The sequence below is a fragment of the Marmota flaviventris genome, chromosome 7, assembly GCF_047511675.1.
Source record: "Marmota flaviventris isolate mMarFla1 chromosome 7, mMarFla1.hap1, whole genome shotgun sequence".
Taxonomy (NCBI): Eukaryota; Metazoa; Chordata; class Mammalia; order Rodentia; family Sciuridae; genus Marmota; species Marmota flaviventris.
Genome location: NC_092504.1, coordinates 54,221,516 through 54,293,604, shown reverse-complemented (window position 1 = coordinate 54,293,604; position 72,089 = coordinate 54,221,516). Strand labels below are relative to the sequence as shown.

At 33.1% G+C, this 72,089-nt stretch overlaps 3 pseudogenes; all 3 read left to right on the top strand.

Annotated features, from left to right (window-relative positions):
• The window catches only part of LOC114083541 (UDP-glucuronosyltransferase 2B31-like), a 15,821-nt pseudogene extending 8,308 nt beyond the window's left edge, over positions 1 to 7,513 (top strand).
• A 15,781-nt stretch (positions 7,514 to 23,294) lies between these two features.
• On the top strand, positions 23,295 to 44,546 carry LOC114083540 (UDP-glucuronosyltransferase 2B17-like; annotated as a pseudogene).
• An 18,707-nt stretch (positions 44,547 to 63,253) lies between these two features.
• Positions 63,254 to 72,089, top strand: part of LOC114084174 (UDP-glucuronosyltransferase 2B17-like) — a 19,994-nt pseudogene continuing 11,158 nt past the window's right edge.

Here is a 72,089-nt window from a genome sequence, read left to right as displayed (position 1 = left end):
AAAATCCAGTAAAAAGGCAAAAACTTCCTTGTATATTAGGTATCTTGACTTCTCAAATTCAGAGAAACAGAAAGTAGAAGTATGGTAGTCAAGAAACAGAGCCAGGGGAAAACAGAATTGTGTCCAATTTATATACTTTCTTGGTTTTGCAAAGTAAAAGTACTCTGGTAATGATTGCCTTAGGATGTAAATATGTATAACACCACTGAACTATGAACCTTAGAAAAAGTTAAAATTGTGTATTTATGCTTAATTTTTAAAAGAGCCATTACTCTAGTATGTCCTGAAAATATTTTTCTCTTCTGATGTGTTTGAAACCATCATTAATGTTGTCTTTGCTTTGCTGTTGGATTTGTGATGGAACAGATTTTTTCTTTCACAGGAAATAGAAGATTTTGTCCAGAGCTCAGGAGAGAATGGTATTGTGGTGTTTTCTCTGGAGTCAATGATTGGTAACTTTACCGAAGAAAGAGCCAACCTGATTGCTTCAGCCCTTGCCCAGATTCAAGCAAAAAGTTAGATAAGGTGACCAAATGGTATAGGATTATGAAAAGAGTCTATTGAACTGTCTATAGTTTCTGATAACAGAAATTTCTTTGCTAAAGATAAACTCTTGTGATATCTTTAATTTGTCTCAACATTTAGTTTCACAATCAGTTAAACATGACGGCTGCTAAAATAATGAATATATTTGTGATTTTAAAAATTTGGCATTAATGCTGTGCTAAGGAAGAAATATATTTAACAGGTTCAGTGTGAAATTGATATTATATTGGTATGACATACACACAGAAATTACCAAATTCCTCCCTACCATGTCTTCTTATACCATGCAGGATGCCTGAGGACAGTATACATGAGTGAAGTTAAATTTTAATAAGCTCTAGAACAGTGTTGACAAGTAAGTATTAAACAGCCAATTCACATCACATATGATCATCTTTCTACTTATTCTTTGCCTCCATTCATTTCCTAAATGAAGAAAAAGAGCTACTCCTGGTATTGTCTATTTGCTATTCAAAGAAGGAAAGGCCAAGTAACTACCAAACCAACTAGATTTTGAGAAAAAGAAGAATCAATCTGCCCTGGTGACTGGCCCTGCTAGTTTCTGAAGACTGAAGATGACTGAGTTAGGTCGGAGAAAGCAGCCCTTACCATAGACTCTCTGGCTTAGAAAAATGTGATCTAACAAGGGAAAAACAATACAATAATTTATTTTAAGAAAGGATGTCTGAGTAAACTTTCTCAAATATTACTCAAAAATAAAAATGTGAAATATTCAATTAAAAATTTTACAACTGTAAAACAAAGATTCATAAAGAATAATAAATATGGGCAGTCATTAGAAATGTTTTTGTAGCTTATTATCCTAATTTATAATACTATCAATATATATATATATATATATATATATATATATATATATATATATATATATTTCACATTTCTAAAACAATTAAACATAGCAACTATTTATGGACTATGTAGATTGCATACCAAACATTGCTAAATATGAATATTATTACCTGAAAACACTCTCCTCTATTTAATTACTATTTCAGTTGTTGACATTATGGTTTCTTATTTTCTTATCTCATTTCATTATCTGTCATATGAGAAGCATTCAGCTGTAGAATTTCTTAATCTCTTCCCAACATTATTATTCTATATTTAAAATTGTCTCCAGGAATGAGAGGGCTGCTTTTCCCTAAAAGGTTTTATAGAGATTTGATGGCAAGAAACCAGATACCTTAGGACCCAACACTCAACTGTATAAGTGGATCCTCAAGGTGACCTTCTTGGTAAGAGCTGGAGACTGAATTATGAAAATATGAAGAAAAGTCAATCTGAAACATAATAGTTGAGTGTATTTATATGTACTGGAAATATTAATGAAAAATTTATTAATTACCTAAGTCTTATGTATTCACTATCTTGTCAGGAAAAATGGATACTGAACAACTGTTTGCATTTTATTATATGTGGCATAATAAATCATCTCTATTTCAGTTGTAATTACCTCTCATAGAGAGTTTTTTAGTAAAGTCCTGCTTTGTCTCTGTCTCCAATTTCTCCAATTTTAGACCTATCCTTTGACCTACCACAGGAATATTTGAGATGACATAAAAATAAGATCCTGTTACTTTACTAAAATGTCCTCTGCATTTTCCATAACATAAAAGACAACTCATTCTTAATCATGAACTGTACTTCATTTCATGATGAAGTGTAGTCAGTCCTACCTCTGATTTCAGCACCACAACTACCCTGCTCCTGCTGCCTTGGACAATGCATAGCAGACTCAAAGTTGTCACTATTCCCTTAATAGCACACATTCACATACCTCAGTGCCAATGACTACATTTAGTCATTACTATCAGAATGAACTCTTTCTTTTTCTCCACATGGCAGCCTTTCTTCATCTTTCAAGTCTCAAGTCACACACTTCCATGTAGACTTCACTTATCTCATCAATGGACTTAGGTGCTTTTTGCTCTGAGATTGAAAAGCAATTTTAGTGCAGTTTTCATGGTTATAATACTCTGATATCTAAAAAGTAATTCATTTCCCATGGTTTATATCTCATCTTATTTCTGACTTACAATTGATACTTTGCCTTAACATATTCTAATCCTAGGTCATCCAAAAACCAAAGCTTTTATAACTCTTGGTGGAACTAATGGCATCTATGAGGCCATCTATCATGGGATCCCTATGGTTGGTATTCCATTGTTTGGGGATCAAACTGATAATATTTCTCATATGAAGATCAAAGGAGCAGCTGTTAGATTGTATTTTCACACAATGACAAGTACTGATTTGGTTGAAGCATTGAATACAGTCATCAAAGACCCTTTGTGAGTATAGCAATTTTTTTCATTTAGGTGTTTGTATAGATAGACTCTCTCAAAAGTGAAAAAAAAAAATTTCTCATTTTTAGTCTAATTTTCAAAAATCCAAATAATTTAGACAATATGATATGTGCTTTTATTAAATCAGTTCTTTTAAAACTGAAAATTAAACTGATAGCATTGACTGTATATCTAATTATAAAATCCATGTGATGCTTAAAAAATATTTCCAGTGTAGCTAAATGTAAATAAGTTTTTAATAATAAAACAAATACATGAGAAAAGCTAAATGAATTTAAAGGAATTTTAGATAATATTTCAAAACCTCAATTTTTGAAATTAGTAATCTTTTTATATATTGTACATGTTATTATGCAAAGTTGAATAATCTGATACATAGATAATATATGCAATAGCCAATCCAGTTAATTTTTATTTCTATCCTTTAAATACTCATAATTTCTATTTCAATGAAACTTTAAACTTCTTTTTTCTACTTCTTTGTAACATATACATGAAGAGTTGTAACCTATAGTCATTTAACTGAGCACTTCTAGAACATTTGTACTTATTCCTTTTATCTAACTGCAGTTTGGTACCTGTTGATCAACATCTCAGTTCCCTCACCCTCCTACCCTGCCTAGCTTCTGGTTAGCACAACTATGAACTTACTTTCATGAAATCAACTTTTGTAGATTCTATATGTGAAGGAGAATGTGCAATACTTTTCTATTGGGGCTTATATGTATTATTTAATGTAATGTTCACCAATTCCATCCTCATTCCTGAAAAGACAGGATTTTATTCTGTTTTTATGGCTGTATAATAGTTCACTGGATAATTATTTCACTTTTGTTACCTGTTATTAAAAAAAAGAATATGACACCTGTCTTCATATCTTGGCTAATGTTGAGGGTACTGCACTACACATGAGGGTGCAGGCATCATTTTGATATACTGATACTTTTTTCTTTCAATTTATGCCCCTTATTGGGAAAGTTGAGACCCTGGAGAGTTGTATTTTTAGATTTTCAAGGAACCTTCATGATTTTTTCCACAATGGTTGTGCAACTTTTCATCTGGCTGTGGTCTGTCAGAGTGTCTCTTACTCTACACACTCACCATTTGTCATTTATTTCCTTTTGACTACAGCCCTTCTTATGTGGGTTACATTATCTCTTTTGGTTGCTTTCATTTTCATTTCCTTCAATATTTTTGATGGGAAGGATCTTTTCTCACATTTTTGCCCATTTCTGTATCTTGAAAAATGGATATTAAATTATTTATTTTTAAGTAATGATTATCATCCTATAGAGATTATAGAATTACTCATATGTTCTGGGTATTAATATATTGTAGATGAAAATCTTACAAGTATTTTCTTTAAATTCTCAAAATTTTATCTTTACCCTGTTCATTTTAAAATTCTGTGCAAAATCTTCTTAATTTGATATAATCATTTGTCTATTTTTGCTTTTCTTAATTGTCCTGTTCAACACTTACCCAGGAAAACCATTGTCTATGTTGATTTCTTCAACTCTTTTAACTGTGCTGAATATAAAATTTTTTTAAAAATGTGTTTTTATCATATCATTATGACTACAATAAATGATATGATGAACTATTACAATATGTGATTACCAATGTAATAATAAAATGATAAATAATATCTATAACAGATTGAGACATAACTTCCATATCATAAATTTTGTGTGTTTAAATTGTCAAATTCAAGTCACTTCAGTAGTTTTACATAATGTAAATGTCTCATCAAAAGATAATTCAAGGGCTGGGTTGTGGCTCAATGGTAGAGCACCTGCCTAGCATGCATGAGGCACTGGTTTCAATCTCCAGCACCACATAAAAATAAACAAATAAAACGAATGATAAAAAAAATTTAAGAAAAATTTTCACTAAATCAAAAAATTATACTTAGGAGATTAAATAAATGTTTCTAAACCTTACCTCTCCACAGGCATTAATCTAGTTCCAGTCTCTATAGTTAAATCTTTTATGTACAATTATTGAAAATAATGTCATACAATGTTTAGTAGACTGCTATTGGGTTATTTTACTTAGCACAATATTTTTTGTCCCCATAATCAAATATAGATACTTTATTCTGTTCATTGCTGAATAATATTCTTTGTGTGTATATACTACAATTTATTTATCCATTCATTGCATCACAGACATTAGATTTTTTTCAATTTTAACTATTATATATATGATTATATATTCAAGATATTCTTACATATTCTATTTGTATATTTTATAATATATAATGTGAACATACATTTTCATTTCTTCTCTAATATGCTTAGAAGTGTAATTACTGCCTTAGAAGTGTAAGTACATGTGAACTTCATGTCAAGATGTTAATTCCAATCAGCATCTCAAGCTAATAGCTGCATTTTACATTCTCAATGCATTATACAGGAGTTCCCATTTCTCTAATTATTCTTCAAGCTTCTTATCATCTGTCTCTGTGATTATAGTCATCCTAATGGTTATGAAATGGTATTCCTTGTGATCTTAATTTTCATTTATATAAGGTTAAAATGATGAGCATATTTTCTTGTTTTATGTGGTATGAGTATTTATTCTTTGAAGAAATGTCTACTTTAACACTTAACCTCATTTTTAAATGGTTTATCTGTTTTCTAATATTTACATTTCAAGGATTCTCTATGTATTATGGAGATAATCCAGTATGAGATCTTTGATAAGCAAATGTTTTCTTCCATTCCAGAATGGAACATCCATCTGATACAGATGAATCTATCAATTTCATCATAGTGCACTTTGAAGCATAAAAGTGTCGAATTTTGATGGTTAAATAATTCTTTAATTATCTCAATTTCCCCAAATCTAATGGAAGTGTTAATATAAAGTGCATAATTTCTAATATATATATATATATATATATATATATATATATATATATATATATATATATATTTATATAATCAATTCAACATTTATCACAACTATTGGCAATATTACTGTATAAGGAAGTGATGACCTAAAGTAACACTTAACAATGCACACACACACAAAAAAAAAAAAAAAAAATAGTAATAAAATTCAGTGTGGAAATATACTTTTAAACTATTAGGAATAAAATTCAGGTCAGAAAAACAGAAGAGGAATCTAAAATTAAATAGTGGATTCAACTGTGAAGGTATTAAAACTTACATTAATTATAAAAACCAGAATTATTTTTAAAGACTGTCAGACCATATTTTTAAAACCATCTACCTTACTTATAAGACATATTGAAGTTAAGTATGCAACAAAGCTAAAAGTGAAATTATAAGAAAAGTTCTAGTGAAGCCATAATCAATATAAGCCATTTTACCTCTACAAATATTAACATAATATTAGAAATAGCTACTAAAAATAAATGCTAGTATTTTCCTAATATTGTTAGATGAGTCATTCTAAATAATACTATTCTCAGTTTCATGAATCTACTAAATAATCTTCAAAGTAAAAAGTTTAAATTAACAAAAGAAAGTATACATAAAATCTACTGTCATAATAAAAAGATTTTGAACACTTTTGTAATACCTCAGGAAATATATATATGATTTGTAGAACCTAATAAATGTAACCGAAATGATGAATGGATATTATGCCACAAATCCTATTTAGTGAATTTGAAAAGGTTGAAAACATAAAGAATATATTGTGCAGACATGCAGTAATTAAGTGAGGAAATAAATGTAAAAATATTTAAATAAATAACCACATCTGGATATTAATCTAAATACATGAGAAGCCATATGGAAATTTTGATACACTAGTATCAGAAGATGACATGTGTTTAATCAAAGAAAATCTTTCTGACTACTGTTTGGAAATACACAGCAAAAGGTAGAACAGAAGAGCAGAAATAGAATTATTCATTTTACCCATCATGACACAAAGCCTCATCAAAAACATCAAGATCATTTCTAATTAGCATTTAACTTTATCACTTATCACACTGAGAATCTTACTACCACTTGGTCTACTAGAAAAGATTAACTTTCCCACTTGACCTTCTGTTTTCACTTTGGGAAATATTTATTTATTCACCAGAAATCTCCAATTTAAGGAGCTTGAATTACTCTAAAACCATTCTTTCCAAGCACCATTTTTCTTTTCATTACATTTTAACTGGGAAATGGAAGTAAATAAATAAATAACTCTCCAACCTGGAAGCCAAAATTTCCAAGACAACAGAATTAAGAACAAAACAAAACAAAACAAATGGATAGTTCTATGGCACTTATTTGACCTAATTGTAGTTAAACTTTCAAGGAACCTTCAAAGACTTGGAAAGATAGACCAATTAATGGGCTTTAAATTTAGATGTCTTATGATTGTCCTTTAGATATAAAGAGAATGCTATGAGGCTATCAAAAATTCACCATGATCAGCCAGTGAAGCCTCTGAATCATGCTGTCTTCTGGATTGAGTTTGTCATGCTCCACAAAGGAGCTAAACACTTCCGGGTTGCTGCCCATGACCTCTATTGGTTCCAGTACAATTCTTTGGATTTTGTTTGGTTCCTGCTGACCTGTGTGGCAACTGTGATATTCATCATCACTAAATGCTGTCTGTTTTGTTGCCAGGTGATTGCTAAAACAGGAAAGAAGAAAAAAGGGGAGTAGTTTATGAGGTCTGAACCTGGGAGTCTTGACATATGGGCTTCTTCCAGTTTTCTCTGGCATTCATACAATACTAGATACAATACTAGATTTCCTATTGTCTGTGAGAAAGGAAATTTTCAAAACCTAATTGAATATTAAAGTTTGTTTTCCACAGGTTTAATTCTAGAAAAGGGATTATAAACATTTAGTTTAAAGAAAAATCAAACATTGTTGAAGATTAAATTATATGAACCTATTTAGAATTTTAATATATTGATTTGTTAATAATACAAAAAATCTTGTTTAGCTTAATTATGATTATGCATTGAGACAAAAACAGTAAGGGATTACTCACAGTATCAATATGGTTTCTCAAATTCTCAACCTGCTTAAGCTTAATTTTGGTGCAGAATTTTATACATTTAACTTTCTTGAAGAAAGCACTCAATAATTATAACTGTATAAAAAGTCTACTCTTCCCTTTGGGCTTGCGAGATCAGTATTGCTGGTGTCTTTTATTATAATTCAGTCTCACCATCAATTCTTTCTGAAACATGCATAAAATCATTCCTCTTCTTCCACTTAAATTACTTCCCCCAAATTAAAAACATAATGATTCCTATCTGTTTTCTGCAGTACAATTGAGCTATTGAAAAAAATATTCAGTTTCATGAGCTCATTATTATTTAATCTTAATCCTTCAAATAAAATATCCTGGTTGCCCACTCTCATAATCATACTTTGGAAATAGATACTAGTTTTCAATTTTAGGTTTGGTAATGTGGAACAGAAACAGGAAAGAGACTTGCTGAATTTGGCTCTCTCCTCAAATAGGACACAATGTTACTTATATTTGTTTCAGTTATGTAGTGAATTGGAATGAATTTTTGTACACAGTTTGCAATTGTGTTTACTGTTCTATAATTTGTAATTATGAAGAGCTTCTATAATTTTTCTTTTTCCTCAGTAGCTTATTGTCTCATACCATCCATACACTAGTAAGAGATCTAAATCTTTTGGAATAACTGAAAGTAAAATCATCATTTTTTGTTTTCTTCAAAACTCAGCATGTTGGGGCTGGGGATGTGGATCAAGTGGTAACGTGCTCGCTTGGCATGCACTAGGTTCGATCCTCAGCACGACATAAAAATAAAATAAAGATGTTGTGTCCACCGAAAAACTAAAAAATAAATATTTAAAAATTCTCTCTCTCTCTCTCTCTCTCTCTCTCTCTCTCTCTCTCTCTCTCTCTTTCTCTCTCTCTCTCTCTCTCTCTCTTTCTCTCTCTCTCTCTCTCTCTCTCTCTCAATCTGCAATCACAAAGCAAATTTTAACAAAATACTGAGGAAACTTTACAGAAATATTTTATAAAATATAAACATAATAAAACCTACCAAGAGCCATGAAAGTCACAAGGATACACTAGTTCTGAACAAAAACAACACAGTGAAAGATATTATAATACTTTGTCTCTAAGTATATTACAAAGTTATAAAACTGAAACAGCAAAGGATTAGCATAAAATCTGATACATGGACCAATATAACAAAATACAGAACCCCAAAATCAATCCACCAATTTAAACTCAACTGACTTTCAATTAGGGACTGTAGGGGTTCTGTGTTTGGGATTGGGGTCTTGATAGCTTTATGACTATGGCATTCTTGGTGACTATGAAGTTTCTGTGCGAAGACCCAGAATTCCTGGCTGCTGGGAAAATTTTTATCAGCCTTGACCTTGATCTCAGGCACACAGCTCCTGGGAATAAAGGAACTCTCTTGTTAGAAAACCACAATGTTTCACTGAGACTGACCCTGTCCACATAACAGTAAGTATACAATGAACTTTCTTGAGAGCGATACAAAGCTCCTAACACTGAACATTGCAACTAAGCATGGAACTGAGGAATAAACTGTATTAAGTTGCTAAGTGTGTAACCTGCCTAGTAACAGAATGAACAATATGTACTTATGATGCCTATGATCTAAAGTAACCTATTGATATAAATAAAGCTAGAAGCTCAGGTGAGCAGCTTTTGCTTATGCCTCTGCACTTTGTTTCTGTCCCCCTTTATTTTATATTTTTTACAGGGGACCAAGAAGATATGTTAAAGAATGAATAGTTTCTTCCATAAAGAGTGATAGGAAGTTTGAATTTCCCTATGATGAAGAGTAAAACTCTACCTCTTCCCTTTACCAAATAGTTAATCAATTAAAAAATAGAATAAAAATATAAATGAAAGCACCCCAAGAATAAAACTACTGGAAGTAAAGTTTCAAAACTTTGGTTTGGGCAAATGGTTATTGACTCTAACCCAAAACTAAAAGAGAAAGTTGAAAATTGGATCAGAAAGGAAAGAATCCAGAGAGTTAAGAGAAAACATATGGAATTAGAGAAAATATTTGCAACCATTTATCCAAAATATATACATATATGTGTGTACATATATGTGTGTGTATAAATATATATATGTATATATTTATACATTATATATAAATATGCATATTATATATTATATTATTTAGTATATGATATATTATTATATACATATTATATATATATATATATATATATATATATATATATATATATATATATTCAAACTTAGTTATTCATATGTGAATGGGAATTTATGCTGATTCCATAGCTTCACTATTGTGCACAGTACTATAATAACAACAGTCATTCGGGAATCTCTTTTGTATAATGACTTCAAATCTTTTGGACGCATGCCTAGAAGTAGAATACCTGGAGAATATGACAGTTCTAGTTTTAGTTTTTGAATGAAACTCCATCCAGTTTTCCATAGAGGCTATTGAACATTTCATTCCACCAACAGCACATGAGGGATTTTTCTTCTTCACACTCTTTTTGGCTCTTTTGTTATTTTGTTGTTCTTGTTATCTTGATAGCTGCCATTCTGACAGGGTGATATAGAATCTCAATGTACTATTGATTTGCATGTCCTTATGGCAAAATATGTTCGGGCCATTTGTTGGTGATTTGAATTTCTTTTTAGAAGTATCTGTTCAGATCTTTTGCACATTTGTTGTTTCTATGACCTGTTCTTTTGTTGAACATTTTTTGACTTGTTTATATATTCTGTATATGAATTCTTCATTAGATGAAAGCTAAAAAAGATTTTGTACTATTTACAGGTTGCTCTATTGCTCTCAATTGCTTCAGTTGTTGTGCAGAAGCTTTCAGATTTGATGTAATCCAATTTGCCATTTCTTACATATACTTGACAAGCTTCGTAGTTCTATTCAGAAAATTGTTGCCTATATTCCTATATTATGAAATGTTTCCACAATGTTTTCCTCTAAGCTCCAAATTTTCATGTCAAACATTAAATTGCTTGATCAACTTTTTGATAATTTTCTACAGAGTGGGAGAATGAAATCTACAATTAATTGCCTATGAGTAGATATTCAGTTTTACCAGTTTCCCAAATTTTGAATCTGTCTTTGCTCCAATGTATATTTTTTGGAACCTTGGCCAGGAATCTGTTGATTTTAGATGTGCAAGTTTATTTCTGCATTTTCAATTATATTCCATTGACTACAGTCTGTTTTATACCAATATTATGCTATTTTTTTAATATGGCTCTCTAGTACATTTTTGATAAATTCAGCCTTGGCTCTTTGTCTCAGGATTTCTTTGGCCATACAGTCTTTCTTATGCCTTATCTACTTCTGTGAAGAATATCATTGGCATGTTGATGGAGATTTCATTGAATCTTTGGGTGTCTTTTGGTTATATGGCCATTTTACCAATATTGGTTCTCCCAGTTAAGGAACATGGGCAGTCTTTTCAATCTCTGCTAACTTCTTCAATTTCTCTGTTTTACAACTTTTATTTCAGAGGCCTTTCACAGATTTTGTTAGGTTAATTCCCAGATTCATTTTATTTTGAATTTCTTGTGAATGTGACCCCTCTGATTTCTTTCTCAATGAGTTCAACACAGGTGTATTTAAAAAGTTACTAGTTTTGTATGTTCATTTTATATCCACATACACTTCTAAGTTTATTATTTCTAAGAGTCTCATTGAAATGAGAACTGTCTTCTAAGTATAGAATAAAATAATGTTAAGGAGAAATAATTGCTCTTGTACCTTTCCTATTTGTATACCCTCTCCTATTCCCAATAGCCTGAGTGACATGCCTCAATATTAAAGTACTATTCTAAATAAGAATGGTGACAGTGGACAGCCATGGTGTGTTCCTAATTTATAGAAAATACTTTCAGTTTTTCCTGATTCAGTATCTTGCTGGCTGTGGATTTAACACACCTTGCTTGTATTATGTTGAGATATAAGCATTCTATACCAACTTCCTACATGATTGTTTTAGGAAGAGATATCAAACTATGAAGTTGTTTTTTTTTTTTTTTTTTTTTGTATTAAGATGATCATTTGATTTTTGTCCTTGGTTGTACTCATGTGCTCTGTTACTTTTTTTGACTTGCATTTGTTGAAGCATTCTCTCATTCCTTGATATGAAATGAAGCCAACTTGATCATGATACATGATATTTTACTATGTTATTAGAGAATTGGATTGGTGAGCAGTTTATTGAGGATCTTACATCTATATACAGGGAAAATATTGGTTTATAATTTTCTCTGTATCATTATCAATTTTGATAGCAGCAAAATACAGAACTTGCAGAATGAGTTTGGAAGGATTCCTTCCCTATTTATTATGTGGAATGACCTTTTCAAATCTGGAAAAAATAGTAACAAATCGGTTTATTTTTAGGGTTTACTTTGTTGACAACCATGGTGGCTACTTTAGTCTCACTGCTCACTGTTGACTGCACAGGATTTGTAAGGCTTTGTCTCAAGAATGCTAGGTCATATGTGTTTCAATATGTCCATTTATTTTACAATTTATAATTGATTGGGATATAGTTTTTCAAATTATTCCCTGATTTCCAGTGGTTTGGAGTACAATATCTACCCTTTAGCATTTGATTTTATTCATGTGGCTCTTTCTCTTTCTTTGATCTCTTTATCAAATAATTCAGCTCTCATTTTTTTATTCATTTTTCCACTTATACAAGTGTTGGGCTTGTTTTCATATTTCTAAGATCTTAAAATACATCTAATTAGTTTTTTTTCAGAATTATTTTTTTAAACTAGGCTTTCATATCTTGATTAGAATAGCTTTTTCTCTTTTTTTATATTTTCTGTTACATTGTGTTTCTCTTTCCATTTAAATTGATAATTTTTAAAATATCCCCTTGATTTCTTAATGATCCACAGTTATACAATACTGTGTTGTGCAATATCCATGTATTTTCTCTTTTTTTTTTTTTTTTCATTTTTTCTTGCTCTTGATTTTTACTTTGATTCCAGTAAGGTCTGATAAATCAGAAAAAAGTTTCAAATTATTGAACAATTCATTGGATAATTTGCATTCTTTTTTTTCAGACCACAGACCAGGTATAATTAGTAGAGAACAACAACAACAAAAAATTTAGCATTGAAATGACTGCTTGGACCCGTGTTAGGCTGTGTCACTAGTTAAACCATTCTTACAACATTTGTATCTCACATTTTGTACCTCAGCAAAAAGATAATTTTCTGTATGTCATTGACCTTTGGGTCTGCTAAAATGTCATTGAAACTGCAAATGTTAAGCTCATAACTGCCACAGGTACACAACAAAGAGTTGCAAGCATTGTGGTAGAAGAATTTGCATTCTTTATGACCTTAATTCAAACAGTTTAGGGAAGCCTTCATAATATGTAACAAAGAATGTTTATTCTATAGCTAGTGGATAGAAAACTCTATAGCTGTATATGAAGTTTAATTGATCAGTAATGTGAATTAATTCTGAAGATTGTTATTTGCTTTTTTGTGGGGGTTATTGATCTATAGAAGAAAGTGAGGCTATGAAGGCACCCACTACCCTTGTATTGAAGCCTATTTCTTCTTTAATTTCCTTCTGAGTTGCTTTAGTGGCAATGTCCGAGGTGCAATGTTGAGCCCTCCTTAATCTCAGGTACTTGGGGCTGGGTCATGAACAAGAGGCTTTTTATGTCCCCTGTTCCATAAGTGAAATTACCTGTCAGTGTTACAGCAGGACTAGGATATTCCAGCAGAACTGGAATAAAGTAACTTTTTCTTGATATGGCTGTGTGCAATTTCACAGTAAGGTCTAAATCCAATGCCCTCACTTTGCTGGGAATGAGACCAAGCTCCAGCCAGAAAGAAGAAAACAAACCAGAGTAAAAATCACAAAACAAAACAAACAAACAAACAAAAAACAGATTTATAAATACATTAATAATGCAGTGAGAATGAAAACATGACACAATGTAAATAAGGGAAGGAGCACAAATATTGTAGAAAAAGCTAAATTTTAAAAATTAAAAACTTTTGTTAATTTTACACATGAAGGAGACACACAGTATTCTCTCTTTTGGTCTAGTTTATATTATTTATATTATGATGTTCACCAGTTTATATTATGATGTTCACCAGTTCCTTTCTCACTCCTGCAAACATAGGATTTCATTCAATTTTTATGGCTGAATAGTAATTCATTGCATATATATTTCACTTTTGTTATCTATAAAAGAATATGTTACTTGATTTCATATCCTGGCTAATGTTGGGAGAGCTGCAATAACATGGGGGTACAGGAATCATTTTGATATACTGCTGATGTCTTTTTCTTTAATTCTTTTTATTCCTTAGTGGAAAAGTTGAGCTCCAGGTGAGATGTATTTTTAGTTTCTATAGAAACTTCTTTTCTAGGGTATTTGTTCTAATTTACATTCTGGTAGTGGTCTGTAAGAGTGCCTCTTACTCTGCATCCTTGACAACATTTTTCATTTTTTGTGTGTTTTTGACTACAGCCCTTGTATGTATATTTGATTATTTCTTGTGGTTGTTTTCATTTGCATTTTCTTCAGGATTAGTGATGAGCAGGATCTTTGCATATATGTGTTGCCCATTTCTCTTTCATGAAAAATGGAAATTCAGATTATTTATCCATTTTTAAGCATTTTTTCCTCTTGAGATTATAGAATTCCTCATAATATCAATATGATTTCTCAAATTCTCAGCCTGCTTTAACTTGATTTTGGAGAATTGTGTACATTTAATTTTCTTGGAGAAAGCACACAATAATTACAATCCTGTAAAAAGTCTAACAGTTCCCTTTGGATCTGAGAGGCCATGTTGCTGCTGTCTTTTAGTATAAACCCAGCCTCAGCATCATTTCTCTCCTGAGCATCTGGAAAGATGTTTGCCTTCTTCCAGCTAAGTCACTTCACAGTAGAATGCCTCTGGCATTATAAACATAATGATTCCTATCTGCTTTCTACAGTTAAGCTATGGAAGAAAATATGTGGTGTCATTAGCTCATTATTATTTCCTCTTAATCCTTCAAATTAATTCACCTGGTTGCCCACTCTCATAATCATAATTTAGAAGTAGATACTAGGTCTCAATTTTATGTTATGGTAATATAGAAGAGGAACAGGAAAAATGCTGAATTTTGCTCACTCCTCAAACAGAAAACAATGTTACCTATATTTGTTACAGTTATGTTGTGAAATGTAATGAGTTTTTGTAGACAGTTTGCAATTATGTTACTGTTCTATAACCTGTACTTAGGAAGAGTTTGTCTAATTTTTCTCTTTCTTTAGCAGCTGATTCTCTCCTCATACCCATAACACTAGTATGGGATCTAAATCATTTGGAATGACTGAAAAAAAAAAAATCATCACACTTTTCCTTCAGAACTCAGCATGTTGTCTATTATAATAATCTTTAACACTGAAAGCATTATAAAAATTACATAAATTGTTGTAAAATGGGTGAATTAACCCTCAAGTAGTCCAACATCACAGAAAATTTTCATGATTGAAATGGTTCAAATTGAGGAATAGTTAGTATTTAGTAAGCATTTTCAACAAGAAGATTGTAGAAGAGGAAAATTTTATTTGAGGGCCCACAGTTTCAGCGGTTTTAGTTGATAGAAGTTTAACTCCATTCCTTGAAGCTGGAGGTAAGGCAGAACATCATCTCAGGAGAGTGTGGTAGAGAGAAGCGGCTCATATGATTATCAGAAAACAAAATATATACACCAAAGCCATGTCCCCAATAACCTGCATCCTACAGCCACATCCACCTTTTTCTACTTACCACTCAATTAATCCCATTAGGTCATTAATTTACTGATTGGCTTAAGGCATTCACAGCCTAATCATTTCGCCTCTGAACCATCACACATTTTCTCACACATGAGCCTTTGCAGGACACATCTAAAGTACAACAGTTAATTATGTTTTTTGGAAAGAAGACCACAATGCAAGCCTGACAAGAAACATTCTCTGATTTAAGTTATTAACTCAATTTAAATATAAAAACATTTTTTATATATTTCCTACTTCTTTATTGGTGGATTATAATTGTACAAATGATAGGAATTAAAGTGACATATTTGTACATGTGCACAAATACACAGTATGACAGTATAATTTTCTCCAATAACACTCCCCAGCACTTTTCTCTCCCTCCCCATATCCCACACTTTGGTCCCTTTCATCACTTGATCATGCAGTGATTTTCATGAAATTTGCCTTCATCTTTCCTTTTCCCCTCTATCTGGAAATCCTTGATCTTGTGATTTTGACCTATTGTGTTCAGCATAATGGCCTAAGTTCCACTCATTCTTGTGCAAATGACATAATTTAATTTTTCTTTGTGTCTGAATAAAACTCATATAAATATATACATCACATTTTCTTTATGCATTCATCCCTTGACAGACACCTTAGTTTGGCTATTGTGAACTATGCTGCTATAAACATGGATATTCAATTTCACTGTAATAAGATGACTTTAACTTAATACTGGAAAGTGTTAAGTTATACCTGGGTCATATGATGGTTGTGTACCTAGCCTTTTGAAGAACCGCCATATTGGATATCCATATTGGTAGTACTAGTTTACAATACCAAAAAGAGTGTAAAATTGTTCTCTTTAGCATTTATTATTCTTATTCTTGGCAACTACTATTCTGACAATTATGAGATGAAATCTCAGTTTTCTTTTGATTTAAATTTCCATGAAGTTTAAAGATGTGGAATATATATATATATATATATATATATATATATATATATATATATATCATATTTTTGTTGGCCATTTGTATTTCTTCTTTTTGGAATTATCTGTTCAATTTATTTCCCAATTTAATAATTTGGTTGTTTGTTTGGCATATTTTTTTTTAACTATTCTAGAAATCGATCTTCTGTCAGAATATAGCTAGCAAAGATTTTCACCAATTCTGTAGGTTCCTGCTTCACAATTCTTATGGTTTTTGTGTGTGCATGTGTGTGCAGAATGTAGTTAATATGGTGCGTTCCCATTTATTAACTCTTGGCATTATTTCCTGACATTTAGAGGCTCTATTAAGAAAGTTGTTGCTTTTGCCTACTTGCTAGAGTGTCGACCCTTCATTTTCTTAAAGGACTTGTATAGTTTCTGGTCTAATTCCTAGGTATTTGATCCATTTTGGGTTGATTTTTATATAGGGTGAGAGATAGGGGACTGCTTTCATTCTTCTACACATGGATAACCAGTCCCTCATCATCATTTGTGAAAAAAAAGGAAATCAATCATTTCTGCAATGTATGTATTTGACACCTTTGGAAAGGATCAGACAAATGTATATATGTGGGGTTTTCTGTGTTTTCTATTTTTTATCAATAATATATGTGTCTGTTCTATGCTGATAACTATGCAATTGATATTGCTATACCTCTGTAGTATAATTTGAAGTCATACATTGTGATGATGCCGCTAACATTGCTTTCTGGGTTTAAGTTGCTTTGTCTATTCTGAGTCTTTTATTCTTCCAAATAAATTTTAGGTTTTTTTTGTTTGTTTGTTTCTAGTTCTGTGAAAAATGTGATGATTATTTTCATGGTGACTGCATTGAATTTGTATATTGCTTTTGGTTATATGGCCATTGTAAAAATATTAATACTGCCTATCCATGAAAAGGGGAACTTTTCCATTGTTTGAGGTCAATTTCTTTCTTCAATGTTTTCTAGTATTCATTGTAGAGGTATTTTACCTTCTTGGAAAACTTATGTTTAAAAAAAGAATTATAAAAAGAATTTTGAAAGAATTCTTCAAACATCTCATCTAATTTTTTCATATTAAATACAAATACAGCTAATACAGTCAGTTGTTAAGAATATTATAAAATCATGATCTGAATTAGATTTCATGCAGCTAGCATGCAACATATGTATGAACAAAAGATTAGTCTTCATCCAATAGTGAGAAATATTAGAGTCATCAAACAAAAATATAAACAACCATGTATACAAATGCACAAAACATTGGATAGGCAGTTCACACAAGTGAAAATGGCTAATAACATGTAAAATATGGCAACAGTCCCAAATGTAAGTTGAAGGTATTCAATAAAATTCAATATTTTTTTTAAAAACCTGTCAGCAAGTTACAAGTAGAAGAAATACACCACAACACAATTAAAGCCACATATGCAGACACACAGATAGCATGACATTGAATAAAGTTAAATTTTCTCCTTTAAATTTGGGAGCCAGAGAAGCATGTTCACTTTCACTATGCTTACTTAATATAATATTAGAAGTCCAACACAAAACAGTTAACCACAGAAAGTAATAAAGTTTATCCAAATTGGAAACTAAAAATCAAACTACCAGTGTTTTGAATCCATATGATCTTATATAGAGAAAGCCTTACTCATTCCACTAGAATCCTTTTGGATGAAATAGATCAGATGAAGTATTCTTGATAATTTTTCTGTATATAAGATCAATATACGAAATTGAATAGTATTACTAAACACCAATAAAAAACAACCTGAAAAATCAAGAGTCAATCAAATTTACCATAGTTACGAAAAAAATAACTAGCTAGGAATATATTTAACAAGAAAGGTAATAGATTCTAAGCTATAAACTCAGAAACAATGATAAAAGAAATTGAACAAGACAGACACAAAAAGGGAAAGATAGCCCATCGTCATCAGAAGAATTCATTTTGGTAGGTGGATCCAAGATGGTGGACCAGAGGAGGAAATATTTTGTGTTGCTCTGTGACCTGGGACTCACGTAGGGAGAATATTGCTTCTCTGAGAGCAATATTCCTGCTCCTGTGCAGGAAATCATGGCCACCATGCCCCTGCAGGACTCCAGGCCTCAGTGTCAGTGTAGGTCTCCCAACTACTAGCCCACTCATCACTACCAGGTGCCCAAGAGGAATCACTGGCATCAGCACCCACAGAAACTTGCCACTCAGCAGAGCAGAAATCCCAGATGACATTCTCACACAGAATAAAGAGAAATACCTAAGATACTTTGAGAATAGGGTCAGTTAAATTAAGTTCTTCCTTATTCAACACATAAGTATTAATCATTCAATCAAAGAATATTTATAAAGCGAAGAGTATGCACCACAGGTCAGTTCTGGATATGCAGAGGAACAAAGCAGACATTTTCTGTCTCCATATATCTTACATAATACTTGGAAAGATAGCATGTAAATAAGTAATAAAAAGAGTGTCAAAATGGGTATAATAAAGGAGGAACACAATGCTGATATAATATGTCTGGTACTTAGCAGTCCAGAAGTAACACTAAGCATTGTCATTATTGCTACTTTTGTTATTATTAATACACTAACTGCCTAATTTACAATAGCCACATTAGATATAACTCCTCACTTAATAGGAAATTGTTTTCCAATAGATAAACCCTGTATTCTCTAACACAGTGCTAGAGAACAGATACTTTATAAATTGGTTTACAAAAGAGAGAAATGTGTTCACAGTCAAATGTACAAATAGAAATGTTAAAATACTATAATAAGTATTAAGGTTTTTTACATATCTTTCCAAGTATTATGTAAGATATATGGGGACGGAAAATGTCTGTTTTCCTAGCTTATATAGAAGATGTTTTTCAGTTATTTAACTAAATATCTGTTCCCCCACAATATTGCCAAACTCAACATTCATTTTTTTCATTCATGAATTTTACCTATTTTTCACTTCAAATTCCAGGCTTTTATGTCTCTGAGCATAAAAATATTATTTATCTTATCAAAATGAATTTCTTTAGTGCCTTCCACCAAGTATCTAGCCCATCGCTCTAAAGCTTCCTTGAGGAACATGAATCTCAAAAACAAAATGGATTCTCAGAAAATGTACATTGCATATATAATAAATATCTAATGATTCCTACCACCAGTACCTAAAAAAATTCCTCTTAGTTTATAATTATGAAGTAATTCTGTCAATATAAAGCAGAATATTCCTTATGAATGAACACAGATCCTAATGTATTTTAATTCAATATCACACTTTAAGACATATGTAGAAAACAAGTGTTCTATGTGTATTATTATTTAATCTTCAAAAGATTATCTTTGTCTCCATTCTTAATAAAAGCAACATAAATAATGAGATATTGTTTAGAATAAACCCAATATTATCTGTAATGGAACTAATTTAAACTATTGTCACCTTTTACTAGATACAAGACCTGAACTAAGACTTGTGTAAATTCTGTATAATCTAATTCTATTCTTTTTTGGGGGGTACCAGGGATTGAAATTAGGAGCACCAAACCACTGAGACACATCCCCAGGCCTACTTTTTTTGTATTTTACTTAGAGACAAATTCTCACTAAGTTGCTTAGGCTTACCAGTACCAAGGCTGGCTTTGAACTTGAGACCTTCCAGGCATGGGCCAATGAGACCCGCTTCTAGTTCTATTGTTGAAGGATTTTGTTGTTCACTTAAAGAGAAAGTGGCAGTGGCAGTTTGTGTGTGTGTGTGTGGAGGGATGTGGGTAGAGAGTAGGAAGAAAATGAAGATAAGGAATAAGATCAAGAATAATGCAATATCAATAATAAGTATTACCAGCTATTGTTATTAATTCATAGAAACATTTGAATTGGCATCAACAGTTGTGAGCTTTTCTTCTAAATTGTATAAAAAGAAATTATTCCCCCAAATATCTTGTTTTTCTGTTAGATTCTTAGATAACTTCTGAATACATTAAAGAAGAGACATTTGTCAAAATTCATCAATAATCTTCAAAATAAATATAGTCATTGGTTTAATGAGATATTCATAATAATATAGTAAAAAATGATCAAGGTGTACAGAATACTATCTTTGGCAGTTATGTATAAAATGAACACTGGATATAATGTGATTATCTTATATTGCTGAATTACTTAAAACGTTCATCTGCATAAAGCTTCATTACAAAAGATTTTATTCAAGAAGGTATAGTTTGCCTAAGTCAGCCTCACTATGAGTTTAGCTAGAAACTGAGGAAAAAGAAGAAATATGGTAGATTAGATGAAAGAGTAGAAAGTCAATCTTATTTCATTTTTTATACTTTTCCACAACTTTCTGAATTTTCTCAAATTGAGCTTGTACTATTTTCATAAGGATATAACAAAATGAGGACAATACATGTTTGTAATTAGTTCACCAACTGAGGTTGTATTACTCTATCTTTTTTGTATAATATCATCTATTGCATGGATAGCTTTGGACCACAAACCTGTGAGACAAAGATTGAACATAAATTAATGCTGCTATATTTTACTGGAATCACACAGAATACCTTGATGCCCCATGAGAGTCACAGAAATAACACAATGGTCTCCCTACAGAAAATAATTATACTTTTAAAGAATGCTCTGGGCAATGTACAGTCTACATGGTCAATATTTAGAAATTTTTTAGCTTGTTTATCTCTTCTCTAAAAATTGTTTTAAATATAAGCTCTCTATATTAGAAAATCTACATTTTATGTTCAAAAGTTGCTCATTATTATACAGTGAGAAAAGAACAGTTCATGCATATAAAATGCAATGAAGAAAAGAAAAGCAAATATATGGTTTTAAAAACACAAGTAGTGAAACTTTGTCTCCTCCACATCTTCTTCCTTTTGTGGGGAGAAGAGTTTATAGTTTGAATATTGAATGTGCCCCAAAGGATTGGTCCCTGGTTCAAGCACCACTGGGAGGTGACAGAATTTTTAGATTGTCAGGCCCAGTTGAAGAAAGTTAGTTCATTTGGCATATGCCCTTGAAAAGAATATTGGGATATAAGCCCCTTCTCTTCCTCTATGTCTCTTTTTTAATTCCTAGCCAGTTTCTCTGCCATACTTTCCTACCGTGATGTACCCCCTCAAAATCAGCCCAAAGCAATGGTGCCAACAGACTGTGAAATGTCCCAAACTGTGAACCAAAATAATTTTTACTACCTTATCAATTCATTATCTCAAGAATTTTATTAGAATAACAATGCAAAGTTGACTAACACACAACAGAGATTAAATTGAACGATATGGGATTGCTGTTATGTTAGATAATAATTTAGCAATTGATATGTATTGATGATCTCAAACAAGAATAATTTTCAAAGAATCTCAAGAAAATATGTCTTTACCAGGAGCTTTCTAAAAGGTTAAGAGATTTGATCAAAAGGCTGACCAGATCTACACTGGAGAAATGCTGGCTGAACCTCTTTGACTGTGGTATAAGTGCTCCCTGTGGGACACAGAAAGGTGAGAAGAAACACCACTCACCCCCAGTTAAATAGAGCACATTCTATCAAAGTATCAACTGGATATCAGGGCAAAAGTTGCCACATAGAAATAATAACCTAAGAAATACGATAATTTAAATGTGTAGCTATACATGTATACTCCTAGATTCTAAACAGGACCCTTGGAACAGTTTCATTGAAATTCTAAACAATAGCACCATAATCATAAAAATCTTAACCTTATTGAAGGAGTGATTTAAGGGGTGGTGATTGGAAAACTTCAACCAATTTTAAGATAAGCTATATAGGAATACAGAGATGAGCGAAATTGAAAGGTGAGTTAAGTTCCTAGGTATTTTATTTTTTTTTTAATTTTTTTAGTTGTATATGGGCATGATGACTTTATTTTATTTATTTATTTTCATGTGGTGCTGAAGATCGAACCCATTGCTTCACACATGACAGGGAAGTGCTCCAAACTGAGCCACAACTCCTGCCCCAGTTCCTATGTATTGTCTGCTTCCAAGAACATAAAAAAAAAAATAACAATAGATTAGATTAGAATGTTTTACACTACTGTTAAAAAATATTAACAATTATTCTTAAAAATTATAAGGTAAACTTGATTCAAGTATCTGCATCACTGAAATCATATTTTCAGTAGGGGAGTGCTGTGATTTGAACATTGCTTGTCACCACCCATGTTTGTGTTGAGGTTTGGTTTTACAATATTGAGAGGAGTAATTATTTTAGTCAACTTTTTCATCACTGTGACCAAAATACCTAAGAACAACTTAGAGGAGAAAAAGTTTATTTGGGGCTTAAGTTTTCAGAGGTCTCAGTCCATTGATGGCTAACTCCATTGCTCTGGACCTAAGGTGAAGTAGCACATCCTGAGGGAAGTCCCAGCAAAGAAAAGCCACTCAGCTCATGTCAGTATCTGGAGGAGAGAGGGAGAGAGAGAAAGAAACAGAGAGAGGCACCACAGGACAAATGAACCCTTCTAGGGCATACAAACTTTTATAACCTTGAGGTACTCTACCTTGTGTTTGTTCTCCTAAGTTCCACATGATCAGCCTGTACAATTGGACTTTGAAGTGAAGGAGTTATACTTTAACTTTGGATTGATTTATCTTGAGATATATAAGTCTGAGAAATTGAAGAAAAGAAGAGCTGCTAATGTAAAAGAAGCATTGCATTGCGCCAATATGTCTGTGAACAGGAACTCAGTCCTTCTGCTGATACAACTGATGTGTTACTTTAGCTCTGGAAGCTGTGGAAAAGTGCTGGTTTGGCCCACAGAATACAGCCATTGGATCAACATAAAGACAATCCTGGATGAACTTCTCCAGAGAGGTCATGAAGTGACTGTTCTGACATCCACAGCTTCCATTCTTATTAATCCCAACACAACATCGGCTATTCATTTTGAGGTTTACCCTGCACCTTCAAGTGAACAACATTTGGAAGAACTTTTCTCCAAATGGATCCATGAATGGATTTATGATATTCCAAAAGATGACTTTTGGTAATTTTATTCATTACTACAAAAAATTTTAAAGGAATATTCTGATACAATTGAACAACTCTGCAGAAATGTAGTTTTAAACAAGAAACTTATGATGAAACTACATGAATCAAAGTTTGATGTTGTTCTTGCAGATGCAGGTGGTCCCTGTGGTGAGCTGCTGGCTGAGCTACTTAAAGTACCATTTGTATACACCCTCCACTTTACTATTGGCTATACATTTGAAAAATACAGTGGTGGACTTACATTCCCTCCTTCCTACATGCCCATTATTATGTCTGAATTAAGTGCTCAAATGACATTCATGGATCATATTAAAAACACAATGTATATGCTTTATTTTGATTTTTGGATCCAATCACTTGATGTGAAGAAATGGAATCAGTTTTACAGTGAAGTTCTAGGTAAGATGTTTCTTTAATTAGTACTGTGAAACCCTAAATTTCCTGTGACTTTGAAGCTGAGCTTGCATGAATATAAAATCAGAAGAATTTTCTTTTCTATAAGTGAAAGGGTGGAATGAAAATATAAGATGAACAAGTAGTCTCACCAATCAAAAAGGACCCTTATATTATAGGGCCAGTTAGAAAACAGTGCCAATTACTTATTCAAAATGCTTCAGGAAATAATAACCTGTAAATTGAATCATGGAAGATTGCTCTGAGCAATTACATATGCATTTTACTATTCTTTTCATCTTTAAGGACAATCATTATTAATCTCACTAAATGTTTTAATGATGATAGGCATGTATATTAATAACATACACATGTATTTATTAATAAATAGCACAACCATATATATGTATCATGGAGGAAATTGTTTACTTTTGAATAGCTTTGTTTCCTCAGTTAGAAATTTAAAAAAAATATTTATTTGCATTGCTGTGAAGATTACTTCACACTTAACAGTGTCTCTATCTCAGACACAGAAAGTTATAAATTGTGATACCTTATATTTCATATTCCTTTGATAAAAACAAACTAATCATGTGTTAAGGCCTAAAACCTTGGTGTAGAGTAAAACCACACCTTATTAGTCTATATTTTTAAACTGCATATACCATTTAAGACAATATGAACTAAATTAAGCATGAGAACCAATGTCTATTTTAATATTTTTGTAAACCTTCTGGCTTTTACTTTCAAAAACAAATATTTTTACAAATTTAATACTATTAATCTCTTAATATGAGGCAAATGCAGTAGAGATCACTAGGAATTCAGGCATAATAACTAAATCATTACAATTCACTTGAAGAATCAAGGATCAAGGGAATGGTTTGCTCAATTGTAAAAATTAGACTGACTACTCCTAGAAAATATATGTCTACAGTTATGGGAGCACTGATTGTTAATGGATCTCACAAAAATTCTAAAAATTTAGGTTACTTTTGTAGTTTTAGAGAGAAAATAAAATAAAATGCATGTTTACTTCTATGGAGGCTTAGGTTAATAATTTAATTGTGATTGTAAATATATTAATGGAACACTAGAAAGTACCCACACAACTAGTTTATGTACATATTAACATACGTTAAATGTATCAAATATAGTATGCAAACATGTGCTTTAAAAAGCATACCAATTATAGTTTGCAAACACACGAACACACACATACACAAGTGCATTTGAACACCTTACCTACACACATCCCACTCATTTCAAGGCAATATATCAAGCATTCAAGGTACATGTCTCTCATTTTCTTTTCTTCTCTTTTCTCCATTCAGGGAGACCCATACAATATATGAGACAATGGGGAAAGCTGATTTTTGGCTCATTCGAACCTATTGGGATTTAGAATTTCCTCGTCCATACTTACCAAATTTTGACTTTGTTGGAGGACTCCACTGTAAACCTGCGAAACCTCTCCCTAAGGTGAATCTTCTTCTGTTTGTTTTGTTCTGTTTGATTAGCATTTTGGGTAGAAATGACTCTGCATTCTTAATTCAGAGTGTTTAACTCAGGGATATGAAAAGCAAGATGAAGAGTTCTGCCAATTATAGACCCAGGCATTTCTATGCCATCACATGTAATGGCATTTCATATTGTCACAGAAGAAAGTAGGATATCGGGCATCCTTGAGAATAATCAGGAAAATTAAGGCCTTCATTATGTAATATATAAAAATAATATATACATAAAATAATAAGACTTAAGAATTAATCATTTATTCTAATAAATACAAACAATATTTATTAAGTGACTGTCATATACCAGAGATAAGTGCTGGATATAAAGAGTTATAAAGTTGACACAGTTTCTGCATCAACCAGACCTTATATTCCATCTGGGTACAGAGACTGTAACAAGTAATAAATTTTTGTGTGTTATCATAAGGAAATTATACAATACTAATGAAACCTCTAGAGAAGATCATAAAAAAAATCCTAAAAACCTTGATAACTGAGGTGAATTCTAAAGAATCCATAGAATAGGAAAAGGGGTTGGGGGAGAGAGGAAGACACAAAAAGAAAAGCACATACAATAAGTAGTAAGGAAAACTCCCAAGAATTTCAATAGTAGTTCAGCAGGAGAAGGCTCAGCAAAGAGGAGATGATGCTAGAGAGGTAAGTGAAAGCCACATAGTTAGTAGTTATTAAAAATATCTGTGAAGTATATTGGGTAGCCAATGAAAAGAGTTAAGCATAAGAGAAATGTGAATAAAGTTTCTGTTTTGAAAAATCTAAAAATGCAGTCACCAAGTTGGATTTTAGAAGGAAAGACAATGCAGAGGAACCACTCAGGAAGTTGTTGCAAGACTGCAGATAACAAATGATGTAAACATGGATGAGGTTGTTCTTATATGTGACTATGCTTATTTATCTATTAATAATCAAACTTCATTTTGTGTTGCCTGGAAAAATTAGATAATACTGATACACAATGTCCTTGGTACAAACATAGGATCCATAGCAATATTTGCTATTGTAATTATTCCTTTTATGTTTCTATAAAACTATGTTTCCTTCTGAAAAACTGAACTTTGTTATCTACTTTTTAAGACCCTAAGTATACCAAAAAGGCACGATTAATACTTAGAAATAGTAATATTTGGGCATTTTTACATTTAATTCATTTTAGCATACCATAAACACTGCTGTGTACATGAATTTGGATTATATTCAATTTGAGACATAGAAAGTCACAATATGGCTGAAACAAACTACCATAGATTTTCTCTTGTAAATGTAGACCACTCAGGTATAATATGATAGCTCTGTTACCAATAATATTAATTAGGTAATATGTGCCAGGCACAGTGGATACAATTTCATATATAACAGAAACTAGATTTCTGAAAAATCAACACTGTATTTTCAACCAAAGACCTAGAGAACAAATATTCCATCAATTTGCTTAAAGGTAAATGCATGAGTTTTGGCAATCAAATAAGAAAGTAGAATTGCTGAAATTATATTTTAAGTGTTCAAGCTCTTTACAACCTTATAGCTTAAAAGGAATTGCTTTTCTCAGTGATATAAATGTGTGGCCTTTACTTGTCTTCACTCCAGCCTTTGAACAACTCACCTGAGAACTCAGACTACTACATCCTAGACCATGCTAGGGATGTTTAGCTTGAGAGAGCTTTCTGCCATATGCCAATCTTAGAGGACACCTCAGGAAAACTCCCTTGGAAAACTCAGGTCTCAACATCACAGCTTCCTGACAGAATGAACAAAGAAAATGTATTTTGCAAACATAATGATGACCTAAGTTTTCTTGTCATTTATTTCTGAGCACAGCCCTTTAGTTTATAATTACAAATTCATTCTGTCAGCAAATAGGATAATATTTCATAGGAGGAAACAAGAGAGTCTAAAACATTTTTAATAAATACCATGCTTAGAAGCAAACATTACTTGCCATATTGCTATGTGATCTCTAAAGAGTGGCTTTTTCCCTACCCGTTAAAGGCACCAACACATTGAGATCTTACTCAAACCTCATTTTCAATAGAATTATTTTGTTGTTTGTGATAAGTTCCGTACAATACAAACAGAAAACCAAATTTAGTGAAAATTCTGACTAAAAACTGAGATAGAGTTATTGAATGTTTTAAACCATTAACCTCTGACCTTGAGAGATTACCCCATTCACAGTAGGAGAAAGAGACCTCGTCAATAAAAGGGGAAAGACGCAGAGAAAGGAGGAGGACGATGAGAAGGTAGATAGCAGTGTGATCATGATAAGGAATAATAGTAGCAGGTGTTATTTAATAGAATAAACAAGATTAGAATACAGGCCAATATTAGAAACACTGTCTTCTTGATCTTCATTATATAAAGTAATGCTCCCTCAAATTACTTGCTTTTCCATTAATAATTAGATTCTCAGACAATTTTTGTATTGTTTAAATACAGAAATTTGTCAAAATGACAAAGATCCAAATATATCAGTACTCTTAACAATGCAAATAGCCTTGGGTTTCACAGTATACCAATTGTAATTATACAAACAAAAAATCAAATGAATGTAATCTGTGTTCATGGCAGTTACTTATAGAATACATATTGGAAAAAATGTCTTATATTAATTAATTAACACATTAAGCGATGTCATACATTAAGTAATGATCTTAAAACTTATTCTGGTACGTACCACATGATCACAATCACTTTATTTACTTATATATTTATTTTTATCTATCTTTTGGTACTATGGATTGAACTCATGTGCACTCAACTACTGAGGCATATCCCCACCCCTATTTTACATTTTATTGAGAGACAGGATCTCACTGAGTTGATTAGTGCTTTGCTGTTGCTGAGGCTGGCTTTGAACTTGAGATCCTCCTGTCTTAATCTCCTGACCTGCTGGGATTACAGGCGTGTACCAACTTGCCCTGTACAATTACTTTAAAAATAAATGCTTAACACATTAAGTCACAATACAAGGTTAGTTGGAGACTAAAAGGCAAAATACTGATTATAATAATATTAATATTTTAGTGAGAAGAAAAGATTTATAAAAGAATTTTAATCTTCCATTTACATTATATATGTGCATGTATCTATTCATGTACTTACATGAACAGCAAAAAAAGACCACAATGAAAAAATTCAAATTTTGAACCAAAAATATCTCTAAATGAACCAAAGATCATTTTGGCAAATCTTCTTAAACATTACATACTTTTTTCATGCTCTTCCAAATTTTCGAATGATTTATTTTTCCTTTAAAAATAATGTTGCAGAAAGATGGTGACCTGTGTATGTCAGGGATTAATTGGTTTTAAAAAAGGGTACGTTTATTAAACAGTAGTAGTGAGAAAATCTTTGTACAACACGAGATGAAGAACATTTTGAGCAGGGAGAAAATATATTGAATATACTGCTGTACATGTTGCTCTAATTTCTGGAATCACAAAATAACTGGATGTGTCACAAGTTCCTAGGAGTAGTACAATGTCCACTATATGTGAATGAGCTACTCAACAAGTTGACCTGTTCTATAAAAGGTCGAGAGGAAGTCCCACTGTGGTACAAGAGCTCCCATGGTTCATAATGATGTAAAAATAAGGGTTCTTTATAGCCCCTGATACACATTTCATTCAATAGAACTTCATTATCATTAGAAAATTTCAGGGCAAAAGATGAGACATATAAATAACCCAAAGATATGATTACTCAAGTACTTGTATCATTCCAATGAAGTGAAAATGCTGACTATGTATCAGTATAGTTCTGGACATGTAGAGGATTGTTAGGATCCTTAGAATTATGTAAAAGAAAGTCCAAACCATAATATTAATCTTCTGAATGCTAGTGTTTTTTAATCTCCAGTTTTTATGAGCTATTATAGAGGAAAACTTGGGAAACTCTCACAAATTATAAAGTAAGGAATGAAATGCTATAGAGATAGGAAACATAAAAATGTACAAAAATCCTATGCACAGGTAACTTTACTTCTGGGCTCACAACAACCGAAACAAGTACTAATAATTCCAAACTAAAAAATCATCCTGATAACCTGCCTGGAATACAATCAAGTGAAGTACTATAACAATAAGAATTCATAACCAAGTACTAGCTATAGTGTTTAACAAAAAATTAACATTACTAATGAATAAAATTATGAATTAAGAGTCTACATATAATAATTTCTAACATCATCTCTGGAATTACTATTTAATGGCTCTATGTCATTTCTTACACACACACACACACACACACACACACACACTTATTTCCACAAGTAAGCCTAATGAAGCCGTCTATGTCATAACACATATCTCTTTCCAAAGAAAGTGAGTGACTGGGTCAATTTAAAAGTATCCATAACTCCCAAATTATAATAATACATTCTTTTCTCTGCTTAGTTTATATACCAATAATTTCTCAGCTTTTCCTACATTTTTATTGGTTCATTTGGTTGTTCATAATGATGAGATTTGATGTTACATATTCATACATGCACACAGTATAACAGAATAATTTGGCCAATAAAACTTCCCAGGAATTTCCCTTCCCTTCCCACCCCCCTCCCATTGGTCTCTTTCTCCACTGATCTCCCTTTGATTTACATGAGATCCACCCTCATTTTTTTCCATTTTTCCTCTCTACCTTTCAAATAGGAGAGAAAATATACAACCCATGACTTTCTGAGTTTGACTTATTTCATGTAAGAGACTCTAATTCCATTCATTTTTTGAAAAATGACATAATTTTATTTGTTATTTTGGCTGAATAAAACTCCATTGTGTATATATACCACATTTTCTGTATTCATTCATTCATTGACAGACACCTAGGATGGTTCCATAGTTTGTGTATTATGAATTGTTTTGCTATAAAATGGGTATGCATGTATCATTGTTATAAGATGACTTTAAATCTTTAGGGTAAATACTGAGAAATGGTATACTGGATGATATGATATTTACATGCTTACTCTTTTGAAAACTATCCATACTGATTCCATCGTGGTTATACTCATTTACAATTCCTCCAATAGTGTAAAAAAATTTTCTGCATATCCTCTCCAGCATTTATTATTCTTTTTATTCTCAATGACTACTATTCTGACTGGTGAGGATAAAATCTCAGTGTAGTTTTCATTTCCCTTGTTTCTAATGATGTTGATCATTTTTTGTTTCTATATTTTGTTGCCTATTTATATTTATTCTTCTGAGAAGCATCTTTTTAATTCATTTTCTCTTTGATTATTTGGGTTGTTTGATTTTTTTTGGTTTAAAGTTTTTGTAATTCTTTATATATACTAAATATTAATTATTTGCCAGAAGGTGTTTTGCAAAGATTTTCTTCCATTTCATAAGTTATCTCTTCACAATTCTAATTGTTTCCTTTGTTGTTCAGAAGCTTTTTAATTTGATGCCTTCCAATTTATCTACTCTTGGAATTATTTCCTGACCTTTAGGGGTTCTACTTGAGAAAGTCATTGCCTGTGCATACATGCTGGAGTGTTGACTATACATTTTCTCCTAGGAGTTGTATAGTATTGGTTCTAATTTCTAGGTTTTTGATCCATTTTGAGTTGATTTTTGTGCAGGGTAAGAGATAAGAGTATAGTTTCATTTTCATGCAATATTCCCAGCATCATTTATTTAAAAGGCAATCTTTTCTCCAACATATGTTTTTGGCATGTGTGTGGTTTTTCTCTGTGGTTTCTATTCTATATTACTGGTCAATATGTCTGTTTTCATGTCAGTACCACATAGTTTTTGTTACTACAGCTCTGTAGTATAATTTGACATTAGATATTGTGATGCTTCCAGCATTGCTTTTTGGGTTTAGAATTGCTTTGACTATTAAGGGATTTTTATTCTTGCAGATGAATATTAGTATTATCTTTTCTAGTTCTATGAAGAATGTCATTGATATTTTCATGAGGATTACATATATATTATGTATATTGCTTTGGATAGTTGGTGATTTTAATAATATTAATTCTACCTATGCATGAACACGGGGGGGTCTTTTCAACTTATTTTATGTCTTCTATAATTTCAATCTTCAATTTTAGAGGTCTTTTCACTCTGTTGTTTGTTTTATTCCTAGGTATTTGTTGTTGTTGTTGTTGTTGTTGTTTTGTTTTGAGGCTATTGTGAATGAAATAATTCTCTTGATTTTTTTTTCTCTGTAGATTCATTGTTGGTATATAAGAAAGCTTTTGATTTTTGTACATTAATTTTGTACTCAGCTACTTTATCAAATTTGTTTATTAGCAATATCAGTCTTTTGTTGGAGTCATTTGGCACTTCTAGATATAGGATCATATCATCTACAAACTAATAATTTGAATTCTTTCCTTCCTGTTTTCTTTCTCTTATTTATTTATCTTGTTGCTATTTTACTGGTTTTGGAATTGGTTTGCTCTTCTTTTTCAAGGGCCTAGAAATGAAAAAAAATTAGGTTTTATGTGGGATTTTCATGGTTTTATTATACAGGAACTCACAGCTATAAACTTTTATCTTCGAAATTCCTTCATTCTGCCCCAGAGGTTGTATTACTATTCTCATTTGAGTCTAAGAATTTTTAAAATTCTCCCTTAATTTCTTCTATAATCCATTTTTTATACAATAGAGATTGTCCAATCTCCATATGTTCATATAGATTTGTATGGTTCTGTCATGTTGATTTCTAATTTCATCCAATTATGATCTGGTAGAATATAAAAAGTAATACCACTTGTTTTGTATTTGATGAGAGTTGCTTTGTTGCTTTAAATATTCTCTGTTTTGGAGAATGTTTTCTTGAGATGCTGAGAACAAAAGGATATTCAGATGCTGTTGAATGAAATGTTCTATAGATATCCATAAGTTCATTTGACTTATAATATTTTTCAGGTCCAAAGATTTCTTATTGAGTCTGTCTGGATGACCTATCATAAGATGAGAGAATTGTGTTGAAATTACCAAGAATTATTTCATTCAGGTCTATCTGAGGCTTCCATTGGACTAGTGTCTCTTATGTAATTAGTTGGATCCATGTTTATGACTTAAATATTTATAATTGTTATATCTTCTTGTTGGATTATTTATTTTACCAGTATGAAGTGACCAGTTTTGTCTCTTCTGATTAATTTTGGCTTGAAGTCTGTTTGTCAGAAGAGTAGATAATCCTCCTTATTTTCTGATTCCAATTGCATTATGTAATAATTTTTATCTTGTTGCTTTCAGCCTATGGCTGTCTTTACCTGTAAGATGTGTCTCTTATGAACAACATATCATTACATCTTGTTTTATAATCCATTCTTCCAGACTATATATTTTAATTAAAGAATTGAGATGATTTATATTCAATGTCATTACAAAGATATGTTTATTAATTCCTGTCATTGTGATTCATTTATGTTTAATGTGGTCCTATTTCTCATTTGCTTAGCTACTCTTCCCATCCGATTTGTTCATTTGTGAACTTCAGGGTTTGTTTTTTAATTCTTCTATATGGACTCTTTCATTAAATAATTATTATCATCATGGTGGCTTATTTTCTTTAGTATTGTCTGAATATTCAAAGCTGGTCACTTTTTCTTTTATATCTGATGTTCTGTTTTCAGTATTGTCTACTGAAGTTTAAAGATTTTCAACTGACCTTTTATTTGGTTTATTTTATCTTTGACTTTCAAGATTTATGTTTGGTTTTTTTCAATATTTCTATCTTGTTGAATTTTTCATTTATATTCTGTAATGATTTTTTTTTTAAATTCATTCAATTGTTTTTCTGTGTTCTCTTGGAATTCATTGATCATTTTAAAATATGATAATTTCATTGATTTTAGTTTATAATAATTTACTTTTTGAATTGTATACCTGATGTTTTAAAAATTTCAATATCTTTGGCATCAGTTGTTGCTAAATTAGGAACTTTTAAGTGATTTTGTGTTACCTTATTTTTACATAATTCTTATAGTCTTGTGTTGGATTTTATGCATATGTTAGGAGGGATTTGTCTTCCATACTTTAAAAAAAAATAGTTACAGATGGACACAATACTTTTATTTTATTTAGCTAGTTATTTATGTGGTACTGGGGATCAAACCCAGTGCCTCATGTGTGCTAGGCAAGCACTCTACAACTGAGTCACAACCCTAGGCCTCTTCCAATTTTAAGGAATAATCTTTACCTGATTTAAAAAAAAAATTCCAAAGTGTCCTGGAGTGATCTGGATTAAGACTCTTTTATAAGTATGGTGTTCACAACCTTTGAATTAATTCTATTTTATTCTGTGCAGTGGATTCCATAGGTGAAAACCATGAACCCACCCACAGCTGTTTCTATTTGAGGCCTTATCATTAGTTTGAGTTTTTATCTCTATTATTCTCTGTATTAATGTATAGTTAGTTATTGAATGCCATTAATTTTCATGTGGAGCAAGATGAACTGTATTTTGGTTGAATTTATTTCAGCAATGCACTTCTCTACCCTTTGAACCTATAGTGTCACTGTGGATTTCTAGCTACTCACAGAATAAGGGGAAATAAACAATAATAACATTGGATACAAATAATATACAGCATTAAAATAAATACCTGGATTCTATTATGACTTCTAAAATGTAAATTGCTACAAAAAACAGAAAAAGTGGGTCAGCAATTGCCAACAATGAAGCAGTGCATAAATATAAACTAAATCTGACATTAAAACAAGAAACAGGTGTCAACTATGTCATCCAAAGAAGTAATAATTGCAACAACATTATTGGTGGGATCAAGAGTTATATAAACCAATTAGTTTAAAGATGGCAAAAATACAGTCAGTAAGAGGAAATAATGTGGGATAAGAAGATAGGGGAAAAAAGTTTGAAATTTTAAAGTGAAGAGAGAGAATGCAGAAGAGAGAGCAGGTGATAGTTATAAGGATGGAGGAGAAAATAGGAGAAACAAATAAATGGAGAGAGAAATAGAGAATAGGTTTTCGCTATAACCAGTAGAATAATAGAGAGATACAGAAACAAACAATTAAAACAATACAAAACAAAACAAATTTATATACACCAAAAATCCTGACTCTCAAAAGACAATGCAAGAAAAATAGCCACATTTAAAAAATGCTGAAAAAAAGAAAGAAATGTATATGAATATATGTCCATAAACCCATCAGTAATGGAAGAATACACAAACAAACAGAAAGAATAAGAAAAAGTAAAAATATTCTTAATGATAAATGAAGGAATCATTTCCACTGAGGTGGCCAAAATTGTCAGAATGGATGGTTACTGACTATATTCAACTGTTTTTCATTTCATTTCTTCTTTAGCTATGTCCTGAGAATAAAAGCAAAGATTGGATTTTGTTATCCCCTTCCTCGTTTTGTGTTTCTCTCTGAGCTACCACTAGGAATGGCCTAAGACTGAAGGTGTTTGAAATAATTCTCAGCTGCCCTTCTTACCAGTATGACATAGGTTGAAATGGGAAGAAGTGTCAGTTGGAGCTTTGTGTGCACAGACCAGATCTATGCACTCCTGAGGTGGGGTTGCTGCAGTGTTCTATGAGATGGGTTCTGATGGAGGAAACTTAGGTCTAATCAGACCTCAGGGGTTTTATTTGGTATATACTCTGAAGAAATTGGATGGACACACACCTAGGGCCTGGCAGTTGCTTATCTCTGTAGGGAGTCTGAATCTCATAAGCCTCCTAAGAATTCTACTCATTTTACAGAGGAACTGATTTCCATACATTCTGCTGTTCACCTGCACATTTTTCCTAGGCTCAGTCCCTTAGTATTTCGCTAAGTTCCTGTTCAGATTCTCACCCACTTTAGCTGGTCACAACAGCCACCAGCTCAAAAGAAAAGCAAGTTGTAGGCTGGGGATGTGGCTCAAGCAGTAGCACGCTCCCATGCGGCCTGGGTTTGATCCTCAGCACCACATACAAACAAAGATGTGTGTCTGCTGAAAACTAAGAAAAAAAATGTTAAAATTCTCTCTCTCTCTTAAAAAAAAAGAAAAAGAAAAGAAAAGAAAAGCAAGTTGTGCTGCCCCTTTGCTTTTCTGACTTGAATCCCCTGGGGTAAAATCTTATCTATGCCTGTTTCACTCCCATTTAGCTAGGTACACTCTAGGCCACACAGTAGGAATTCTAGCAGTGTTTGCTCAGATCTCCTCTTTCTGGTAACAGACACTGGAGCAAGGCCACCTCAAGATGAATCCACCTCATCTCTCCCCAAGCAGTAAATAAATAGCACTTTTCAATCACAAGTGCTCAGTGGAGCCTCTGGATCAGCTAAGTTCATGTTGCTTCTCTGATCTCAGGTTTTTTCATACCAAATATGTCCACTGTGTTTCTCCATTCATTTTTCATTTCTCTGTGGTAGACAGCACCATTACTACTGCTGTAGATGCTTCCACAAAAAGTTTGGTATCAATGTAGTCTTCTTTGTTTAATGAACCCAAACTTCTTAGTCTCTGAGACACACTCACTGTCCAGTATTGAATTTTAGTGAAATCCTTCTTTCACCCACCTCACTAAGAAGCAGTATTCTCACTGCTTATATTTTGATCCTTGGAGCAACTAGAAAGGCAGCCTTCCTCTAATCTGACATCTTGTATCCCCTCCCTCTTCATCTTTTTTGATGGAGCAAATGTTTTATTCACAGGAAATGGAAGAATTTGTACAGAGTTCTGGAGAAAATGGTATTGTGGTGTTTTCTCTGGGGTCGATGGTTTCTAACATGCCAGAAGAGAAAGCCAATATAATTGCATTTGCCCTTGCACAGATTCCACAAAAGGTAAGAAAAAGTGCCCTCTTAGTGGCCAAATATGTAAAAAGTCTGTTAAACTTTATAAAGGGTTTGCTTAGTGAAGCATCCTTTGTGAAACATAACCTATTGTGATATCTCTAATTCATCTCAAAAATCATGTTTTAAACAGAAATATGTGTGGTTATTCTAAACAGTAGAGAGTGTTTAATTCATGTTAATATTAACATTGTGATCATAAAAAATATATTTTACAGGTCCATTGTGATATTTTAATTGTAAGGGTATCACAGGCATTTACACAGGTACCACATTCTTCCCTGTTACTTCTTCCTTTTCCTTGCAGGATCCCTGAGGGCACTGTATACACAGCAAATGTTATCAGAAAGCTATAAAAAGTTAACTCATAAATGGACATCCACAATAATGCTAAGCAGGTATTGAAGAAGGCTGAATTTTATCATGATTTTAGTTATCCCAGGCAATCCCTTATTCTTTGCCTACCCTCATTTAAGAATAGTATTCTTGCAATGATATTCTACTTCATCTTTGGCCAAGAACAATGGAATCAGCTAAATATGGACTGAATTTCTGAAACTGTAAGCCCAAAATATGTACCCTCCCCATTTAAAAAAAGTATAAATTTATTTAATAAACTGTTCTTGGAGTTTTGAGGAGAAAGGCTACCCAAACCATTGGGCCAAATTCCCACTCAGTCACATGTATTTGTAGAAAAAGAAAAAAACAGCTTGCACTAGTGGACAGGATCCTGACAATGTCTGACAATTAGAGAAAGTGGAGAGAGTAATTCTGCCTTTGAAGTTGACCCTGTTCATTATAAAATGTACCCCAAAAGACTTTGCTTCTAAAACATCAGATTAATACCTTTTAAGAAGAAAGAAGAGAGTATAAGGAAGAGTCAAGCAAAAGAAAGCCTGGCATGGGATGAAATTCAAATTCCCACCTCCATAAAATGCTTTAATACCAAATTTCTAACATAACCACTCTTGTGATCTTTGAGTGTTTTCTATCTGCTTTGCAGTTTCCTATCTGATATAGGCTTCTCCTAATCGCCCAATTATTTTTCCTTCTGTAGACCTAAATTTACTTTGCTGCTCCCATTACATATAGAAGATAAGCACTTAGAAATTATACTCCAGTTCATGAAGATTGCTTTTAATTTCCAGAGTAAGCTCCTTACTTTGTTCCTAAACATAAAAATATCTTGGAGATATACAAGACTACTAACAAGAATTGTACTGCATCATTGAATGATAACACACAGTTTTAAAACATTTAGCAACCTCACAATTTTGAACTTTATTTCAATATCCATGTAATTATTTGTAAGTTGCGAATGGATTCTTCCTTTTAAAACTTAAAGAATTTCCAATTCACCAATATTGATAGAAGTGTGGGTTAAGGTCCATAAGTACCAATAAAAGCTTTCTTATAGGTAGTGTTTAATAAATTGAAGCCTAAAACAAGTTACATGTAATTTTTAGTATTCATTTATTTCTAATAGTAGCTGACTGCATTGGTTTGCTTTTGTGTATAAAAAACAATGCAAACTGAAATAAGCATCTTAAACAATATATGTCCTGTCTAATCTATGTCACTCACAAGAAATAAACATAATGATATTAATTTGGAAAATGAAATCTAGGATAAAATGCATAAAACAAAATAATTATGGAGTTTTAGTTTGTATTTTAGTATTTCTCGTTACTTAAAATTGTACTTATTTCCTTATGTGTTAAATGTTGAACTAGATGATCTCTTAAATTTTTAGAATGCAAACATGCTATAACATTAAACTTTAAATCATAGAATAAGGTACATTCTTTACCAAACAGGTCATCTGGAGATATCAAGGCAAGAAGCCAGATAAATTAGGACCCAACACCCGAATATACAACTGGATCCCCCAAAATGACCTTCTTGATAAGACTCTGAGATAAGTCCTAAAAGCATGAGTACCATCAATCTAGATGCTTACAATTCAACAGGAAACATTTTATTCAATACTTGTTACTTAAAAAAATCAAACACAATGTTCAACTTCATTTTAATTATTTTCCAGGCCTAGGGATGGTTTGAAAAAAAAAAAAAAAACAAAGCAAAAAGCTGCAATTTTAATATACACAGTCATTATATACAGAATCCAAGTTATTTTTATTTCTGGTGCAATTATTGTATGTCTTTCACTTATTCTTTCTTCTCCTCCAGGTGTATTTCAAATACCTTTCAAAATGGCAACCAGGATTTTTTTTTTTTTTTTTATGAACAGTGACTCTTTATTTTCTCTAGAAATTGATGCACAATGTTTATTATGAAGTGCAAACACATTTTGTAATGAAGTGTAGTCTCTCTTTTCTCTGAATTTAGTACCATCACCATCCTATTCCCTGCTGCTTTTGACATGCTACATAGCAAACTTTGCGACTTCAGTTTTTCTTAATGAGATAATACGCTAACATGTCCTTCATGACCTATTTTCCATAAGTGCATGTTGATTCTTTTACTAAAAAAAAATTCTATTTTTTCTACCTATTAATGTTGTATTCAATATTCAAGTCTCAAGTTATGTACCCTCTCTTTCCTGTAGTTTTCAGTTAGCACTCTAGTGGACTTAGGTGCTTGTTCCTCTGTGATATGAAAAAAAATAATTAATGCAGGGTCATGTTTACAATAATTTGTCATCTAAAATACACACTGATCCCTTTAATTTCTTATAATACACATTTCTCATTTTCTTTCTAAGATTTAAATTAATAATTTTTCTGACATTAAATCAATCCTAGGTCATCCAAAACCCAAAGCTTTTATAACTCATGGTGGAACCGATGGCGTCTATGAGGGGATTTACCATGGGATCCCTATGGTGGGCATTCCTTTGTTTGAGGATCAACCTGATAACATTGCTATGTGAAGGCCAAGGGAGCAGCTATTCAATTGGAATACAGAACACTGTAAAATGCAGATCTTCTTAAGGCCTTGAGGATGGTCATTAATGACCCTATGTGAGTACAACAACTTTGACACTGGGTAGTATTCATAGAAGAATTATCTTCTCATCAATGAGTATAAATTTTAGCCCATTTTGAGGAGGGTAATTTTTTAACTAATTAATTTATTTATATATGACAGTGGAATTCATTACAATTCTTATTACACATATAGAGCACAACTTTTTATATCTCTAGTTGTATACATAGTGTATTCACACCAATTCATGTCTTCATACCTGTACTTTGGATAATAATGATCATCACATTCCACCATCGTGAATAATGCCACGCCCCCTCCCTTCCCTTCCAAATATTGCCCTATCTAGAGTTCATCTCTTCTGCCCATGCTCCTGCTCCCTATCCCACAATGAATCAGCCTCCTTATATCAAAGAAAACAAACAGCAATTGGTTTTTTGATTGTCAAACTTCCCTTAGCATTATGTTCTGTAACTCCATCCATTTAACTGCAAATGCCATGATTTTATTCTCTTTTATTGCTGAGTAATATTCCATTGTGTATATATGCCACACTTTTTATCCTTTCATCTATAGAAGGGCATCTAGGTTGGTTCCACAGTATAGATATTGCGAATTGTGCTGCTATAAACATTGATGTGGCTGTGGAGGAGGGTAATTTAAAGAATCTAAAGATTCAATCCATATTAAATCTATTTTCAATCAGTTTGACCATTACTGTTTCAGAGTTGTATACAACTTCAAATATCATAAGAATTTCAAAATTGCATTGATCTTGTAGATTACATAAGAAAATGATTACTGCACCATTTCTATACATACATAAAATATTTGCCATATGTAGCCATTTGCAATGAGGATTTAATTTATAAATATGACAGAATCTACAGAAGAAAAGAATGATAAACTTATAGAGATATGACAGTATCTTGAATAAATACCTAAAATTTCTGCAACCATAAATTATTTTACTCAAAAATTATTTCATCAGTATTAATATTTTCACAGATTTTAATGATGTATAACACACAATATACCATTTATCTCTTTAAAGTGTGAATTAAAATTCAAATTAATTTGATGTTTCCATAGTTATAAAACTCTTAAATAGTATAATTTTTGGAAATTTTATCACATCAAAAGAAATGTGACAATGCATTAAAGTCATTTCTTATTGCCTCCTAGACTAGGCAAACTCCATTTATTTTTTGTCTCTATAGATCATCCTATTCTAAATATTTCACATAAAAAGATAATAAAAATTATTGTCTTTTTCAATGGTTTCTTTCACTAGTGCTGTTAGTTTCATCATGCTTTGCCAAGGGTCAGCCTTTATTGTTTTTTTATTGTTGAATAACATTGTGTGGTTGGAAATATTCAAAGTAATTTATCAATTCATCAGTTTATAAAGGTTTCTGTTTCCAATTTTGATTATTATGAACAATGTGTATAATTTATATGAACATAAGTATTCATGTCTTCTGGTAATTTCTAGTTATAGAACTGTTAGGTCATATGATAATGTTATATGTATTCAGATCTGCCAAAGTATTTTCCAAAGTAGTTGCAAAAATTTTTGCAGCATACAAGCAATATAAGAGAGTTCCAATTTCTCCATATCATTGTTAGCATTTATTATCACCTTTTCTTTTATTGTAGTCATCCTAATGAAAAGGATTGTAGCTCACTGTGGTCTTGACTTGCATTCCATGATAGCTAAAGAGCATTATTTTATGTGCTTTTTGGTCATTCACTTACCTTCATGAGAGAAATGTCAGTTCCAACCCTTTGCTAATTTTTCATCACGTTATTTATGTTTTAATTATTGATTTTAATATTTCTCCATCTATTATGGACATAAGTCTCATCAGATATATGATTTGCAATTATCTTTCTAACATTCCATATGGTTGATTTTTTTTAACTTTGTGATAATCTTAGAAGAACAATAAAACTTTCTTCATGATATTTGATAAAACAAAACTTCAATATTTAAACTTTTCCATACTGCAAAAGGAAATTGTATGGAGTATATAGTTTCTAGGTAGAATTTCTGTCTTCAATTCAACTCTCATTTTCCCAAATGCTAGTATTATTGCTTAAGGAAGGTATCACTTAAAGGACAAGTTCAAAACTACATTTCCAAGAAAAAAATAGTAGCAGAATAAATAATAAAAATACTCTGAGAGAAGTAAAGAAAGAATGGAAAAAGAAACATAAAATAATGTATAAGTGAAAAAAATACAGATTAAAATATCAGACGTAAATATGAATATATCAGTTTTACATTATGTCCTAAAAGACTTTTCATTATCCTAACAATCTCTCCTCCTTCTCCCCTGATCCATTTCTTCTTGTATAATAGTCTTCCTGTTACTTTTATATCACCTACACTGCCAGATTCCACATGTGAGGAGAATCATGCAATATTTTGTATTTCTGATTTTTTACTTATTTCACTTACTACTGAAATGTTTAATTCCTTTTTTTGTTCATTATTGTACATGGTCAGAGTTAGGGATCAAGCTGCAATCTTCTACATATGGCTATCCAGTTTTACCAGAACTATATTTAGAAAAGGCTCTCTTTTCTCCAATGTATTTTTTTGGCAACGTTCTCAAGAAACAGATGGCTACAGCTCTATAGGTTTATTTTCTTGGGCCTTTATTATATTTCATTGGTGTGTGTCTCTTATTATCCCACACTATGTTATTTGTGTTACTATGGCCCTGTAGTCTATTTTAAAATTGGAATTGTGTTAATTCCAGCATTTCTCCTTTTGTTCAGAGTTGCTTTGGATATTTGAGATCTTTTGGGCTTCCATATGAATTTTACAATTTTTATTTTATTTCTGAGAAGAATTTCATTGGTATTTTGATATAGACTTTATTAAATCTATAGATTGGTTTCAGCCAGATGGCTATTTCAACATTATTTTTTCTGCTGGTTCATGACTTTCCATCTTGCAGTATCTTCTTTCTTCAATATTCTATAAATTTCATTGTAGAAAACTTACACTTCCTTTATTACATTTATTCCTAGTGATTTTTCTTTGAAGGTATTATTTTTCTGATTTCTTTCTCACTGAGTTTGCTATTTATATATTTAAAAAGCTATTTTGTTTTGTGTGGCTATTTGTATATTGTTACTTTTCTGAGTTTATATGTCATTATCAGATTTAAGTCTTCTAAAGGATTCTTAAGGATCTTCTAAGTGGCAGAACATATGACCTACAAGTCCTGTATCATTATCCAATTAGTGGGCACATTGGTGTCCTTGCTTCAGCATCCCTGCAAGTTAATTATGATATTTCCTGGTGATCACTTAGGATATGGTGTGTTTTTCTTGTAATATTGGGGCTTATTATAGAAAATGCAATGTATTTTATATTATTAGTAAATACATTTAAAACAACATAAAATAATAGAAGAAATCCCTAGGGCTACTATGCTAAGAAGACCAAGCAAAGTACCTCTGAGGAGTGACTTGATGGCCAAGACCTTAGCCATGAGATATAAGCAAGACTTATGGTGTTGCATGAAAGGATACTCAATGAAAAACCAGATGAGATTAAAAGTATGAAGGTGCCAAGGGGAGAACACATTTGGTGACACTGGAGAACAGGGAGACCACACATGTGCCTAAACCACTAAAAACTAGGAATGAATCTACAATATAATTCACGTATCCCACTTCTCAGTATATATTCAAAACATCTGAAATCAGTATACTATAGGAATTCAAATACATTGATGTTTATAGTAGCACAGTACACTGTAGCCAAGCTATGAAAACAATGTAGGTGCCCTTCAACAGATGAATGGATAAAGAAATTGTAGTGTACACACATAATGCAATATTGGTCCTAAAAGATGAAATTATGTCACTTTTCAGTAGATACATAGAAATGGAGACTATCATGCCAAGTGAAATAAGACAGGCTCAAAAATTCAAAGGTCAAAAGTTTTCTCTTATATGTGCAAGTTAATCCAAAATAACGGGGTGTAAGAAAGGATAAAAAAAGGACAATTTTATAAAAATAGAGGAAAGACCAATAGAGTGATCAAAGAAGATTGAGGAGGAATAAGCAGGAACAGGAAAAGGGAAGAAGAGTGGAAAAAAATCTGGTTAAATTTCATATGTACATTTGTGAATATATCACAGTGAATCCAATATTAATTATATGCAAAAACACTAATTAAAAAAAGTTTACATAAATTTCAAAAAGATCAGTAGAGTAGAGAGAGTGAAGCAAGGGGAGAGAGGGTATGGGAAGAGAGGAGTGCTAGGGGCTAAGTTAGAGCAAATTATATTCCTTGCTTTTGTGATTATGTTAAAATGTGTCCTAACATTACATATAACACAAAAAAAAAATCAATAAAAATAAAATTAAAAAAACACATATGCCTAGACAGAATTAGTGAGGAAATATAATATCAGAAATCATGGCCATTGTCTAACCCATTAGAATCCACTAGTACAAGATAGACTTGGATTTCATTCTACTTATGATGAGAAGTCACATGAAAATTTTGAGCAGAAGAGCTTCATAATTAGATGTGTATATTTTAATAATACCAGTCTGGCTACTGAGTGTAAAATACAGTAGAGGGTAGAAAAGAAGAGGAAAAACAGGAAGCACTGAACACCTGATATGATTCCTCTTTAAAAGCTTCAAGGTGATGTTTTACAAATATATGCCTACTCTCTCTCTTATTGGACTCATAATGGTTCATAACTATTTCTTCTGATGGAAAGAATTTGACTCACCTTCTTGAAATTCCCTGGACACTTTTGAAATATTTATACATCAGAACATAAGTTAAAATCAGACAATATATGGTGACAAAAGAAAAAACAAATCATATGCAGGGCAGGTCTCTGACAATTATTTTAAAACATCTATATGGCACTTGTGAAAAACTTTCATTGACTTCATGTGTTTAGACAGATTAACTTACTTTCAATGTTGATCCTTTTATGTTTCACCTTTAGATATAAAGAGAATGCTATGAAGTTATCAAGAATTCAGCATGATCAGCCAGTGAAGCCTCTGGACCGAGCTGTCTTCTGGATTGAGTTTGTCATGCGCCACAAAGGAGCTAAACACCTCCAGGTGGCTGCCCATGACCTCTCCTGGTTCCAATACTACTCTTTGGATGTGATTGGGTTCCTGCTGGCCTGTGTGGCAACTGTGATGTTCATTATCACTAAATGCTGTCTGTTTTGTTGCCAGATGTTTTCTAAAACTGGAAAGAAGGAAAAAAGTAATTTTATCTAGGCATGGCTCCTCCCATTGCTCCCATTAGAGGAGGTTATATGGCCAGGTTCCTACCTATCCTAACAACTTTTCACAAATCACTTTGTCAAGTCAAATTTTATCTTCATGAAATTCACTCCCTGTGTAAGAGACAGAAATATTTCAGTTCAAGGAAAACGTTATTTGAGAAAATAAAATTAAACCATATGCGTTTATATTGCCATTTGATTTTGTTTTGTAGCTTTCACCTCTTTGAAGACAGAGTTCACCAATTAGAGTGTTGTGATTTGCCTTTCCATTGGTTTCCAGGAAACTGGAAGTGATGCTTACCTTTCATTGTACATTCAGCCCCAGCATCCGTCTTTTTTGAAAGAATAAGGAAACAAAGTCATTTGTCAGTGGCTTTAGAAATGTAGTGATGCCTACCTGCTTTCTCTTATCAAATAGAAGTATGTGGGAAATATTTGGTTTCATGAACTCATTCCCTTTTGCTCTTTGCCCTTTAAAAATGTTCACCTAGATGTCTTCATTTTCATTCCTTCTTTGGGTGGATATATAAAATACAAATTTTTTGATTTTTGATTGAACAGACCAGAAGGGTCTGACTCTAACAAAGAAATAGCCTGAGTTTGCTTTAGTTATACTAGTGCAGACAAAAGGGTTCAGTAGGTGTAAGATTTCTGTGTAGCAGGAGATCCTCTGGTAAACAGGTTGTTTTTCATTTAGTAGGTCATGGCCATCTCTGCCCAATTCTGGGGAGCTGTTGTTTGATTAAGACTCTGAGCTAAGGCAGAGAACCAGCATGATTAGGGGTTTGGGAATTTCACACAGGAGTTCCCAGAAAAGCAGATTCCCAGCCTTATGTTGGCTCAAACAAACCTGTAATTCATATACGGCTTCCAAAAATATTACAAAATTATGAAGTCATAGTGTTAACAGAGCTGGGAACTTCTGAGACACTGAGGCAATGCGAAGATTCCCTTCAAACCCCGAGTCTTGTGATCAGTTCAGAATTATTTCAGACATGTCACTCAACGTAACAGGAATGAGTTTACTGAAGAGATATAGCAAAAGGGAAAGGGGACACTCTCAAAGGATGGAATTGTTCCTCTCAGAGAGGAGAAGGGAAATGAGCCTCTTCTGCACTCGGGTTTCATTGGGGATACCAGAGAAGTTTCCAGTAAGTTCCGCCCAGGTCCACCTTTGGATATTGACTGAGAGAAGGGTGACATCACACTTTGAAGTACTGACTGTCATGCCAACTCTAGGTCACCTTGGCCCATGCTGACTAGTTCCAATTGGATTTTGCTGTTGTTTTAGAACCTGGGACTGAACTCAGTGCTCTTGACCACTGAGCCCATATCCCTAGGCCTATTTTGTATTTTATTTACAGACAGAATCTCACTGAGTTACTTAGGGCCTTGCTAAGCTGCAGAGCCTGGGTTTGAACTCATGATCCTCCTGCCTCTGCCTCCTGAGTCCCTGGGATTATAGGTGTGCACCATTGTGCTCAGCTTCTAATTGGATTCTTACCCACACATTCTTACAGATTTTACATTTAGGAAGAACTATTGTTATCTTCCAGAGTTTCAGGATCTTAAGACAAGTGTCTCTTGGGTTCCTCCCATTAACATTATCTTGAGTCTGCATTTTTCCTAAGGTTAACAGGTAATTTGCTGAGGAATGTGACATATCCTGTCCTCTTAGCCCAGGCAGGGCTGCAGGTCAATTGCTTCTTGGAAAATAAAACACATTGGGGGTCATGTGAGCCCATTTTAGAGAATTATTCTCTCAACTTTGTGTTCCCACCATTCTCATATGTCTGTTCCCTAATGAGAAGAATTATTTTTAAAACTATCACTTAATAAACTCAAAGTACTGAAGAAAAATGTACATTGAAGTGTCAGAAAGCTTTAGCCATCCCTTGTATAAGACACACCAGGAACACATATACCCAACACATGGAAATCTGAGGACTTCCTTAGGCAACTTCATAGAGTATACTATTGCAATGTCCATTTTCTTTATTTTGGAAAACTAATTTTAAACTTCAGGAAATGTCTTGATGAATATAAGCACACAGATTGAGAGCTTATGCACATATTTCTAGTACAACTCTCTGTGTAGCACTGAGAAAATTGATTCCCTTTAGTTCAATTAGATTCTTAATTTAGAAAAAAAAATTGTCATTTTACCTAATGAACTTCTTCTCATTTCGGTGACAATGGTTTTATCCCAGATTAGTTGGCCTATAATTGTGGTTTCTAGCACTTCCATATTTCTTCACTAAGGGTTTGCAATTCATTCTGTTTAAGGCATATAACGATGAAGCATAGAAATGCAAATTATTAGTCTTCTGTTTAAATTGTCAAATAAAAAAATGAGTGAAAGGATTTCTATTATATATTCTTAACTACTTACATCTCTTTTAAATTTATTTTATATAATAAATATTTGCAAGCTTCTAACATGAACCCAAAGCAGTAGTAGATATAAAGAGCAAAAATCATATTCAAACTACTTTCAGTTCACTTGCATAAACAAGGATCAGAGTTCTTCCTCTGAATTGTACAAAAGAGATAGAAGAATGATGGAAAGTTCTTTCCATTAGTCTCATACATTGAATGAATTTATAACTCAAAATATTTGGTTACATTTGTGTCTATTATCATTACATATTTAGAACATAAGCAAATACATGTTTACCTCTATACCAGCTGGCTTACTATGATGATATTTAAGATTTGGAATAAAGAAATGATTACACATAGTCTGTTCCCCACATTTTCTCACATTGTGTCATATATATTTTTATATGACACAATTTACAGATATGTAAATATAAGCAACATATATGTAATAAACAGACTTATATACATATTTTTCATGCACACATAGTAAAGAAACACATAGGTTTATTAAACTACATGCACTTTTGAACATATTTGCCTTCATTATTGAAAGTCCTTTTAGACACCAGGCATATGTGTATTTACATGACAATTTCCCAATAGCTGTAGGACTACAGCTTTAATCTTCTTTTCCTGTTCAGTATGACCCACTACATTATCAGAGACTGTGGCCAAAGCAGATATCTGGTTCATTCACACCTACTGGGATTCAGAGTTTTCTTTCCCAACCCTACCAAATGTTCATTTTGTTGGAGGACTCCACTGCAGACCAGCCAAACCTCTGCCCAAAGTAAACCTGTTCCCATTTGGTTTTTTCTATCTTTATTACATCTTCATCAGGTATGATTCTCTCTTTCTTGCTCAAAATGACTCACTCACAGTGACAGAATTACCTGAAATGGAGCAAAGATTCTATAAGTTGGAATTCTTGCATGTCTATACCACCACAAGTATGTGAATTTCATTTTTGTTACAGAAGAATAGGGACTTTTGATGGGACTTTTGAGGATAGGGTCCAATAAATGAAGATCTTCTTACCACAAAAGAAAATACCAGTCATTCCCTGAAAGAATATTGAGAGGGTATTTACATGTACCACAGGAAAATGCTGAATATGCAGAAAAACAATGTAGCACAGTCTCTGTCCCAAACACCCTTTCATCGTGCATTGAAAGATAGACTATGAGCAAGAAAGAGAAATTGTGTGAAAATTGTTATAACAAAGAAAGACCAGAAGTGTTTCCTGTCTACCCCAATGGTATAGGTGTTCTCAGGAAAACTCTCTGAGAAGACAGACTCTATATACCACAGCTGCCTGAAAGAAAAAACAACAACAACAAAAAAAATGTATGTTGCACACGTATCAAGGAATACAAATTGCACATTTTTAATGAGTACCTATTAATTTGTACCACTTGTATTAGTAGGCTGTCCTGAGTTTATAATTATAAACAGATCTATAAGCATATTCTTTAAAAGAATCAAAGAATTGATGTATATTTATATTTAATGAATATCACATCTTCATGACATAATTTGAAAGCAAGCATTTTCTACTACATCATTACTTCATCTTTCAAAGGATACTTTTGTCCAAGTAAACCTTTTTAGTAGACAGGAAAATCTGATTTTATTCAAAGATTAGAACCAAATATGATCATTCTCCATTCCACAAGCAGAGAAATGAATATTCTGCAAAGTCCAACCCTTGGCTAAATGATTTCTCCATTCACAATAAGGGATAATGACAGTGTCAATAGAAAAGTTAAGAGAATAGGTAAAAGAAGAAAAGAAAAAGGATGATTAGCAGACTAATCATGACTAATAAGAAAGGCTATTATGGTAGTAAAGTTTTGGAAACAAGATTCACATCCACTTTGGTGATTGTCATATCTATGTGAATTCTAATTGCTCCAAAGAGCTTCCTTGTCATTCACCATTAGATTCCCAGAAATTTCTGTAATTTACAGGGATCAGATATTTGGAAAATATAGCAAATATCTGAAAAATACACATTATCTTATTTATGGTATATTTTAAAATAGGTAGATGTAAGGTTTTGGAAAGTTCCCAACATGAAGAATTCATAAATGCCTGAGGTGATACAGGCATTATCATTACACATTATAGTCATGTATTGTACTATCACACAAATCTCTTCAAATTATATAACTGTTATGAGAAAATCAAAATTTTACAAGTTGTACTAAAGGAGAAAAAATAAAAGTGCATTTTTGCCATTTACTTTACAATAAAATTGATAAATTAGGTAGAGACAAATAATTAAGGTGTATATAATATTTATAGTAGCTATTGATAAGTGTAGTTATAGCAGTTATTGATAAGACAAACACTGAAAGATATTTACATACATAATATGGAAGAGTAATGTTAAAGCTTATACTTCTTTCATGTTATTACAATTATTTTATCAAAGAATACTGAACTCCACTCTCAGTCATTATGCAAATATATTTGGAAATGAGGGCAAATGGTAAGTAATATTCTTATTTTCTAGGAGGTTGAAAAAGTATATATAATAGGATTAGAGTTCTCTAAATATGTGCCTTATATATGCACTGAGTTGTATGAATAGAAAACAAAACAGAACAAAAATACTCATATTTATATGTGTTTGTAATCTAGGATGGAATCAGTTCTTCCTGCATATTAAGCAAATGTTGACACACTGAGCTATATTTCCAGCCCCTAAAAAATAACTAAATCAATTTAAATTTTGAACAATAAGTAGATTATTAGTAACTAATTTCCTTTTTCATAATATTTCAATATTTATAATAAACTTTTTAACTTTACAACAGACTTACAGAATGAGGATGTCTTGTCATTATCAGTGGTTTATCAATAATAGAAAGATGTTACTTAATCATGTAAGTAATACAAAAATTAAATAAATGAATTAATTAATAATAAGAAAATATTTTTCACAACCTTAATGTAGGAGGACTTAGCAGAGCATCAGTGAGATTAAATAGTGAATAAAATTGCCTAAAGTTCTTCTGAATCACATAGAATATCTGATGTACTGTATGCATCACAGGAATACTGCACTCATCAAGAACAGATGCCATAAAGCTAAAATTATAATTTTGGACAATGCTCTATGGATAATATAGGGCCTATAAGCCAAACATTAAATTATTTCAAACTTTTCCTTTAAACTTTTTTTTTTTTTAAACAAAGTTTAACTAATGGTTACTAAGCAAAATATACTACTTGGTTTGGGAGTATATAGACATTATTTCACAGATGAAAACAGAAAACAATAAATTGACAATAAAAACAATAAGAAACATAAGAAAATAATTTTGACAAATTTCCAACAATTTTTGGATCCCCATTTCATTATTCTTGTATAGAATATAAATATAGCAAGAATCAGAAATCACCTGTTAGGATAATTCTAAGACGATTCCAGGAAGCATGTTCTTTTTCTTTAGGACTTTTCTAAAGATTAAAGTGAGTTAATGAACTGTGTGCCTAGATCTCTACTGGAGAAAAGCCTGGTGGGGCTCCGACCAGTGTGCAAGTTTTTCCTGGCAGACACGGTAAGGTGATAACAAGAATCTGTCATGGCCAGTTCTACGCAGCACAATCTACTGAAATCTCAGTTTTACAATGTGAATTCAAGGCAAACATGCCATAACTAAACAAGTAAAGAAATATGTTCATCAAACATGTAGCCACAAATTTGTATGGAGAATTAATAGACCTATAACTATTTCATAGAAATTCTAAATCATAATGCCAGAATCCTAAACTCCAGTGATTCTTAAACTCCCAAGTATAGCAAGGATTTAAGATGGAATTTATTATATTATTATTAAATTTAAATGATAGGGAATTTTAGAGAACAGAGAAAGGTAAGTAAAAATTCATCTGAATTGTACCTAGTTATACTTTTAGAGAAAGAAAGGAACAGGAAATGCACCATATTGCATCACATAATCCACACCATCATATTATTGTGTAGTATTCTATACAACAGAATCTTGCACCAAAAAACAGGTTAGTAATAAATATTTTTTTTTAGTAAAACCAGCAAAATTTTTAAAAAGGCTTCACATAATGGCCGTTCTTTTTGAAAAAAAAAATATGTATACTTGGAGTATAATTTTCCATTCTTGTGGTTGAACATGGAACACATAGGAAAGATATGTCTGATTCATTCTACTATTCTCCCATTTCCTTTCCCACTCCTTTTCCCCAAGGTCACCGTGTCCAATCCAATAAACCCCACCTCTCCACTCACCATCTGCAACCCCATAAATTGTGAGTTGCAACTGCATATCAGAGAGAATGTTGTACCATTGCTTTTGAGGGATTTGCTTAGTTCACTTAGCATAATAGTCTCCAGTTGCATCCATTTACCAGAAAGTGACATAATTCCATTCTTCTTTATGACTGTGTTATATTCAATTGTGTATATGTACCACATTTTCTTTATGCATTCATCTGTTGAAGGGCACATAGGTTGGTTTCATAATTAGCTATTATGAATCGAGGTATTATAAACATTAATGTGGCTTCATAAATATAGCATGCTGATTTTAGGTCCTTTGGGTATATGCTGAGAAGTGGGATAACTAGGTCAAATGGTGGTTCCATTCCAAGTTTTCTGAGAAATCTCCATAATGCTTACCATATTGATTGTACCAATTTGCAGTTCCACCAGCAATGTATGAGTGTACTTTTTTCCCCACATCCTTGCCAACATTTCTTATTACTTGCAATCTTGTTAATTGCCATTCTTACTAGTGTGAGATGAAATCATGAAATCTCACTCTAGTTTTAATTTGCAATTCTCTAATTGCTAGTGATAATAAATAATTTTTCACGTATTTATTGACTGATCATATTTTTGTATGAACTTTCTGTTTGTTTCCTTTGCCAATTTATTGATTGGGTTAGTTGTGTTTTTGGTGTTCCATATTTTGAGTTCTTTATATGTCCTGAAGATTAATGCTCTATCTCAGGTACAACTGGCGAAGATTTTTCCTCATTCCATAGGCTCTCTGTTCATGTTTTTGTTTTCTTTGCAGTGAAGAAACTTTTTAGTTTTATATTATCCCACTTACTGATTCTCGATTTTATTTCTTATGTTTTAAGAGTCTCATAACAAGTTTCCACTGAACACAGAACACTGCTCAGACAACACATGGAGAATGGTAGAAGGTAAAGAAAATGATTTCATATCCATGGTTACCAGAGAGAAAAGATTAATAGTTCTTGTTAGACTGACTTGCAGGATTCTAGCTAAAAGTGGACTTTGCAAAAAATGGCTGAGATTTAAACAGTCAGGATCTAGAAGATAAAAGAGATCAAAAGATTCTGACCAGACTTTTTCAAGGACAGAATCTATATCAATCCCCACTTATAGTCAATGAGGGAAAAATCACTTCTTTCTCTGAACAATCTAAATTGATTTACTCATCTCATCACTCTCTGTTGATTTCTCAACCAGCTCTGTCCTAGGTTGAGACTGGTAGCAGAGAATATTTGCTAAATGATGCTAGCAGTGAGATATTTAATAAAAAATTTTCCACTAAAACAAAATAAAAAGTTTAATCATTGGTTGTTTTGGTGTCTAATTTGTGAGGGAATTCAATTGAGATCTCTAGTTCAGTCCAAATCACCATTAATAGATGGAGTAAGGATGGAAATTATGCCGATCTGACAAATTTTCTGGTGTACAATTTGAATTTTTGGTGATGATTTAGATATCACTGTCACAGTCACAGTTATTTCTAAGAGCAAAACATGAAAGCATTCAACTTAAGTAGATGGGATATCTTTAGAGAGCCCAATAATTATCTGCAAAGTTAGGATATAGTTCTCTATGGACAAAGTCAGGAGGCCTGGAGCAAATACAGGCAGTTTCATTTGGTAGTTATACTCACATATGGAAAGGAACTAGAATTGAAAATTCATTGAGGTGGACACATGAAACTGTTAAATTTGCATGTTAAAGCAGCACAAAGTGATGTGCTATAACATTCCATTTTAATAAAACGTACCTACAATCCTTAAGCTCATTTACGATCAGTGATAATCTAAATAATGTTATTCTTGAAAAAAAGTGTCTCACTTCTTTGGATTTATAGGATTGTTATTTACATCAGTACATAAAGAATGGAAATTGACTACATAGAGCTTTGTAAGTTTGCCTTGTTGAATCTTTTTGCTAGGAGTATCTAATCTCCTCTTAAGATGGGGAAATCAAGTCAGTTGTCAGAGTTCACCTTTAATAGTTTTAGATTTGGGTAAATTCCTCTTTTGTTGCAGTCCCCAAGATATTTTTAGGTTCATGGACCTGGTGAGAAATACCTTGAATTTAATGCAGATAGGAAAGAATCCTCATGGCTCTCTTGTCATAAAATAATTTCTTGGTTTATTAACAAAACCAAATATATTAAGTTAAATCCATGTCAAAATTGCATAATTTTTCTTGTGATAACATAAAAACTGTACTCTAACAGGACATAGTCAATTTTCATTCTCTCTCACTGACAAGTAAATATATATATTCATTTCTTTCAGAAGCACAGTGCCATGTAGCTACCTTACAGATATTCTGTGATGTTAAATGTGTTTGGAAAGGAGTGTTTTAAAAATGCCAGTTATTCTATATGGCCATACTTTAGTGAGTATTCCTCCTCTTCTTATTCCTTCTTTTTTCTCAGGAGACTCTTGCTGCATCTTTCCATAAACCCAATACAAAAACATTAAGTAATTTGCAAGACTTAAAGTAATATAATGGCCATTTCATTTTGAACCTGGACATATGCTGTCCTACCATAATCAGTAACAATGCAAAGAAAGAAAGAAAGAAAGAAAGAAAGAAAGAAAGAAAGAAAGAAAGAAAGAAAGAAAGAAAGAAAGAAAAAACTCTAAAACATTTTATGAAAACTTGCCAAATAAAATCAAAGAGACTCTCAAGGCCTTCCTGAATACTTCACACCACTTTAAAATCAAAATGATCCAGGTTTAGTAAAACCTATTAATCTTTATGGGTAAGAAGACCAGTATCTAAGACACAAAAAAATTCTCCAGCCTCAGGCATGATTTGTTTGTAAAATAATACATCAATGTTAGGGAAAGTATAGGAACAGTTGGTGGTTTCAGGCATTCAGTAAATCTTAGTTTTCTGAAGGCTAACAGAATACTGAACCATTAAAAGTATCTGTCAAAGAGTGTTCTGCTACCAGCTCTGCCAACACAAGATCTATGAGCATGAAAAATCTACACACATGAGAGAAAATTCAAAGACTAACCACTGTAGTAGGAGAAAGATTTCATTAAAAGAGTCCATCTTAAAACAAAAACCAATTATAATCCACAGAAGGAGATCTAATATCCAGAATTTCTATATTGTATTACCCAAAATTTTGGAGGTGGAAATTTAGTCTAATAGTACAGCACTTGCCCAGCATGTGAGAGGCCTTTGTTTTGATCTGCAGCATTACAAAAAAAGAAACAGAAATTGAAAAGACATGCCAATAATCAGGAAAGTGTGATCTTTACATCTGAAACAAACAGGTAGTAGAATCTTCTAATAGAGGGATGAGATGTATTTAACAGGCAAAACCTTCAAGATAGCCTGCTGTGGTGCCATCTCTCAGCCATGGCTGTTAATTCAAAGGGGTAAAACAAACAAACAAACAAAAACAGGAGGAGGGCAAAGGGGAATTGAGAAAAGACAGACTCACAAGGAGAAAAAGGTGAGGCCAAATGGAATATCACCCTCTGAAAGAGGATGAATGGCCCAAAATTAGTACAGCAAATTTATTATATAGTTTTCTTCAAAAGAATATTTTTGGTAAAGTTTCAGCAAAGCAGGTAATATGAAGAATGCAGGACTGGTGAGATATTAGGTTCATCTTGTTATGTTCAGAATTCTCAATCCCTGTGAGTTGGTGCCTGAACTCAAGGTCCCAATTAATACAGCTCAGTGCCTTTGTATATAGCATCCTTGCACTAGTGTCAGCATAACAATTGGGCCATCTTGACCTGTACATTTCTACAGGTAGTTCCAGGTGAAAATACAGCCATAAGCAAACAGAAACCATGGTTCAAGTCACTGCTCTTCACAATAGCCACTATAAATATGTTCAGAGACCTAAAGAAAACAATGTTGAAGAATAAAAGAAGTTGTAATAAGAATCTAATATCTAATATTGAAGACACAAATAGTGATAGTAATTATATTCTTTAAAAAAGAATCAAAAGAAAATATTGGAATTAAAAATTACTGTATTGAAATTAAAAAGTTCATCATAGGGGACACAAATGTAGATCTGAAACAGCAGGTGATAAGTCAGTCAACATGGCAGGTTGGTAAACAGTGATTATATGACCCAAAGAACAGAGAGATTTAAAAAATGAAGAAAAATGTGTGAGCCCTACAGAATTATGGAACACATTTAAGCACACCAACGTATGTGAAGTGGGGGTACAAGAAGAAAAGAGAATGAGCAGCAAAAATAAAACCTTTAAAAATACCTGAAAACTTTTAATATATGATGAAAGACATTGATTTATAAAATCCAGAAGTGCAATGAATTCCAAGTAAGATACACACAGAGGTCCAATCACAGACACATCAAAGTAAAAGGTAATGACTAAAGAGAGAAAATTTTGAAGTAGCAAGAGAAAAACAATTCATGACACTCGAGGAACTCCACAAATAGTACCTATTGACTTCTTATCATAAACTGTGAGACCCACATGGGGCTAATATGTCATATTCAAAACAATGATAAAATTCTGTTGAAGATAAATCCAATGTGCCATTATGATGTGGTTAGTTAGTCACTTGGCTACATCAGTCGCGGTGGGTAGAGACATGGAATCAACACACAGACTCTGGGAGCTGGTGAGAGAACTGGCTGAAGACCCACCTCAAGTCATTGTCCAGTCACTCAGTTTATTTTTGGAATGCATACAATTGTTATAGGTTTCCAGTGGGGCGGGCCATCAAGATAGTATCCATAAGCCAATCATCTTAAGCCTAATGTAACCACACTACGAGGATGCTCTAAATATTGCTATCATCAGGAAGGGTCTTTGTCCCTAGGGGTGGGGGTTTCTAAGTTAGGAGTTCCATGCCTGAAGCTCCTGTCTATCAGTTTCCTGGCCTGGCAGCTTGGCAACACAAACCACAAATGCTAAGGATGTGGCTTAACTAATGGCTCTCTAGAGCATCCCATCCTGCAGGCATTCCTATCAGGTCTGAATGAGTGTAGATTCTTCAAGCATTCTGAGCTGCTCATAGCTGCTAGCTGCTAGCTGTAAACTGAAAGTTATTTCAACACCATTAAACTATTTTTTTGACAAAATAAGAAAGAAATAAAAACATTTGCATACAAACAAAACCAGATAATTTGTTTCTAGGAAATCTGCCTTACAAAAAATACTAAATAAATTCTTCAGCTTCAATGTGAGTAAACCCAGGCTTCAATTCTTTTTTATTTTACTTTTTTTCCCCCTTTTCTCTTTGGTTCTAGGGATTGGTCTCTGAGATGCTTTATTACTAAGCTACATAATCACCTCTTCATATTTTTTGTTTTCAGACCATTATGTTGCTGAAAGTCTCACTAAGATGCGCAGGCTGGTGCCAAACTTGCAATCCTCTTGCTTATGCCTCCTGAGTTAATAGAATTACAGGCATTGACCACTGTACCTGACCCAAACTCGAATTCTAATCCACACTATAAAGAACAATAAGTATAATTTGCAATTATAAGATAGAGTAAAAAATGTATATTTCTTCTAATTCTCTTAACAAACCAAAATGAAGTAATATGAAGCATATATTTTATACATATGATGAGATATAGGGACCAAGTTTCAGTCTTCTATGTATGGATATATGACTTTCCCAGTAAAATTTATTAAAGAAGCCATCTTTCCTCCCATGTATATTTTTGGCAATTTTGACAGAAATTAGATAACATAGCCTCATGGGTTTATTTCTTGGTTTATGTTCTACTCCTTTGGTCCAGGTGTCTAGTTCTGAACTATTACTCCAACTCTGGGAGTGGTATAAAAGAGCTTGTGTGGCAAGGTCATTTATAAGGAAGTACTGAATGAACTTGTCCTGACAGGCCATAAGGTGCTTTTCTTAGACTTTCATCTTCTATTTTCTTTGCTCTCAACAAACTATCTACTATTTAAATTTTTTTTATATCTCATGCTAGGGGAAAACTGAAGATATTTTTTTCAGAAAATGCATAAAAATGTAAATAAATTGTCCAAATATATATACATATTTTTTTTGAAAAGTGTCTTAATAAGCTTGTGTTCTAGAATAGAAGAAATAAAGTTAAGGAAGATACTAGAAAATACAAAAAACTCAAATGTTCATGTTCACAGAACTAGAAAAAATATCTAAAATATCACTTTTGCTTGTGAAATACTAAATGAATTATAATTTCAGTTGGTAGCATGAAGTCATAACTTTCCTCATTTGAAGGTGAATGTGAAATCAGAGAAATTTGTACAGGTGATATTATAAAAGGGAAATATAAAATCAGTGATAAATCTCACTAAGATTTAAGGCTTATTTGCAGGGTTATTTAGAGCTCTGTGGCCATCACTCATTAGGCATTCCAGAATATCCTAATCCTACCAATTGAAGACCGTAGAATTTCTCTAGAAATTATACATTTATTTAATGCTATTTTTAATTTCATTTCCAAAATAACAATTATAAACCTCACTGAATGTCTTTACATAGTTATTTAGGTGTGGAATTATGAACAATTCTAGCACCACTTTTTGTATAGAAATGAGAAATAGTTTTCTCTCACATTGCTGTTTCCTCCTCAGAAATTAAAATATTTGGCATATTACCTAAGGAATTTCCTCATGTTTTCCTTGGAAATTTTAACTTGCTACCTTATTACAAACTAGACTAATTGTGGCAAAGTATTCATGGGTATAGCAAGATCAATAAATTTTGGAGCTACAATGGTTGCTCACATTTATACCTCTTGCTTTTAGACTTTTAAACAGAAAACAAAAGGAGTTCATTCTACAGTATTTCATTTTAATGATTTTTTTAAAAAAAGTTGAACATATTGAAGTCGCATAAAATATTTTTTCTCAAGTTAACTTTGCTTTGTTCATACACTATGTATATAATATACATATAAATTAAAATATGGATGCATATATATGAATGTGTAAGTATTCAAATATGTAAGTATCAAAATGCTTATATTTCAGTTCTCAAATATATAAATATATTGGTTTTATAAAACCACAGTTTATACATCTATGATTATATGATTCCAACATTTTTTTCCAAACATTATCTAATATATTCACATGAAACTTTCGAATTCCCTGTAGCTTTTTTTTCTTGTTTTCCTTAAAGGAAGATTCACAGCATTATTTGAGAAATGAGGAAATCCAAAATGTATTTCATTCAAATCTATAACAGTTTGGTATTTTCCTCAAACCCCCTCCCCCACCACCATTTTTTGATTTAGTTTTAAGACTCCAATGGAAACCAGTTAAACCCTTGTCTAAGGTCAGCACATTCCTGTGTTTTGTTCTATTTGATCTGAAATTTCAGTAGGTGTGAATTTTCACCATTCATCCAGAGTTTTGACTCATAGACAGAGTAATATGCAAAGTAAGATAAAGGGATCTTTCTATTAGAAAGCCATGTGTTTCTACACTATCACAAATGACTGCTTTTTCATTATTATTGTAGAATAAGGAGAAATACATGAGATACTTTGAGAATAATGTCAGTTAAATTAAGTTCTTCCTTATTCAACACATAAGTATCAATTATTCAAAGAATATTTATAAAGTGAAGAGTATGCAGCACAGGTCAGTTATGTATATGCAGAGGAACAAATCAGACATTTTCTTCCCCCATATACCTTACATAATACTTGGAAAGATAGCATGTAAATAAGTAATAAAGAGTGTCAAAAAGGTTATAATAAAGGAGGAAAACAATGCTCATATAATATGTCTGGTACTTAGCAGTCCAGAAGGAACACTATGCATTGTCATTATTGCTACTTTTGTTATTATTAATACTACTAAGTGCCTAATTTCCACAAGCCACATTAGATATAACTCCTCACTTAATAGGAAATGGTTTTCCAATAGATCAACCCTGTATTCTCTAACAAAGTGCTAGAGAACAGATACTTTATAGATTGGATTAAAAAGAAATGTGTTCACAGTCAAATGTACAAATAGAAATGTTAAAATACTGTAGTAAATATTAAGGGTTTTCACCAATATCCTAGCTTTTATAGAAGATGTTTTTCAGTTATTTAACTAAATATCTGTTCCCCCACGATATTGTAGCCAAACTCATCATTCATTTTCTTGTCATTCATGCATTTTAACTATTTTTCACTTCAGATTCCAGGCTTTTATGTCTCTGAGCATAAAAGTATTATTCATCTTATCAAAATGAATTTGTTTAGTGCCTTCCACCAAGTCTCTAGCCCATTTCTGTAAAGCTTCCTTCAGGAACATGAATCTCACAAACAAAATGAATTCTCAGAAAATGTACATTGCATATAAAATAAAATTCTAATAATTCCTACCACCTGTACCTGAAAATTTTCTCTTAGATTATAATTAAGAAGTAATTCTGTCAATATAAAGCAAGATATTCTTTTAAAAAGAACATAGATCCTAATGTATTTTAATTCAATATCACACTTTAAGACATATGTAGAAAGCAAGTGTTCTATGTGTATTATTATTTATTCTTCAGAAGATTATCTTTGTCTCCATTCTTGATAAAAAGCAACATAAATAATGAGATATTCTTTAAAGAATAAACCCAATATTATCTGTAATGGAACTAATTTAAACTATTGTCACCTTTCACTAGATACAAGACATGAACTAAGACTTGTGGAAGTTTTGTATAATCTAATTCTATTCTTTTTTTTTTTTTTTTTTTTTTTGGTGGTGGGGCAGGGGTACTAGGGATTGAAATCAGGAGCACTAAAACACTTAGCCACATCCCCAGGCCTATTTTTTTGTATTTTATTTAGAGACAAGTTCTCACTAAGTTGCTTAGGCTCACCAGTACCAAGGCTGGCTTTGAACTTGATACCATTCAGGCATGGGCAAATGTGCCCGGCTTCTAATTCTATTTTTGAAGGATTTTGTTGTTCACTTTAAGAGAAAGTGGCAGTGGCAGTTTGTGTATGTGTGTGGGGGGGGTTGTGGGTAGAGAGTAGCAAGAAAATGAAGATAAGGAATGAGATCAAGAATAATGCAACATCAATAATTTGTATTACCAGCTATTGTTATTAATTCATAGAAACATTTGAATTGGCATCAATAGTTGTGAATATTTCTTCTAAATTTTGTAGAAAGAAATTATTCCCCCACATATCTTGTTTTTCTGTTAGATTCATAGATAACTTCAGAATATATTAAAGAAGAGACATCTGTCAAAATTCATCAAGAACCTTAAAAATTAATATAGTCATTGGTTTAATAAGATATTCATAATAATATAGTGAAAAATTATCAAGGTGTACAAAATACTATCTTTAGCAGTTATCTATAAAATGAACACTGGATATAATGTGATTATCTTACCTTGCTGAATTACTTAAAACCTTTATCTGCATAATACATCATTACAAAATATTTTACTCAAGAAGGTATAGTTTGCCTAAGTCAGTCTCATTATGAGTTTAGCTGGAAACTGAGGACAATGAAGAAATATAACAGATTAGTTGAAAAAAAAGAAAGTCAATCTTATTTCATTTTTTATACTTTTCCACAATTTTCTCAAATTGAGCTTGTACTATTTTCATAAGGATATCACAGAATGAGAACAAATCCATGTTTGTAATTAGTTCACCTACTGAGGTTGTATTACTCTACCTTTTTTGTGTAATATCATCTACTGAATGAATAGCTTTGGACAACAAAACTGTGAGACAAAGATTGAACATAAGTTAATGCTGCTATAGTTTACTGGAATCACACAGAGTACCTTGATGCCCCATGCACGTCACAGAAAGAACACAATGGTCTCCCTACAAGAAAATAATTATACTTTTGAATAATTCTCTGGACAATGTACAGTCTGCATGGTCAATATTTAGAAAAGTTTTAGCTTGTTTATCTCTTCTCTAAATTTTTTTTTAAAATATAAGCTCTCTATATTAGAAAATATAAGTTTTATGTTCAAAAGTTGGTCATTATTACACAGTGAAAAAAGAACAAATCATGCATATAAAATGCAATGAAGAAAAGAAAAGAAAGAGTATGGTTTTGGTTTTGAAAACACAAGTAGTTAAATTTTTGTCTCCTCCATGTTTTTCTTCCTTTTGTGGGGGAAAGGGTTTATACTTTTAATCTTGAATGTGTCCCAAAGGATTGGTCCCTGGCTCATGGCACCACTGGGAAGTGGTAGAATTTGTAGATTGTCAGGCCCAGTGGAAGAAAGTTAGGTCATTTGGCATAAGCCCTTGAAAGGAATATTGGGATCTAAGCACCTCCTCTTCCTCTCTATATGTCTCTTTTTTAATTCCTAGCCACTTTCTCTGCCACACTCTCCTACTGTGATGTACCCCTCAAAATCAGCCTGAAGCAATGGTGCCAACAAACTGTGAAATGTCCCAAACTGTGAGCCAAATAATATTTATTTCCTTATCAGTTCATTATCTCAGGAATTTTATTAGAGTAACAATGCAAATTTGACTAACTCACAACAGAATTTAAATTGAATGATATGGGATTGCTGTTATTTTAGATAATAATTTAGCAGTTGGTATGTATTGATGATCTGAAATAAGAATAATTTTCAAACAATCCCAAGCAAACATGCCTTTATCAGGAGCTTTCTAAAAGGTGAGGTGATTTCATCAAAAGTTTGCGCAGATCTACACTGGAGAAATGCTGGCTGAACCTCTTTGATTGTGGTATATGTGTTCCCTGTGGGACACAGAAAAGTGAAAAGAAAGACTACTCATACCCAGTTACTTAATAACATATTCTACCAAAGTATTAACTGGATATCTGGGCAAAAGTTGCCGTATAGAAACAATAACCTAAGAAATATGATAATTTAAACATGTACATGTATACTCCTAGATTCTAAACAGGACTCTTGGAACGGTTTCATTGAAATTCTAATCCATACCACCATAATCGTAAAAATCTTAATATTATTGAAGGAGTGATTTAAGGGGTGGTGATTGGAAAAGTTCACCAAACTCTAAGATAAGCTATACAGGAATACATATCTGAGAGAAAGTGAAAGCAAATAATTTCATGTGTAACTTTCTTTTAGTATTCTTAAATTGAAAAACATAATAACTAAACTGTTTCTTCAGATAACTAGAATGCAACACAATTCTTAGTAAAACAATAATTATAAATATCTAAAGGTAAGTTAAGTTACTAAGTATTTTATTTTTATTTTTTTAATTTTTTAGTTGTATATGCACATGATGACTTTATTTTATTTATTTATTTTTATGTGGTGCTGAAGATTGAACACAGTGCCTCACACATGTCAGGGAAGTGTTCTACAACTGAGCCACAACTCCAGTCTCCCAGTTCCTATGTATTGTCTGCATCTAAGAACATATTAAAAAAAAAAAAAAAAAAAAAAAAAAACAGTAACATTAGATTAGATTAGAATGTTTTACACTACTGTTAAAAAGCATTAACAATAACTCTTAACAATAGAAATGTAGATATCATTCAAGTATCTGCATCACTGAAAACATATTTTCAGTAGGGGAGTCTTGTAATTTGAACATAGCTTGTCACCACCCATGTTTCTGTTGAAGTTTAGTTGTACAATATTGAGAAGTGTGATTACTTTGTCAACTTTTTCATCACTGTGACCAAAATACCTAAGAACAACTTAGAGAAGAAAAAGTTTATTTGGGGCTTAAGGTTTCAGAGGTCTCAGTCCATTGATGGTTAACTCCATTGCTCTGGGCCTAAGGTGAAGTAGCACATCATGAGTGAAGTCCCAGCAAAGAAAAGCCACTCAGCTCATGTCAGCATCTGGAAGGAGAGAGGAGGAGAGAGAAAGAAAGAGAGAGAGGCACCACAGGACAGATGAACCCTCTAGGGCATACAAACTTTTATAACCTTGAGGTACTCTACTTGTGTTTGTCCTTCTATCATCCACATCATCAGCCTGTACAATTGTACTTTGAAGTGCAGGAGTTATACTTTAACATTGAATTGATTTATCCTGAGACATATAAGCCTGAGAAATTGAATAAAAGAAGAGCTGCTAATGTAAAAGAAGCATTACCTTGTACCAAGATGTCTGTGAAAAGGAACTCAGTCCTTCTGCTGATACAACTGATGTGTTACTTTAGTTCTGGAAGCTGTGGAAAACTGCTGGTTTGGCCCACAGAATACAGCCATTGGATCAACATAAAGACAATCCTGGATGAACTTCTCCAGAGAGGTCATGAGGTGACTGTTCTGACATCAACAGCTTCAATTCTTATTAATCCCAACACAGCATCTGCTATTAATTTTGAGGTTTACCCTAAACCTTCAAATAAACAAAATTTGGAAGAACATTTCTCCAAATGGATCCATGAATGGATTTATGATACTCCAAAAAATGACTTCTGGGAATTTTTTTCATTAGTAAAAAACTTTTCAAGGAATATTCTGATACAATTGAACACCTCTGCAGAAATGTAGTTTTAAACAAGAAACTTATGATGAAACTACATGAATCAAAATTTGATGTGGTTCTTGCAGATGCTATTGGTCCCTGTGGTGAGCTGATGGCTGAGCTACTTAAAGTACCATTTGTATACACTCTCCGCTTTACTCCTAGCTATACATATGAAAAGTACAGTGGTGGACTTACATTCCCTCCTTCCTATGTGCCCATTGTTATGTCTGAATTAAGTGATCAAATGACATTCATGGATCGGATAAAAACATAATGTATATGATTTATTTTGATTTTTGGTTCCAGTCATTTGATGTGAAGAAATGGAATCAGTTTTACAGTGAAGTTCTAGGTAAGCTGGTTCTTTAATTAGTACTGTGAAACCTAAATTTCCTGTGACTTTGAAGCTGAGCTTGCATGAATATAAAATCAGAAGAATTTCTTTCTGTAAGTAAAAGGATGGAATGAAAATATAAGATGAACAAGTAGTCTCACCAATAAAAAAGGGCTGTTATATTATAGGGCCAGTTAGAAACCAGTGGCAATTACTTATTCAAAATGCTTCAGGATATAATAACCTGCAAATTGAATCACTGAATATTTCTCTGAGCAATTACATATCCATTTTAGTATTCTTTTTATCTTTAAGGACACTCATTATTAACCTCACTAAAAGTTTTAATGATAATAGTCATGTACATTAATAACATACACATGTATTACTCACACAACCATATATATGTACCATGGAGGAAATTGTTTACTTTTGAATAGAATTGTTTACTCAGTTCAAAATTAAAATAATATTTATTTGCATTGCTGTGAAGATTCCTTCACAGTTAAAAGTGTCTCTATCTCAGGCACAGAAAGTTATAAATTATGATTACTTATATTTCATATTCCTTTGATAAAAACAAGCAAATCATGTATTAAGGCCTAAAACCTTGGTGTATAGGGGAAAAAAACCTTATAAGTCTATATTTCTTAAACTGCATTTACCATTTAAGACAATATGAACTAAATTAAGCATCAGAACCAATCTCTATTTTAATATTTGAGTAAACTTTCTGGCTGTTACTTTCAAAAATATATATTTTACCAAGTTAATACTATTAATCTCTTAATATGAGGCAAGACCAGTAGTGGTCATAAGGAATTCAGGCATACTCGGTAAATCATTACAGTTCACTTGAAGAATCAAGGATCAAGGGAATAGTTAGCTCAATTGTAAGAATTAGACTGACTACTCCTAGAAAAGATATCTCTTCAGTTATGGGAGCATTGATTGTTAATGGATCTCAGAAAGATTCTAAAAATTTAGGTTACTTTTGCAGTTTTAGAGAGAAAATAAAATGCGTGTTTACTTCTATGGAGGTGTAAGTTAGTAATTTAATTATTTGTGATTGTGAATATACTAATGGAACACTAGAAAGTACCCACACAACTAGTTTATGTACATATTAACATATGTAAAACATATCAAATGTAGTATGCAAAAGTGTGCTCTAAAAAACATATCAAGTGTAGTATGCAAACACACAAACACATACATACACAGGTGCATTTAAACACCTTGCATACACAAATCGAACTCATTTCAAGGCAAATATATGAAACATTCAAGGTATATGTTTCTCATTTTCTTTTCTTCTCTTTCTACATTCAGGAAGACACACTACAATATATGAGACAATGGGGAAAGCTGATTTTTGGCTCATTCGAACCTATTGGGATTTAGAATTTCCTTGTCCACTCTTACCAAATTTTGACTTTGTTGGAGGGCTCCACTGTAAACCTGCCAAACCCCTCCCTAAGGTAAATCTTCTCCTGTTTATTTTGTTCTATTTGATTAACATTTTTGGTAGAAATGACTCTGCATTCTTAATTGAGAGTGTTTAACTCAGAGATATGAAAAGCAAGATAAAGAGTTCTTCCAATTATAGACCCAGGCATTTCTATGCCATCACATGTAATGGCATTTCATTATTGTCACAGAAGAAAGTAGGATATCGGGCATCCTTGAGAATAATCAGGAAAATTGAGGCCTTCATTATGTAATACATAATAAAGAATAAATCATTTATTCTAATAAATACAAAGAATATTTATTAAGTAAATGTCATATACCAGAGATAAGTGCTGGATATAGAGAATTATAAAGTTGACACAGTTTCTGCATCAACCAGAACTTATATTCCATCTGGGTACAGAGACAGTAACAAGTAATACATTTGTGTGTGTTATCATAAGGAAATCATACAATACTAATGAAACCTCCAGCAAAGATCATTAAAAAAAATCCTAAAAGCCTTAAAAACTAAGGTGAATTTTAAAGAATCCACAGAATAGGAAAAGGGGTTGAGGGAGAGAGGAAGACACAAAAGGAAAAGCACATACAATAGTAAGGAAAATTCCAAGAACTTCAAGAGTAGTTCAGCAGGAGAAGGCTCAGCAAAGAGGAGATGATGCTAGAGAGGTAAGTGAAAGCCAGATACATAGTAGTTGTTTAAAATATCTGTGAAGTACATTGGGTACCAATGAAAAGAGTTAAGCATAAGAGAAATGTGAATAAAGTTTCCATTTTGAAAAATTTCAAAATGCAATCACCAAGTTGGATTTTAGAGGGAAAGACAATGCAGAGGAACCACTCAGGAAGTGTTGCAAGACTGCAGATAACAAATGATGTAAACATGGATGAGGTTGTTCTTACATGTGACTATGCTTATTTATCTATTAATAGTCAAACTTCATATTGTGTTACCTAGAAAAAGTAGACAATACTGATACTCAATGTCCTTGGTACAATCATAGGATCCATAGCAATATCCGCTGTTGTAATTGTAATTATTCCTTTTTTGTTTCTATAAAACTATTTTTCCTTCTGAAAAGCTGAACTTTGTTATCTACTTTTAAAGACCCCAACTATACCAAAAAGGTAGGATTAACACTTAGAAATACTAGTATTTGGATATTTTTACATTTAGTTCATTTTAGCATACCCTAAACACTGCAGTGTACATTAATTTGGATTATATTCAAATTGAGAGATAGATACTCACAATATGGCTGAAACAAACTGCCATAGATGTTCTCTAGTAAATGTAGACCACCCAGGTACAGTATGATAGCTCTATTACCAATAATATTAATTAGGTAATATGTGCCAGGCACAGTGGATACAATTTCATATATAACAGAAACTAGATTTCTGAAAAATCAACACTGTATTTTCAGCCAAAGACCTAGAGAACAGATATTCCATCAATTTGCTTAAAGGTAAATGTGTGAGTTTTGGCAATCAAATGAGTAAGTGGAATTGCTGAAATTATATTGTAAGTGTTCAAGCTCTTCACAACCTTTTAGCTGTAAAGTAATTGCTTTTCTCAGTGATATGAATGTGTGGCCTTTACTTGTCTTCAATCCAGATTTGAACAAACTCACCTGAGAAGTGAGACCACTACATCTTAGATCATGATAGGGATGTTGCCTTGAGAGAGCTTTCTGCCATATGCCAATCTTAGAGGACACCTCAGGAAAACTCCCTTGGAAAACTTAGGCCTCAACATCACAATTTCCCGACAGAATGATCATAGAAAATTGCAAACATAATGATGATCTAAGATTCCTTGTCATTTATTTTTGAGCCCAGCCCTTTAGTTTACAATTACAAAATCATTCTGTCAGCAAATAGGATAATATTTCATAGGAGAAAACAGAAAAGTCTAAAACATTTTAAATAAATACCATGCTTAGAAGAAAACATTACTTGCCATACTGTTATGTGATCTCTTAAGAGTTTCTTTTTTTTCTACCTCTTTAAGGCCCCAACATATTGAGATATTATTCAAGCCTCATATTCAATAGAATTATTTTGTTGTTTGTGATAAGTTTCATACAATACAAACAGAAAACCAAAGTTAGTGAAAGTTCTGACTAAAAACTGAGACAGGGTTATTGTAAGTTTTTAACCATTAACCTCTGATCTTGAGAGATTTCCCCATTCACAGTAGGAGAAATTGAAAAGGTCAATAAAAAGGAAAGACAGCAGAGAGAGGAGGAGGAGGATGAGAAGGTAGATAGCAGTGTGATCATGATAAGGAATAATAGTAGCAGGTGTTATTTAATAGAATAAACAAGATTAGAATACAAGCCAATATTAGAAACACTGTCTTCTTGATCTTTATTATATAAAGTAATGCTCCTCCAAAATACTTGCTCCATTAATAATTAGATTCTCCGACAGTTTCTGTATTGTTTAAATACAGAAATTTGTCAAAATGACAAAGATCCAAATGTATCAATACTCTTAACAATGCAAATAGCTTGGGTTTCACAGTATACCAATTGTAATTATACAAACAAAAAAATCAAATGAATGTAATCTGTGTTCATGGAAGTTACTTATAGAATACATATTGGAAAAATGTCTTACATTAATTAATTAACACATTAAGTGATATCATACTTTAAGTAATGATCTTAAAAGTTATTCTGGTACATGCCACATCATCACAATCACTTTATTTACTTATATATTTATTTTTATCTCTCTTTTGGTACTATGGATTCATGTGCACTCAACTACTGAGACATATGGACAGCCCTATTTTAGATTTTTTTGAGAGACAGGGTCTCACTGAGTTGTTTAGTGCTTCAGTGTTGCTGAGGCTGGCTTTGAACTTGAGATCCTCCTCTCTTAATCTCCTGAGCTGCTGGGATTACAGGCATGTACCACCTTGCCCAGTACAATTACTTTACAAATAAATGCTTAACTACATTAAGTCATAACACATGTTTAGTTGGAGATTAAAAGGCAAAATACTGATTATAACAATATCATTATTTTTGTGAGAAGAAAAGATATACAAAATAATTTTAATCTTCCATTTACATTATATATGTGCATGTATCTATTCATGTACTTACATGAACAGAAAAAAAGACCACAATGAAAAAATTCAAATTTTGAACAAACAGTATCTCTAAATGAACCAAAGATCATTTTGGCAAATCTTCTTAAACATTACATACTTTTTTCATGCTCTTCCAAATTTTCATATGATTGAATAATTTTTCCTAAAAATAATGTTGCAGAAAGACTGGGACCTGTCTATGTCAGGGATTAGTTGGTTTAAAAAAAAGGGTATATTTATAAAACAGTAGTAGTGAGAAAATCTTTGTACAACATGAGATTAAGAACATTTTGAGCAGGGAGAAAATATATTGAATACATTGCTGTACACGTTGCTCTAGCTTACTGGAATCACAAAATAACTGGATGTGTCACATGTTCCTAGGAGTAGTGCAATGTCACTATATGTGAATGCGCTACTCAACAAGTTGACCTGTTCTATAAAAGGGCCAGAGGAATTCCCACTGTGGTTCAAGAGCTCCCATGGTTCATATTGAGGTGAAAATAAGGATTCTTTCACAGCCACTGATATACAGTTCATTCTCAAAGAACTTCATTATCATTAAAAAATTTCAGGGCAAAAGATGAGACATATCGTCCTACCTCCCACTGTTGGTTTTCATTGTTATTTTCCATTTCCTCTTCCTGTAATGTTTTGCCGAGGATGTTTTGAAGAGATGGTTTTCTAGCTGCAAATTCTTTTAACTTTTGTTTATCGTGGAAGGTTTTAATTTCATCTTCCATCCTGAAACTTCATTTCACTGGATACACAATTCTTGGTTGGAACCCATTTTCTTTCAGTGTTTGAAATATGTTATTCCAGGATCTTCTAGCTTTCAGAGTCTCTGTTGAAAGATCAGCTGTTATCCTGATTGGCTTACCCCTAAATGTAATCTGCTTCCTTTCTCTTGTAGCTTTTAAAATTCTCTCCTTATTCTGTATGTTGGGCATCTTCATTATAATGTGTCTAGGTGTGGATCTCTTATGATTTTGCACATTCGGCGTCCTGTAGGCTTCTAGGATTTGGGATTCTGTCTCATTCTTCAAGTCTGGGAAGTTTTCTCATATTATTTCATTGAATAGATTGCTCATTCCTTTGGTTTGGAGTTCTGTCCCTTCCTGTATCCCAATGACTCTTAAATTTGGTCTCTTAATGTTATCCCATATTTCTTGGATGTTCTGCTCATGTTTTTTTAACAGTCTTGCTGAGCTGTCTATGTTCTTTTCAAGTTGAAATGCTTTGTCTTCATTGTCTGATGTTCTATCTTCTAAGTGTGCTACTCTTCTGGTAGTATTCTCCATTGAGTTTTTAAGTTGCTTTATTGCTTCCTGCATTTCTAGGATTTCTGTTTGTTTGTTTTTTATAACCTCTATCTCCCTGTATAGTTGATCCTTTGCTTCCTGGATTTGTTTGTGTAATTCATTGTTGAAGTGATCTTTCATTGTCTGATTTTGCTGTCTAATGTCTTCCTTGAGACTCCAGATCATCTGAAGCATGTATATCCTGAATTCTTTATCTGACATTCCATCTGCTGCAGCTGTTACCTCTTCTAAAGTTGAGTTGACCTGCATTGCTTGTGGTCCTTTCTTTCCTTGTCTTTTCATACTGCTTGTGTTTCTTTCTGCTTGGTGAAACTGTTGTGTTTTTGAAATGTTTTTTTTTCCCCTATATATTTATATTGCTCTTTTATAGTTGAAAAGTCTCCCTTGCAGGGTCGGGGGGTGGTCTGCCTACCTTGCAGGTGTGGGCGGCGGCTCTGCTCTGCCCTTACTCCAATTGGGGTGTCGTGATTACCACGATGGCAGGTCACTGGGCCTGTTCTGGGCATGGGCGGCGGCTCTGTTCTGCCCCTACTCCAATTGGGGTGACGAGTGTACCCCGCCGGCAGGCCACCAGGCCTGATCCGCTGGTCGGTTGCAGGTCTGCCTACCCTGCAGGCACGGGTGGCGGCTCTGCTCTTTTCCCCCTCCAATTGGTGTGACTTGTCTACCACACCTGCGGACCGCTGGGCCGGTTCCGGGCGCGGGTGAAGGCTCTGTTCTGTTCCTACTCCAATTGGGGTGACGTGCCTACCACCCCGGCCGGCCGCTGGGCCTGTTCCACTGGTTGGTCGCAGGTCTGCCTACCTTGCGGGCGTGGGTGGCTGCTCTGCTCTGCCCCTACTCCAATTGGGGTGACGTGTCTGTTGCACAGGCAGGACACTGGGCCTGTCCCGCTGGTCGGTCGCAGGTCTGCCCACCTTTCGGGCACGGGTGGTGACTCTGCTCTGCCCCTACTCCAATTGGGGTGACATGTGTACCACGCCGGCAGGCTCCTGGGCCTGATCCGCCAGTCTGTCGCAGGTCTGCCTACCTTGCAGGCACCGGCGGCGGCTCTGTCCTGCCCCTCCTACCACACCTGCGGACAGCTGGGCCTGATCTGCAGGTTGGTCGCAGGTCTGCTCACCCTGCGGGCACGGGTGTCGGTTCCGCTCCGCCCCCACTCCAATTGGGGTAACGTGACCACCACACCGGTGGGGCCTGATCCAGGCGCGGGCGAAGGCTCTGCTCTGCCCCTACTCCAGTTGGGGTGACCTGTGTACCACGCTGGCAGGTCGCTGGGCCTGACCCTCCAGTCTGTCGCAGGTCTGCTTACCTTGCAGGCGCGGGCGGTGGCTCTGCCCCGCCCCTCCTACCACGCCCGTGTACCACTGGGTCGCGGGTCTGCCCACCTTGCGGGTGCGGTGGCGGCTCCGCTCCGCCCCCTCTCCAATTGGGGTCACGCGACCACCACGCCTGCAAGCTGCTGGGCCTGCTCCAGGCGCGGGTGGAGGCCCGGCTCCTCCCCTCTGGCTCAACGACAAATCGAGAGAGACTCGTGTGTCTGTGCCTCACCCTCCCTACCAGGAGACCAACTGTTTCTGTTGCCGCTGGTATTGATGAAGTTCTCTCCTCTGCTGCTTTCTGATGACATCAGATCTCTGCCATGTTGCTATCCTATGCAAATGGCAGCATTTCGTTCCCTTTGCCGGGTAACCAAAGCAACGGGTGAGTCCTGACCGGCCCTCAGCAGGACCCGGAACGAGAAGCAGTTTCCGCGGGCTCCTTAGCCCTGGGCCAGAGCAGTTCCGGGAGCCGGAACTTGGCCGCTCCATGCTCGGTGTATGCTCTGATAAGAGCAGGCTCCAAGAAGCAGTTTCCACGGGGTCCTTAGCCCTGGGCCAGAGCAGTTCCGGGAGCCGGAACTGCAATGCCAATCAAAATCCCAATGGCATTTCTTGTAGAAATAGAGAAAGCAATCATGAAATTCTTATGGAAAAATAAAAGACCCAGAATAGCAAAAACAATGCTAAGCAGGAAGTGTGAATCAGGCGGTATAGCGATACCAGACTTCAAACTATACTACAGAGCAATAGTAACAAAAACAGCATGGTACTGGTACCAAAACAGGCTGGTGGACCAATGGTACAGAATAGAGGACACAGAAACCAATCCACAAAACTACAACTATCTTATATTTGATAAAGGGGCTAAAAGCATGCAATGGAGGAAGGATAGCATCTTCAACAAATGGT